Below are 71,678 nucleotides of genomic sequence, written 5' to 3'. Positions count from 1 at the left end.
CTTTGTTCAGATCTGATAGCATAATCTATGCTCAACTGCATTATTTGATGCAGTGTGGTGATAATAAGCAATAATTCACTTATTGTCACATATTCATTTGTCTATAAAACATCAAACAAATATGATGTCAAAATATAATACATACTTTTTATTGAAGATGTGTGATTTTAATTAACACCAAAATAAATGCAATAATATGTTTAAAATTCACAACCAAAGCTTTCCTTTTCTTATTTGATGACAAGAGAGAGTTGGTTGGATAATTTCAATCCTGAGTACAAAATAATTTTCTTGATAGTATCAGTTTTATTGCGTAAGAAACTCAAGACTTGACCATGTATTGTGAGGTATTCATGAAAATCTCCCTAGTACATCGGCTGACCACGGGTTTTTAATGTGGTGTGTTTTAACGTGTAAAAAAAGGACTAGGATGATCTTCTGCATATAAATTCTGTATATATAACGTGTACACAAACAGGATATAATCATCTCAATAAACATGGTACTTAAATGGATAATGGAACTCGGATAATGGAGTGTGTGAATGTTCTATAACGATTTGCTTTCAGGTGTCAAATTCCAAAAATGTTTTCTTACAAGATTTTGAAACATTAATTAAATCACTAACGATTACTTACATAATTTCACAGTGACTTGATTGTGTGGAGAGTGATTATTATGGGACCGTGGATTTAGCAACAATTCACGTGCTATTTACTGAAGCCTGACAATCTAGCGAATGATAAAGCGAGTTGTACGGCCAACGCTGTCCAGTCTTAATGTCCACCATTACATATAATCGGGGCCATCAGTCCAGCTCAACTGGCTGTGGCTCTTTAATTATTAGTACACATTTATACTTGCATCTGGGTAGCACCGATGGTTCAGAGTTTCCCAGATTTAATCCTGATTGTAGCTATTTTATTTCTGTAGGTTTCTGTAGATTTTTTTATTTCTCTAGAGAAATTTAGTTGAGAAAATAGAACCCTAGTTGGTGAAAAATCCTAGAATACATTATGATTATACTAAATATACACAATGCACGGCTTTAATGACTAAATCTGTTATGGATTGTTGGGTAAAATATTTGGATTTCAAAAATGATTACCTTTATGCAATATTAATAAAATGCTTATGTAAATTAAAATCTGACTAAACCTGAATGTACATTTCAAAATAAGTACAGTTTTAGCATTAAAAACTTCATATAAACATACGGTTTTTATTATTACTTAGTTAAAATACCACTAGTAAATTAATATCAAGTATTAATTCGTCACTTTGACCATTTAAATGTTGTTTTATTTCTATGCCTTACTCATATAACTATACAGCCTTTAAATTCTTAATCCATTTAAAAAATAAAAATATATTTTCCTGTCGTATTAAAATTCGTTACAGTAGAACATTGTGTGAAATTTTGATTGAATCTGACATGAGCAAATTAAATCATAAGTCATTTAGAGAACAATTCTAAGAGAATGAATAATAATAAATCATAGATTTTATATAATCCTTGTCTGAACATATATATTTATATCCCATTGTGTTTTTATTTAACGCTTATGGACATAAAAAATAAAAAATTCTTAGATACACATTATTTTACCATGGCGTTTAAAAAAAAGCAAATTAATTTAATTCACTTTCAATTGTTTGAGTAAATATATTTTTACACTACCAATAACCAATTTAAGTTTGTAAACTCGGGTAGTTTAATAAACACCAATATAAATTTAAAATACATAAAAATATTAAATTAAAATGAGATTTATATTACTTCATGGTTTGAAACAAAGAAATGAAAACATTTCTTTAAACTGTATTACCAACGTACTGTCAGTGAGAAATATTTATTTAAATTATTGCATCACTTAGCTGTACCTACATCTGAGTTTCTACATACTACTGTTTACACAATTCCATGCCAAAATATTTCACATAATTATAAAAATCACTGTTTAGGATTATTTTATTCAGTACTTTGAAAAACACAAATATGTTATTGATTAACTATATTCAATCTGACAACTTTCATAATAATTTAGATATATTTAAATTAAATGTTTATTATAATTCAACTTTATATATTTCAAATAAAATTTACAAACGTATCATGCAGTAGGACAAGTTATTACTTAACCCCAGGGGGATAACCAATGAGGTGCAGTTAAATGCGCTAGAACATCTCTTGGTCGTAAAGTCTCTTACATGAAAATGCTTATATCAATAATGTTTATATCAATATTACCAGCTTTCAGTAAACTGTTTGAGAAGTTAATTATAATTAAAATCACGAACATTTTGGAAAAGCACAAATTACTATCAATGAACCAATTTGGCTTTCGATGTGGTAAGTTGAAAGTAGACGTAGTCGTGTTCCTGGTCGAAATGATATTAGAAGTTATTGAAAGTCGTGAAACTACGCCAAATGTATTCCTCGATTTATCAAAGGGTTTTGACTGTGTTAAAAAGCTTAAAATTACGGGATACGGTGATTACTACTCGAGTGGATTTAATCGAATCTTAGTAATAGAACACAATTTGTAGAGATTTCATACATTCGCTCGGATAGACAGGGGCTGAGTTACGGTGTCCCACAGGGCTCTATACTTAGCCCTTTGCTCTTCCTGATTTACTTTAATGACGTTTATTCATCAGTACAAAACGGACAACTCGTCCAGTACGCAGATGACACGACTCTCTGTTTCAAAGCAAAGTTAAACCAAGAACTAGAACAGATTACGTTAATCGAGCTCACCAATGCACCAATGCAATTCAAAATTTCAACGAGCTCAACCTCAAAACTAATCCAACCAAATCTTCATTAAATTTAGATTGCAACAGGCAACCTCAGATAGTAATTTAACTATAATGGTGGACGATACTGAGATTGAAGAAGTTTACTCGACAAAATTCTGTGGAATACACCTGGATCGAGGGTTGACTTGGGATTGTCATATAGACAGTGTACGCGCAAAGTTAGCCTCAGGCATTTATGTTTTGAGGAAACTTTCAAAATACCGCCCAATTCAGGTACTGATGTCGGCATATTTCGGAATAATTTACCTACACTTATCTTACGGATTGCTTTGTGGGGAGGATGATCAAAAGCATATACTTATCAAGTTTTTATTCTCCAAAAAAAGCAGTAAGAAGAATTGCAACACTGCAAAGAAGAGAGTCTTGCAGGCCAACAATTCAAAATTTAAAATTGTTGACACTACCTTGCCTTTATATTTCAGAAACGTATATGTTTTACAATAAAAATGCGATGCCATAAGAGGGAGTGACATTCACTCTTACGAATCTAGAGGCAGGGAGGACTACCGAACTTTGTGTCACAGGACCATAGCTCATGAGTGTCTGCCTTCACAGGCAGATCGCACAAATTCAGCTACAATTACTCTAACGCTGAAGGTTTTTAAAACTCGCCTGAAGAAGTTTTGATCGCAGAAAAATTCTATAGTCTAGAAGAGTTTATAGCACACGACTGGTAGAATGATTTTAAAGTCAACTGAGAATGCATTACATACCGACTGACAGTGAGGCTTAAGTTGAATTTATTCGAGTGTATGAGAAATGATTGAATGGATAAATTGTTAGTGTGAAGGGGACTTCGACGTCAGAATGAATGAAACATTTTACAATAAATATGATTATTGCCATAACATATCAACGTGTTTTTTTTTTTCAATAAATAATTTATTATTATTTTTAATTGCACTAGAAATTAAAGAAATTTTCATCGTAGATCTATGGCTAACCATAACTCCAATGTACCATTACGAACGTTTACAAGAAAAATCTGAATTTTATTATGGTGAGGAAACATATTGATGAAATCCTGGATGTTACTAAGAAGGATCGACAAGAAGTTGAACATTTTTATGATGAATTACTGTAAAAATGACACGATACGGCGTTGAGCGAACAGTTTAACGAATTGTTCAAAAACAAATACACTCAGAAGTAATTCGATATCTAAGACTATGATTGAATACTAAGGATGGTCGTTTATCCCTTGTATTTATCATTGAACTTTAGATTATCACATGAAAATACACCTGCTTTTTCCTTATACCATCTTCATCTTTATACACGCTAAAATATTATTTCAATAGATTTGGGGGGGAAATAAATGATACATTTCATAGTTTTATGAGTTTGGTGAGTTTTCTGGAGAGTTAGATTTGTGGTATAGTTTTTGAAAAAGAATGATTTTTCAGCAGCCAAATTAAAGGATATTGGAGTGGCTGCACTTCTGGAAGAGAATAATGTGCCGCCCCCATGCAACAAAGCATGCACTCATTTTAATTGCTTTTCCATCCACTACGAATAATTTTGAATGATATTTCAGTACCCTTCGATGGGTACTTGGATGAGGAGTACAATTGGAGAGGACATATTGACTGCGTTGTGTTTGAAGAGCGCCCATCGGAAATTATTGAAGAAAAATCAGAACTGGGTTGAAACAAGTTTTCTACAAATATATTTAAAAAAATTATGCTAGTGTAGGTCATGTAACTAGGATTAAAATATTTTTCAAGAAAATAATAGTAATAACATAGTTAATAAAGCACTGTTACAATTAAACATAATTTTATAAAAATGTTATTTAATTCCTTGATAAAATGTTACAACCTGAACGTTCATTTCTTGCCCCTTCCCATTAGTTTAGATCCTAATAACGCCCTTAATAATCACTCCTATAACTTATAACTGTACTAAATACACATATAATTTATAAATCTCCGAAACTGAAAGAAACTAGTGACAATTATAAGCCAATAGTACATGACCGCACACAATACAGTTTTTTTATCACATTTTTATGGCCTGTTACTATTTTACACAAAATAAGGTCAAAAGAAGACTTGGATATATAGCTTCATATATCCACTACGACACTAAAACTTCTTCTAAGCGTATTGTCAAATCCCCGGCTAGATCAAGGAACAATAAAGATTAGAGGGAGGTAGATATAAAATTGCAAGGAACAGGATAATCAAAGTAAAAGAAGAAAAATGTTTCTTGTTTAGACAACGGACTTTATTGTGTATGACAGTAACCGAGTCTGAGCAGCAGCTGAAAACTTGCGAGTGCGCTGATCTCAAAGAGAACTACAGGTGGACAGAAGTAAAGAAGAGGAAGCCCAAATACCCGGTACCGGTTCAAAATAAATTTATTTGCCCCCCAACCAAAAATGAAACTCAACAAAAAATTGAATCTTTTTCTAAAATGATAAAAAAGCAAAATTATCCAACTAACTTTCAAAAAACGTCAAAAAAATCATCGCAAGCTCCAAGAACCCCTACACGCAACGTACAGTTCAAGTCCATAACCGTTCGAGGGGATAGCCACGCTCGCCACATCGCTGGACTCGTGAGGAAACAGCTCGGCCCTGCAACCGCGGTGAGCGACGTCTGTGTACCCGGCGGCCGGTTTTCTGGATATTGTGAGACCAGCCCGAACGGCATCTGAGCCCCGGCCCTGCTGCGAGGTGCTGATCGCCGGCACTAACGACCTGGCGGTCGGCGGGCAGCGAAATATTTTACCGCCATCTGGAGGGGTACATCGCTGCTGGAACTTCCAGCACCGAGATCATCCTCACCACACACTGCCGCATCGCCACGATCTGGACCCGACCCACCCTGTCCACTATCAGACCGTGCTCGTGAATGCCTACATTGAGGAACTGGCTGTTAGACACAATATTAGAGTGTTAAACTTCGATGACATCAGCCGTAGGTATTTCACGAGACACGGCCAACATCTCTCCTGGCGGGGCAAGCGGTTACTGGCTGGGATGATCGTGGCGGCGATGAGTCCAGCCACTCAAGAATGAGAAATGAAGGCGCAGCCGCGACTCTGGGGGAATCCTCGCGCAGCGGCAGCTTCCACCTCCAGCATGCCAACGCCCGCTGGCTGCCCGAAGAGAGTCAGCGACCACCCCTCAACGGCCAGCTAGCATACAGGATGTCTCCTACGCGGACGCCGTGAGACGCTCCCAAAGTCCAGACATTCTGCAGATCAAAGGAGGCTCTGCAAACTTAAAAGAAAAATCCAGTTTTTTTAGGGAGCCCACTTTACAGCAAAGGACTAAATTGACAGACCAAAATCGGCAAAATCAGACAAATCAAAAATTACATGTTCAAGGTTCCCTAAGACTACTCTCCACCAAAACGCCCAGTACGCAACCAACAAATTGGATGAAATTCAGCTGATGTGTGAGGAGCTGAAATCAGATATACTCGTTGTAACCGAGAACGGTTTTAACAACGAAAACCTTGAACTATGCAAAATTCCAAATTACAACTTGGCAGAAGCGTACTGTCGCCAGACCTCCAAAGGAGGTGGTGTAGCAATTTTTCTGAGACAAAATTTAGTTTTCACAAAATTTTACAATCAAAGAAACGACCGCGAAAGATTTCGAAGCAGTTGGGATCAAAGTACAAACTAACAGGTCAACATTAATTGTGATAGGGATTTACAGGTCTCCCAGTGGAAATGAAGATCAGTTTTTTTCAAAATTCGAAGTGTTACTCACTGACCTGACTAACCATCAAGACGATTTCGACCTTGATGGGCGATCTCAACGTGGATGCGATGGACAGCAACCATCCATCCACCAAGCGACTAGTCGATCTGCTGAGGTCATTTGGCCTTGAACTGCTGGTCAAAACTCCAACGAGAGTGGACGGCTACAACACAGTCGGCTATTAATAACATCATCACAAACGTTGAAAATGTCACAGTATCGGTGGTCAACACAGCTATCTCAGACCACTATGGCCAAGAGGCTATCATTAGTGGAAAACAAATTCAGAGAGAACCAAGAATTACCAAAAACAATAAGAGACACGAGGGCCAGAAAATATTGCTCTCCTCAACGTTTCCCTTTCAAAAGAAAAGCGGAATTTTCTAAATTCTTCACACCTAGTAGAGCAGCAGTTTCAAATGTTTCAATGAATGTTTTGAATTTCCATCTCAACACCCCGCTGCCCTACAAAAACGATCAAACCTCGTCCAAAGAAGGTAAATAATACTTGGGTCACTAAAGGCATTCTGGTGTCGAGAGAAAAACTCAAGTTTTTCTCCGAAATAAAAACAAAAATACAGCCAATGAACAGTTCAAAATCTTTTTTTCGAAATTATAAAAAAATTTACAGGAAGGTGATCCAAGCTGCAAAAGCGTATGATGTCTCAAAATCAATTACTTCTTCAAAAAACGTTTCTAAAACTGTATGGGGCATCATTAACAATAAACATCAAGAATCCAAGCAAATCACAGTCAAAATTGGGGGACACCCTTGTGAGTGATGCCTCTAAGGTTGCCGACGAGTTTAACGGATTTTTTTGCGTCTGTTGCTTGTGGACGGGGCCCTCGTCCATCGCTGCCACAGGGGAATCCCACGCGTAGACAGAGTCCCAAACAGCCTCAATGGCTCTGACTCCTGTAGTTGAGGAAGAGCTCGATAAAATCATTCAACAATTCCCAGCTAAAAAATCAAATGATCTAGAATCGAGATCCATGTGGTTAATAAAACAATGCTCTAAGCATATCGTGAAACCACTGACTCAATTGGTCAATCTGTCTTTTAACTCAGGAGTTTTTCCCTCTCTCCTAAAAATTGCAAAAGTGAATCCAATTTTCAAGAAAGAAACCCCCTGTTCAATAAATAACTATCGGCCCGTCTCAATTTTGCCTGTATTGAGCAAAATATTTGAAAAACTTTTTCTAACGAGAAATGCTTTATTTCTTAAATAAAAATAACCAGCTTTCTGAACACCAATTTGGATTCAGGAAAAATAAATCGACGATAGACGCAGTGGTGAGTCTGGTTGATATGGTTGTAGAGGGTCTAGAACGTCCAGGATCACACATTAAGGTGTGTTCCTCGACCTTTCTAAAGCATTCGACTGCGTTGACCATGAAATACTGCTTGACACATTACATTCTCATGGCATCCGAGGTGTGCCGCTCTTATGGATTAAATCATTTTTAAGTCAGAGAAACTCAAGTGGTTCAGATCTCAAACCAATTTTCTAAACCAATTCAACTGAGTTATGGAGTCCCTCAGGCGCTCTATACTCAGCCCAATCCTTTTCCTGTTATATGTCAACGACGTACATTCATCGCTGCTGCATGGTAAAATTGTGCAGTATGCTGATGACACGACTCTCTGTTTCAGAGATAACACACAAGAAGGTTTGGAGCTACAATCCTTTGTCGATATCAACAATTTTTGTGCAATATTTCAATAGCCTCAACCTTCAAAACGAATTCTTCGAAATCCAACGTGTTGAATTTCACACTGCGTCCAACGGACTCCCAATGTGGGTCAGCCGTCATGTTAGCAGATTCCATATTGGAAGAAGTCTACTCCTCAAAATTCCTTGGAATACTCCTTGACCGAGGGTTGACATGGAATAATCACATTGACCATGTGTGCGCCAAACTGTCCTCAGGAATATATGTTTTGAGGTCCTTGGCCCGGTACTGCCCCAGTCAGGTATTGATTGTGGCATATTATGGGCTAATTCACTCTCACCTTTCCTATGGAGTGGTGTTGTGGGGGGCCTGTACAGGCAATAATTTCCTGAAGGGTGTTCAAATTGCAAAAAAAAAAGCTATTCGTATCATCGCAAAGTTGAATTTCAGAGAGTCGTGCAGGACGGCATTCAACACTTTGCAACTGTTGACTTTACCCAGTCTCTACATTTTAGAAACATCTTGGTTCTGTTGTCTAAATGTGCCCTAAACCAGGGACGTGACATACACGGGTATGAGACTAGAGGCAGAGATAACTACCGTACTGGAAGACACAGAACGGTGGTTTATGAGCACTTGCCTTCGCAGGCAGGTGTTCATTTCATCAACAGTTTTGCCAAATTTTAATTGTTATTTTTTATAATTAATTAAATTATAAAATTAATTTCTGACGTTTGCCATACAATGTGTAATTGTGACGAGCAATTAAAGATTTGATTTGATTTGAACCGGTTATATTAAATACAGCAAATAATTAAAGCGAACTACCGCCTGTCATACCCATTACCAAAAAAGAAACCTACTTTATCATTAATTACATTACAATTTTAATGTCGTACAATCCTATAATAATAATATAATAAATGTGTGTGTGTGTGTGTGTGTGTGTGTGTGTGTGTGTGTGTGTGTGTGTGTGTGTGTGTGTGCGCGCGCGCGCGCGCGCGTGCGTGCGTGTGAATACATTGGGGTTTATTAGTTATTGAAACATTTGGAAATTGCAGTAAGAAGTTTTTTAAAAGTTGCTCTAAATAATTCAAACTCAAGTAAGTAGAATAGAGGCTCTCGATTTTACGGAACCAATCTTAAAGTAAAACTTCAGTTTCCAAAGTTTTCACCCGAACTACGATGATAAGCCTCTTACAAGTTTTCACCTTTGTATCTGAGAAAATGACAAGCTTCATCAGTCCCTGAGTGTTTCAAGATTATATTACCTATCCTACAGTCAAATATAACAATATGGTGTGATTAACGTATGAACTCTAAAATAAACTATTTTACATAGAAAGTAATAGGATAATATTGAATATACATTGTAAAACCGAGCAAACGCTTCATACATATATTTGCTGTCAAAACTTTTATGGTTGCCTATAGTGAGTGGTTTGAACGGTTATGCCCTGATACCGATATAATCTGTATTTGTGTTGTGAACTAATTTGTATGGATTCTGAATCCCTAAAAGAGGACATTTCTTATAACATTTAGTTCAAAGGAAATCACCGTTTGTGTCTCCGAGGCAACTATATAATTAATTCACCAGGTAAAAGAAGAGTTATCACAACGATTATATCTGATCAAACGACCGTCATAGTGTGTTAAGTGCCAGGACTAGGTGTGATCAAACCACCTTAGTGTGCAGAGGCTGAATCTGCGTTATGAATCCAGAAAACTTAAAGTTTACAACTTCAAGTATTTTCATTATGAGTAAATTTCACGCAGTATATCCTGTTGTAAAACTGTTTTAAATTATTATTTTTACTGTTTTAATTTTACTGTTTAAATTATTTGGATCTAGGTATCCTGTTTTCTTTTTAATTTTGATTATCCTGTTTTGCATATACCAATAATATATTTTTGAATTGCTTGTCCAACATTTGGTAAACTAACTGTATGGGGCAGGAGTTTATATACTGAAGGTTTCTGTCAATGGTGCAGTGAAATATAATCAAATGTTACCGTTGCGCTGTATATTTTCCATTGATCTTATCAGTGGTGATGGAAATTTAATGTTAAGCAACAAAAATATGGCACAAACTTTCTTTTTAACGACGTTATTTCCCCTGTTTTTGTTCCAATCTGACTCCACACCAATGCCGTAGTAATTTATGGGATTTTAACAAGCTTTTTTGGCTCACCCACTACAAGATTAAAATAAAGTTCAGTTGTAATTTTATTACACCTGGTATTAGCATAATACCGCATTATCAAATATTAGCATTGAGCAACTTGGTTGAAAGCCTCTACAATATACTACCCCTGAAATTTCACAGTCTCTAGCAACTCACTTTCTCAGAAAGTTTCTGGCCACTGAGGGTTTCTGGCAACTGGTATTTTCATTAATCCCTTAACTTGTAAAATAACTTCTTCTAAATTATCCTTTAATTACCAATACAAGATGCTAAGTGAGCTCTAAGATAGCTTTAAAATCCATCAAGGTGATTTGTAATAATTGTGTGTACTATACGGTTTTGGCCCATGACTTCCAGTACCTTTTGGCTCAAATATCAAACTTGCCGTTCGATTGTAAAAAAACGATACAAATTTTAGTTAGGATAATTAGACAATTAGGACTTTCTAGACAGGTGTTTTTTTGGCACCTTGACTTCAAAATTACAATCTTAAGTGCCGTGTCTTTTAGCACTGACACTGTCCTCAACAACAGTAAGCTTTAGTGAACATCTCAAAGTGTTGTTTGTTTTTGTTTATAGTAGATCAGAAAAGATCTTAAAGTTCTATAATCCTTTTCATTAGCATCCATAAATATTAAAAGGTCACCTAAATAGATTTTTATTGAGTAATAAACTATATATAATACGTTTTTAATGAAGGGCAAGACCTGTACATATTCTTCTCCTGTAATTTGTATAGAGCACTTATCTAATCTAGGTAATAATATTTACTAACGGACTCAAATAAAAGGTAATTCACTCTACACAGTAATAATTAAAAATAAACGGCTCATGTAATCACTAAGTATGAGTGTACGTAAAGTGTAACAATTGAATCACTAATTGAACGACCGAATACAATGAGTAATTAAATTGCTTCATTTACTTCGTTGCAATTGTTTCACAGGCCTTCAGTAAAATACAATGACGGAATTGTAATGCCATTTTACGTCCCTCTGGGCCATAATTTTCTTTACCAAATAAATTTGTAAGAGTCCTTACAAAATAAAATGTATAATTGTCCGCTAATACAGAAATAATTACAACTATACAATAAAACGTGTACATTTTAATGGATGTAAAAGGGCTAGTGGTATTACTTGACCTAATTGTACCACTATATAACTTACAGCAAAGTTTAACAATGTTGTAAGAGATAGAGGTTTTAACAATGCTCAACACCTTTTACTACATAAACCCTCGGTTTGGATAACATGATGCCAATACTAATTGGTGTCAAAGAATAATATACAATATGTAATTATAGAATTATGAGCATTATAACGAACCTAAAAGTATTATAAACAATACAAATCTTAATTGTTAAAAATAAGTTTAAATTGTGACTACAAACCCTGCAATTAATAAAATAACGTCTGCGTTGTGCGTAGAGATAGATACCAGCGTTCCATCTACTTAGTATCGGACAACACCCAGGTGAATCGACCTTCTGGTTGGAAACAACAATAGTGTGAGTGATGAATCGTGTACCTTCAGTAAAGACTGTGCCTTGATACCTAATTGAAAAAATATTCAACTGAAATGTAAGAGAAATATGTTCTGTTGATTATAGAAAACTTAAATATCGTTGAAGAAGTATTTTTTGTTACATATGGTCCGTTATAACTAGTCATACTTGACAATTTTTAAAGTTCTGAATTTAACTAAAGTAACGTGGACTTACACACACCCTTCTAGTTATATTCGAATAGATACAACTTCCGTATCGGCGTGCTGGGGCGTTCTGACGTTGGAGTGAGAGGGAGAACTGCCTGGTTGGCTACCTGACCAATAGGAGCGAGGAGCGTCTGACGCGGTTGCCATAGCAACAGGCACTGTTGCCACATCGGCAAAGGCATATTGGCAAAGGTGGTAGGCTGATTTTACTGCACGCTGGTACATCTGGAGGGTTTGTTCCTAATTGTTGCTTGTTATTTGCTTCAAAGCAAACCACAGACTACCATGAAGAAATGAACCATGACAATTTTTCAAAATGGTTCAGAGAATCACTTCTACCTAACCTTTCTGCTCCATCGGTTATTGTTATGGACAACGCCCCATACCACTCCAAGATTTTAGATAAGGCCCCAACGCAAGGTAACAAAAAAGCACGGAGCTGGGGGGCGGTGTTTGAAGTATTTTGACAGCCCCCGCAATAAATATATTCGTGCTGTGAATTTAATACTAGGTTTTCAGAGTACCCAAATTATTTGTCCTTCACGATATCCGAATTATTTAGTAGTTGTAGATTATTATATAGTATAATGGTAACATGTTAATATCGCACATATTTGCGTTAAATTAGAGAAATTTCGTTTCTAATTACTAGTGTAAACAATCAAAAGACAACACACACTGACGCGTTGTTTGTTGGTAAGTACGCTGGCGCGCACCGTCTGATGTTCTCTTCTCAGTATTCGGTGAGAACGTGACCGCTCACGGCAGTGCCCGCACCAACGCGGCAACACCGCGGCATCAGTCTCCCCACTACTCGCTGCCCCTCCACACACTTCCAATACGGAATTTATATCTATTCGACTATATGTATATTCATGCGAATCCCTATTTAAACATATTCAATCGGTACAAATGTTAACTTTCCAGGCATAGACGAAAGTGGCCGCAACAGTTCATCCTCCTTAGGGAAATTCTCTGAGAGAAATAACTGGAGTTCTAAAAGAACAGGTAGGTCATTCAAGTTGTTTATACCTTTTATTGCTGAGAGGTTGAAGTTGTTTGTAAAATGAAAAACGTAAGGAAACTTTAATTTCCATTAACAGAGAAGAGTTAGCAGATCTCCTAACTTTTTCCCCTTTATTTTAACGCCAATATGAGTACTTTTCGTTCTGACAGGGGCATTAGTTTACTGGATCCAATAATTATAATCATCCAAGAATTATCAAAATATTTCAAATTTTACTTGAAAAAAGAGGTAGCATTTCAATTTGAGTTTAACTTTGTATATTTATATAAGAGAAACATTTTCCAAAATTGTAGCTTTCATATTTCCAAAGTGCTTGATAAGTAACGATACTGTGTGCGGCTGTATGGTAGACAAAGTGTCATTTAAACTAAAAAGGGTTAATCCTTAAGTAATATATAATTTCTTACGCACGTGTTCTACTTTACACACTCGACTATCACACATTTCTGTGTTTTCTATTTAATGTTAAAGAACACCATTGTTTTGCACAATTTTAAATAACAGATGTAAATATATTAAAATGTAGTTATTTAAGTTATACTTTGATGCATTGGTACATAAGTTGCGTTGATATAAATATCACGTGTGTTTTTAAAACAACACACAATGTGAAAGGATTGTAACAATACATGTTAGCTGAAAAGCCAGAGGCTTGTCGGTAATGAAGGCATGTCCGACAGCTGTGAAAAGCTTTGATCATCCTTCATCTAGCGTTCTGGTTGATAAACTACGATTCTGTAGGGAAATAATTCAAATACTTATACGTAATAATTTGATGATAGAAGCTTCGGAGTTTGTATAAATATTTATAATAAGAATAGTATCAGCAATTATAATTTTAAAATATTTGTAACATAAGCAATTATGCATGTGAAATTTCTAAAAACCAAATGTTTTAACAGTTTTAATACCTTAATATTAAGTGTATTTAGTATAAATACCGTAACTAACTGTGCCCATAACGGCATACATTATCTTTCGTCACATTTGATAGTAGACATGGCCTATTTCTACTCGTATACATAATCAAAGAGTGTGTATAGTGTTTTGGCTAAGACATAGTTAATAATGTCTTATTTTCAGTTATAATGTTAAATGCATTATAAAATATCAGATACAATTTAAAAGAGTAAGCTCTGAGTAAAACAATTTATTACAGTAACCTTTTTAAGTAGTTGCTGTTTTTCTTATGTAACCATTAAATGTTTTGTAAAATAAAAAAATATAATCAAAACCTATAAAATATAAACCAGTACCTACGCGTTTGTATATTATACACGTACAAAAAAAATAATTTATTTAAAATCAAAATGTATTTTAAAATCAGTTTTATGAAATCTTTTAAGATGTTTAATTAAAAACGTTAAGGGACCTCTGGAGTAGTTAAAAAATTAACATTTTAGATGTAATGGTGTTATTTATAACATTTCTACTGGACTTAATATAAAAATAAAACTTTAATATAAAAATAGGAATCTAATTTTCAACAAAATTTTCTCGAGCATTTATTCAATTGGCTTAAACAGTAGGAAAATTAATGTAATAAAGTGTATGACAGATTTCCTTATACGTACATTGCATATTTCTATAAACATATTCTTTATGCTAATCTCTTTTTGATTAACACAAAGTTTTTGATTAAATAAAGTACGAGTAAAGGTGAAAATCACCAAATTTGGTTTAATTTTACTAAATTTGTCAACATGTCACTGCTACATTTTATTTGTATTTGTTCAGTTAGACATCAAACATACAGTATCTGTCATCTCGGTAAAACAGAACAACGCCAAGGTAAACATTAATCTATAGTAAAATATATAACAGGTGCAGGTTGTAAAATATTTATAAAGGAGGTTCAGTACGAAAAAATGAAACCTGGTATAGAGGATTTCTGTAAACATGTAAACGCATAGTCTTTGGAGAGGGTTATGAGAGATTTCATTGTTCCATAAGATGTAAAACTCGACTTATAAAGATGTTTATAGTACAAATATGAGACATAGAAGCGAAAATAATATCTGTTATCAAAGATTTCTAGTGATTGAAGGTAGTGTTATAAACGTTAAAGTGCATTTTATTATGTTTAAAGATAGCATCTTTCAAAATTTTTGAGGCAAACATTTAAAAATCTATGCATGTTGGGAAATGAAAAAGTACATTGAAAGCTATCAGGGGAATGCGAATCATAACGATACCCTAGTTTTATACACACAACAAACAAATCACATAACAAACAAGGGAAACTATTTTAACTTGCAGCCAATTTGAGTTCCATTGTTAGTTAAGACGCAAAATCTACATTCAATTTGTGTAAATAAATCATATTTCAATTTGTTCACACTGCCAGAAGACGATGGGAAGGATTATTTCAAACAACAAGTAGTTAAGAAATACCCAAGCTTACCGAACCGTAAAATGAATCTTGTATTATTGTTCAGTTTTCAAAGCGTGATTCTGAACTTGGAAGATAACCCGCTTAAAACTTTTCATCCTTGTATCAACTCGCTGATGACTCTCTATTTTGTTTGTAGATTAACATATGGTTACTTTACCACAAACATAAGGTTGTTTTTATGTACAATACGATATATAGATACATACAAATATAATTTGTATATAGATACATACAAATTATAAATAAATTGTGTGTTTGTGTGTGCTCGTGCGCGCACACCAAAGAATTGTGTTTGGAATTCAAAACAAATTAAATCAATTATTTACCACAACTGTTTATGATTGATGATACAGTAAAACCAGGTACGAGAAAAATGAAATTTCTGCTCCAAAAGGGAACAAATACATTTATTTATAATTTATATTCATTATAATTGAACAGCCTAATATACTTTATGTAAATGTGTATTTTCAATAGGTTTGCAAACTGTCAAACTTTCAGCCCTTTTAAATAACTTCAAACTCAGATCGTCAATGCGTTACACCGTTAACAGAGAATTCATTGTTAAGGATAATTCTAGCACAAGCATTGTAGATGTAAACATTTGTTTACTCTCTGGAAAGACAAATTAATTATAACAAGGATCTTATCTTATATTATATCTTTAAATCTATTGTTGAAAAATGTTCGGTAATGGAATTCCGATTTCAATACAATGGTAGTCGTTTGATGGCAAAATACCTGTCAATACGTTAGACAAGTCCAGGCTTTAAACTAGGCTAACGTCAATGTTAGCGTATTTATTGTCTTAGTTGCCGACGACATCGTCGCTATCTACGATTATGTTTTAAATAAAATTTGCTGTTTTATTTAAGGAGCATTACATAACATAATCTAAACCTCCAGTTCCCCCATCGGATCATTTAATTTAGAACCATGCTTATTGCCTGGACGTTATCAAAGTCTATAAACAATAATTCTATATCGGTAATATCGAATATCATCGAGATGACGTTTGTCCATACTCAGATTAGGTGTTAGTGAACACTTAACGTGATGTGGCATACTCTTGGATTTTGTTACGATGGGAAGGCTTATATCAGTTCGCAGAACACTTTAATTTGTAGAGAATATATTTTATGGTATCCTATATTGTAAGGGTGTTCTCGTCAATGTTTAAATACCAGTCAGATATTGCGAACAAGTAATTCAAATTTTTTAAACTTTAATAAGCTTTTTGTTGATATTTATTACAACAGGTTTAATACATACTTTATTATTATGTTTTTACTTACTTTATTTACTGAGTATAAACAATTTAGAACCATAGCTGGTCAAAACCACGTTTAAAAAAAAATATTTTATAATAAAACCGACAAACCTAATTCAATCGTAAGCAGTCCACCGGTATGAATCATTATCATAAGATCCATTTGCAGTCCACCGGTATGAATCATTATCATGAGATCCATTTGATACTATCATTGGTAAATATTGTAAATAATGAAAAATTACCGTTTAACTTATGAACATTTAAGTACCGTTCATGTCACTTTATGAAAACCGATGGATTAATGAAGTTAAATTTAAAGCTATTCAAAATCCACGAGGTTTCTTATATATATATATAACAATATATATATATATATTTGGTTTGTATATATATATATGTGTGTGTGTGTGTGTGTGTGTGTGTGTGTGTGTGTGTGTGTGTGTGTGTGTGTGTGTGTGTGTGTGTGTGTGTGTGTGTGTGTGTGTGTGTGTGTGTGTGTGTGTGTGTGTGTGTGTGTGTGTAAAATAATTTTGCCTTAAAACAATACACTTTTCTATTCCGTATCTATTTTATTTCAAACTCTTATTTATTACACTGTGTTAATCCACTGTGTAGGCTATACAATAAATTCTCCCACATTAACTTTCAGAATATACAATCGACTTTGAAATGTTGCAGTAATGCAGCAAGTAACATTTTACACCAGATCCTATTCCATTACATTAAAACAAACTCAATTTTAGAACAGTTTTTAAGTTTTAACTAAGCTACTTTCATAAACAATAATAGTCCGTAACATATTTTAGCGTCATTCTGAACTGTTTACTGTTGAGTTACAACAACTATCCGTCAGTTGTTTTCAGAAAAACATTCTGGATGTCAACCAAGACGTGTGAATATAATGGAAAGACTCTTTTAAAAACTCTCTTAAAGAAACAAAAATAAAACATTTTTTACTAAGTCTTTAACAAAGACAAAAGTAAAAAAGTTATAAAAATACTCAAACAGCATCTACTATAAAAGCCATTTTCCCGTTTTAACAAGCAAAAGTATGGGTAGATAAGACCCTCCCTTTCCCGGCCTTCCATCAAGTAAAATGTTGCCTTTCTCCCTTTAGTTGGCTGTTATAGAGAACTATAATTACATGTCTTTGTAACGCTGTATTGTGCAGGTAATGGAGATAATTCATGTTTGTTTGCATACGTAGAACCAATTTATACTACTGATTATTGTTTGTTGAACACAAAAAAATATGTTTGAGTTTGAGGAAGCACAAAAATAAAGTCCAGCTTAAATTTTAATAATGTTACGTTCTCTCTATATGAAAGTTACAGGTTAAAGTTTACATTATTGTACTTTATTTTAAAAACCAGCTATTTCTTAGACACAACTATTTTCATCTAAATTGTATCCTTATTTTAATTGATGCTACATAGGTTGCATCATAAACTAATTAATACTATTATATAAATTCAAGCGCTAAACCCTAAAATCCTAATTATACATAATAAAACAAATTTTTTACTATTTTAAACTACATAAGTCAAATTATTTATCAATAACTATATTAATATTTTTGTATGTTTCAAAATTTAAGTAATGGTATTTTATATATTGCATTTATAGACAATACTAATAAGAAAAGAATTATTAATTAGCCACTAATTTATAAAAAAGGAAATTTTAAACAGACTTTTTACTTTTTTTTAACATCAAATGTTTTAGTCACCTTATACAAATTTTGGATTGTCATAATCTTTTCCAAGTTACAAAAAATGAAAAAATATTTTAAAGAGAATGTGTACCGATTGTATTAAATTGTAATTCTGGGGTAACTGGATTACCGGTGGAAGGAGTAGGCCCAGAAGAATGATAAGGACTGGATAGTACAAAAGAGGCTACTATCAGCGAGGCGCGCATCGCAGATGAGAGTGTTTGATAACGAAATTGAGAGGTGGGGTGAGGTAGACTCCCATCCTCCCGTACCTCCCGTCTCAGTTGATCGGAAGTAGTAGTAACGAGTAGTCTTTGAAAGTGCTTAGAGTTATTCTTGCTAATCGTCATAGAACCTGCGGGTAAGTGAACTTTAAACTGGAGTCCAGTCAATATTCATTCTTAATTATTTTGAATAATGTTGGGGAAAGAAATATTGTAAAAATTAAATTTAATGGAAATTTAGGAACTTGTCCTTTTGATCTGTGCAATATAAAACTTGTTGGTGCAGTGAGCACATGTATATAAAGTTTTATGTAAAAATACTAAAAGAGTTTTTTGGTTGTTACAGATGCTTTCAGCAATATACAAAAATTCTAACACTGAAAAGAAGTAATAATTAAAGTAAAGTAAAGAAAATTAGTAACAAAATAAAATTGAATTTTGAAGATAAATTAAAGTGAAGAATTGCCAGATCAGATTAGAGTGTGAAAGTTTTGAATTTTGAAAATTGAATAAAAGACAAGCTGTAAGACTTTGTACATTTTTTGAGTGACGAATATATTACAAGTTTGAACTTAAAAGTCATCAAGAAGTTTTTATTTTAATTTTAAATCCAGTAATTATTTTCAAGAAGAAGTTTTATTTTAGTTTGAACTTTATTTATTTCAGAAGATTTTCTTTTCCTTTTTGAACCTTCACAAAAATTTAAATTTCAAAGCTAACCCCTCATGTGCCCGTAAAACGGTACAAATGAACACCACAAGTAGTACATAAAGTAAAGAGTTAACACTCTATAAAGCTTTTAAGTTCAATTTATTATTACAATTATTTTATTTTAAACCGAATTATTCATTTATGTTCTTTATTCTATGTGTGTACTACATATACGTATATGTGTGTGTGTATATATATATATATATATATATATATATATATATATATACATACATACATACATATAATATATCTGTGTATATATATATATATATACATATATATGTATATGTGTGTATATATATATATAAATACATATATATTTATATGTGTATATATATATATACATATATATATGTATATATATATACACACAGATATATTATACTCACAATTGCGATAGTTTTACCTTCGTTTTAGTACTATACATGAAAATAATTATGTTTTACTAACCTTTAGTATTTTAATTATTTATAAATTGTATCTGTTATAAAGCTGAGGGTATTTTTTATAGTTAAAGATTAGCACGAATTTTTGTTATCTTTATTATTAGCTTATGACAGTCTCGTGATAATCATCAAACCTCGTTAAAAAATTGCAACTTCAGTTTAAATCTTAAAATATTTCAACCTTGCTGTCGACATCCATTTTAAGGTAACAAATATTAAACGAAAATTGAGAACTGTGTCTACACTGCCAGGATTGGTGATCAATATCATCGTTTGAACCATAAGTGGAAATATTCCGATAAAACTATTTTAGTTGCCCTGTTTTAAAACATTTATACTTCAAAGATGCGGCTAAGAAAAAAAAGAAATTGTGCTGGAAAATTCAGTCTAAAACTTTCTATTTTCCTCTAGAGTTACATTATTACTAAACCTACTATGAAATATTAATGCTAAGTATACATATATACTAAATCTACTACGCACTTATATTGAATCACTTAGTTCTCTCGTTCTACTCGTTCTACGATTATTCGGTTATTTTAATGATTATTCAGATTATTCTACGGTCATCACAAAACAAAACAATAGTAGTGGAGGACAGTGAAGAGTAAGCATAACTATAAACGTAGTTAAGTTTCAAAGTTGTGACTAAACAAAGTAAATGTTATGAATAGCTAGAGTTGCTCATCTACTTCTCACAAAGTATGTTAGACAGTCTATATTGGCAGATTTCCCCGCGGGGCTGTCTAGAGACGGAACGGGCACTGTGGGGAGTATATTAGAGCCATTATCGTTTCTGCAGGATTGAATGTTCGCGTTACATTTTCTCCTGGTCCTATTTACAGTTGTACTGAAGATTTGATGTTGTGACACTGATTTAACAGGAAAACTTAAAATAGAATTATTTTGCTTCACGTGACCGCTTGTCGACACAAAACTTAGCTAAGGTACTAGCTAGGCACTAGCTAAGACATAGCTAATAAAACACATTTAATTAATAGAAATAATGTAATGCAATACAAATATACAACTTACCATTAGTGTATCGTTATATTTGTATATTATTAGGCAATTATTAAGATAATAACACGTCATTATATATTCTATAAAATTTACAAAAATATGGGACACACTATTCTTTACAGATTATTAGATCATATTTCATGAAATGTTAATCATAATCATTAAAGCAACTGTGGATCATACGAAAATAGTACTACAAATCTCATGTTCTCCATAAAGTGACTCCAACACGAGCTTCATGTCCAGATTAATGGCTTGTTTGCCCTCAACACATGTTTGGCTGGTGTGTTTTATCCATTTCAGGGGATAAAAACACTTGCTTACATATTTATTTCATCCTTTTTTTCAATACTGTAAATTTTATTGAAAATATAAAACTATATTAAAACTAGGCTCTATGATTTTGAATAACTATTTCCCAAATAATATATTTTACCTACGATCCATTGTAAAACGTGTATTTCCAGTATCATAAATAACATTACAAATATTCTCTGTTTAAAGTCGTTTTTAAAGATGAATAGGATTGTGAAGGGTTTTCGGACATTTATCATCGTTCAGTGTGTACCGTTATTTAGTTGTACTTCATATGGCATATGGTACATATTTTCGCAACCCAGTTACTTGTTACTGGTTAGTATAAGTTTCATCCGATGCTCTTGGAACTAAATTTTTGGCGGATTGATAACCTAATTGGCATGAGTATTAATTTTTTCTCTCGGGAACTTTGTAGCTGCCGAACCTTGTCACCGAAGCTACATCTCGCGCGCCTTGTCCGTGAGTAAAAATTTATATTTTCGTATTATAAGTTAGCCCTTTCATGCGAGACATCTAAATTTGAATGTAATGCAAAGTAAAATTATAAATTGTAAAGTAACTTACCTTCAATGTGTTTTATTTGCCAGATCAATTTGGATAATATTTGTGGCGATGTCCTTCTAACGAGACCACGTTGTCGTGATTATAAGTTGTCTCGATAAATGGCTAATACCGTCGCAATTTTGTTTTAGGCGAGTTGCAGTTCGCTCTGTAAGCTCACTTCTTGAGTTCAAGCCCAATTACTTCATGTTTTAGACTTCCAGTCTACTAATCTTCCCCTTTTCCGACTACAGCTGCATTGTCGAGCCAAGAATGCTGACGCCCGCGTTTGTAAGTCGAGTTCATCGTAAAGGGAAGTTATTTTTAACATTTTAATAATTATTAATTTCGAAGGTACAATCCATAGAACATTGGAATATTTAAGCCCACCCCATGGTATCATATTTTAGTTCATTCATACTCTATTTGCCAGCAACGTGGCAATAATTTATTTTTTTACCAACTAGAAGGGGTGCTTTTATGTTTATTTGCCATATTAAACATACGCAAACTTCGAATTTAGAATATTCATTACTGCGACCTCAGCAGTATCTAACCCCATGTGTATTGTCCATTCGGTACAAGTGTTACAACTATTGTTTCTAGATCTGCAATCTGATATTTTCTTCGTATATAACTAACCTATCACGTAACAGCAAGCTAAGTTAAATCAAACCACAGAGTTCTGAGACACAAAAGTAAAGAATAGCAAGAAACGTGTTTTTCACCACAATACACACTACCTAATAACATGCACTTATTGAAACAAACTCAAGTTATTAAAAACTGAACTAAAATATTAATGCTTTAACCAAACACTGGTTGAAAGTGTCATAAAAATATTTTACACTTTAGGGCAGAGATCAATCAATCAAATCGATTTTAAACTACAGAAACTGATTGGCATGCCAGTTTTCAGTTGGGCATTAAAGGTTTATTTTGCAGACAGGATTTAATGAACGATAACCGTCACGTCAATATACGGTGTGATATGTTTCCGCTGACCGAAGACCAGACAGTGAGAAAGCGAATAATTTACTGTTTCGCAACAACTCGGCTATCAAACTCTCCTCTTTTTATCTACAGCACTGTTCTCCCATAATATTGAGGATTATTAAGTATGAAAAAAGTTAAATTACGTTTTGATTCCCTTGCAATTACTTATAACTAAGTAACTTAAGTATAAATTATAATTATTTACTTTAACAAATAAGTCTGCTATAGTTGTCCATTATTTAATTTCATGAAAACGCCTGTTAATGGAGGAAGATAAGGTGACACTAGCGTATTTACTAGTGAATTCATATAAAACAATAACCATTTCAGTTGTTCGCTGTACGCCACAAAACGTGTCGCGTTAATGGAGGAAGATAAGGTGACACTAGCGTATTTCCTAGTGAATTCATATAAAACAATAACCATTTCAGTTGTTCGCTGTACGCCACAACACGTGTCGCGTTAATGGAGGAAGATAAGGTGACACTAGCGTATTTACTAGTGAATTCATATAAAACAATAACCATTTCAGTTGTTCGCTGTACGCCACACCACGTGTCGCGTTAATGGATTCGCTGAGGTTGCTTGCAGTACTTCTAATCCATAGCTCATTTCACTCTCGAGATAAACAAATAGACAACTATACAGAAAAGAAATTGTTTACGACGAAAGAGAAATTGCGCCAGCTACTGACGCTCAGTCAAATTCCTTAGTTGAACATGCATCATCTCATAACCATCAGTAAATAGAATTATTTGTTGAGTAATTAAAAATGAAGTTTGATGCAAACTTTACAGTCATGTGTAAATGAATCTTGCTCGATTGGTTTCATAGCTGCCTGAAGATATTAAAAGCTCCGTTATGCGTGGAAGGCTACTGCAACGCAAAATTTCGTTACATACTTCTGTTCAAGCTATTTCTTTGTTCTAATTTATGAAGAAAAATGTCAAATTTTAAAATCTTATATGATTTTACTCATTTTGTAGACATTTATAATAATACTAATTTCTCGTTGACATTATGGTTGCACATAAGACCAAAGTAAAAGTATTGGCTAATTGTTAGACAAATCCTCTGGAGTGAGATACGTTACCATAAAAATCAGTTTTTTCCCATATAGAAATGAAGCTTCGTGCCAAATTTCAAGTCTATAGATCAGTTTGTTTTCGAGATATCGCGTGGTCAGACAGACAGATAGACAGAGACAGACAGGCAGAGATTAAATTTCTCAGCCCCACGAGCGATACGTTACGCTAAAAGCTCACCGAATAATAAAATTAATTTTATACAGAAACATATTAAATAAGTCTACAATTCTATAAACATATGATAAATGTTAGTAAATAAGTAATCAATAAAAATTTTAAAAAAACATGAACTCTGTCTGTCTCAAGTCGGTACATGTCACGTGTCCCAGTGATAGTGTTAAAGGTACTGCTATACTGTGAATCCAATAAAAGTAATATGTAATAATTTATGCTTTACATCCAGTTTTAAATTAAATGACTTAACGAATGTGTTGAAACATACTTTAATGTGGTGGTGTTGTTGTGATGTATCACGAACAAAGACAATATGTGTGAGTGATGCAGCGGAATGGATATGGACAAAGGTTGGCACACCTGTCTAAGTGACAAGGCGATCAGCCAGTGATGACAAACTGATGTCTACCAATGGCCAATATCCCTATCGTTACCCAAACTGCGGAACAATGTATTGTTATATATTAAACTAGAACTTGTTATCGCATAAAGAGTTCAATAAAATAATAGGAAACGAATATATGATTATGGAACTTCCGTAATGATAGATGGGCAATTCTCTATAAACATTCATAATTTATACATATATTTTGTGTAATCCGTGTTTTAAATTTCATAGTTTAGAAATAATGAAAATATTTATGAAATGCTGTCTTATAATGCACTTTGGCTTTACTCGTGTTTAAATTTTACTGAATAATACAAATTTTACTTAGATTTTACAAATAAATTAGTTTTTAATTTTTGGCAGTTTTCATGCTATTGCATGATTCATTAGTTATATCTAATATTTTCAGGACAGTATAATATACTTCAAAATAATATAGGATATTTAGAGTGCCTTGTTGGAAATATTAAACAACTTAGATTAAAACAAAAAAATTATGAAAACTTAATTAGCTGAGCGAAGTCGAGAGGCAATACAAATTTCATTTCTACATGTCTCTCTGCCTGGCCGAAAGGTCTCTCAGAACGAACTGACCAATATACTTGTCATAGAGCTTCATTTCTTTATATAGGCATCACTGAGTTCGATGACAGTGCATATAACTGGATGATGTTTAGCTGAGCGTAAATAAAACAGAATATATAAGTTTGTATCAATCAGAGTACCAACATATGATATTATAACATTTTACATATTATTAACACCGTGTACCCTAACTACCTAGAAATACATTATCATCTTTTAGTGCTTTAAAATTTGTATGAAACTTCATTTCTACATACACAAGAATGAGTTCTATGATAGACATTTACAACCATGAAATTTTACTGATCGTCATTGAAGAACCACTCAGTAGACCGATAAAGTTTTATCTGCCGGTGGATGTAAAAGTTTATTTTCGATATGATTGTATACCTGCCAATCAGTCTGCAGGAAATCTTGAGAATGAAATTACTTGTATAGTCAACATTTTGCATGCAATGTCAGCGAAGTCTACCATACTCCTACTTTGTATTTAGTAGGGCAGTATTCCGTTTGACTGGTCATACAGTATGTTTTTTCAACAAATCTGCAGCTTGTACGTGAATTTCAACATTTCTATTGTTAGGCCATTTCTATTGATCTGTTTTGTCTTACTCTTCCCATTCCTGAAAGTTAATGGAAGATATTTACGAGGAATCTGATGAGTTTGAGTTAGTAATGTACGAGGTGGACAGTTATGTTAAAAGATTTTAGAGGCTCTCCAGAATTTGCATCCAGGTTATCTCTAACTTAGACTAAAATGTCTAAACGTTTTTAGACCGTGTTGGCAACTGTTTGAGAAATGAATTTAATAATATAATTAAAAATGGTTACTACGTCTGTCACAATAATATTCAGTTAATACTGATGTGAAAAGAAAATATTTATAAATTGAATTTGAAAATCTAATTTAAATTGTATTATAATCATATACACTTGAGGTTAGAAGTTCATAAGTATACGATTTAAAAGGCGAATTTGATAACAGAAAAGTACTACTTCACCATTTAAATTTAGATTTGTAATACGGTTTATTTAAATTTAAAACAAAAGAATACCAGGATAAGTACTTTGTCAAACTATACACGTGATTTGTTTTACAATTGTTGGATTACATAATATATTATTAAGATAACTTTTGAATAAGTTTAAAATGTGGCCTCTATTTCCTAATTTGTATATTTTGTAAAATAATATTTAAAAATCTAGTATATCAAAGGCTTTGTTTAGATCTAGAACTGAATTTACCGCATTTTTATCAATGCTACTTACGACTAACTTTATTTCCTCCTAAGTATTTTTATCAATTCTAAAACCAAATTGCTTTCTTAGTAACAGACTAATTTTACAGAAAAACTATATAATCTCTCACATATCTCAAAGATCTTGCAATGTATTGCTAAAAGACTAATTGGACAAACATTAGATGGAGCTCATAAACTTTTATTTGCAGTGTAGTTGAAGTTAGAATGTAGGCTAGAGGTTCTTGTAGTTGCGAAGATATATGCAAGAAAGTTAAACTATTAAGAGTTTGTGTAAAGTGATGAAGTCTTTTTTAGAAAGAAAGTTTAAAGTTCGTTGTAAAGTTCTGTAGAGTAATGAAGGATGAAAAGTTTCTTTTAGTACACTGCAACTTTAGAGAAGGCGTCGATCATTTAAATAACTTTAAGAGTCCACTCCCTGTACAACGAAGTAAAACACTGTTCTATATCCTTTAAAAATCTAATTTTTAATTACATTAATTTTTGAATAAAAATAAACAAAATTTAACTGTTAACAAACTTAGATTTTTAATAATTGGGTTTCATTTGGCCTGACTGGTGCATTTTTATGAGAGTCATACTTTGTTACATCAAACGTAATGTTGTTGCAGCATTTAGAGTTTCATTCTGACACACTTTACTTCTGAAAATATTTAAAACTCGGCGACTAAGTAGCTCAAAAAGTGAATTCTTTACATCGTTGCGACATCAGACACACCTAGACTACAAAATACTCTGTAGTCTAGGTGATGTATTCTCATTATAAATGAGAGTCATCAGATGTACACTACGATGCCATTACAGATAACTCAATATTCACTTAATCAATACTTCCCACCATAGCTACGTTATGTATACTTCACTAACTAGGAAGGATGCTGTAATTTATCAATTTCTGATCTCATGGAATGTTCCATAGTTCTCTTGCTTTAAACTTAAAATAATCCCCATATTATATACTGGTATATATCAAACATAATCCAAACCAAGATATGTTCATTCAAAGGTTTCTGTTTAGCTTTTTGGATCCGTTTATGCTTCATTTTGACAGTAATTTAGTAAGTAATTTGATTGTCCCCAAAACAAGTTTAGGATCCCATTTTAATATCTAATTATAACTTCAAATATCACTTACAACTATTGTATTATAATGATAAAACGGATAACTGATGCATTCAACAGAACGTATTGAAAGATGAAACGTACACAGAGTCGGACTGTCCTTTTACTTTTTGATCCTAAAATAATTTCAATTCTTCTTTGGAGCAACAGCACATTATGTACGTAGGTTAAAATCTCCATTATCTTTATGTTAAGAGTCATCACACAAATATTCCTATAACCTATACCTAAAGATCAGAAGGTGTCTTCCTTAGAACAGGAGGAACATATACACCAAGTCCCTAGACATTTATATCAAGATTTATCTCACAGGAGGCAGACAAGTAGACATACAGACACTTAGAAAGATGAAAACATCAATACACTTCTTTTTTCGATCTAGAGAATCGTATTAATCAAGGTTAAAGCATCTAGGATCTTATTTTCAATAGCACAGACAGACTGGTACTGTCAGTTGCCGTTTTTGCCCCTAACTCAATAGGCTATTAAGGAACCTACATACCAAATTTCAAGTTTCTAAGACTTTCTTTATATTAGGAGTTACCGTACCGACGGACGGACAGCTCGATTTCAGGTAGTCTTATACAGATTTTAGTTTAAAGCTAATTTAGTAGTTTTAAATTAATAAAAATATGCATATTTATACTTAGTTTATCTTTGAAAATCTTAATTTTTCTCATATTATTAAATAAATAATATCATCTAATGATTAAAAAATAAACTTTTAAACTTTGTTTATCTGAATTTATGTACTATATTGTTTATATTATATTGTAGCCACTTCCAACACATTAGATTAGTCAATACTTGTATCTATTAACTCTTGAATTAGCCATGATAATTCAAACGTTGTGTGCTCGTCTATTGTGTACAATACTACATATAGCTGGACTGATAATATACGTACGTGGTAATTAATTTATATTTATAAATTTTAAAAGTAGGCCGATCCAGTGTTTTTTTATGAATTTATATAGTTTTATAAAAATAACTATATAAAAAAAATTGATAAAGGACGTTTTAGATCATAAATTTACTTACTTAGTTTATGTATCTTATTAACTATAGTTGGTAAAAATCACAAAAACCGTTTCATATAATATTTACATATATGAGTTTTGTAACAAAAACTTTATTTTCTTATTATACTCGTAGTATTCAGATCATTCACGAGTTTACTTGCATCATTAACGTCTGGGTATAATTAAAAAAACTATGTTTAATAATCTTTCCTCGCTGCTTCTAAGTTACTTCTTCATAGTTGAAATCACTGTTTGAAAACAACGGAACACAAACAAACAATGAGAAGTTCTGTTCTTGGATGTGCTCTTCTCTTTGCCATCCCCCCTTACGTCCTATCTGATATACCCTTTCCACCCCCACCCCCCACCATTCACTCCTCCCAACACCCAACAACCATTTATCAGGGGCAGAGACAAGATTTCTCTTCCACCACGAGGATTTCGATTACAAGCCTGCCGATCTTTGTTAACCTTTGAGTAATAAATGATCGCAATCAATTACCTCTTTGAACTGAGGTTTACCAGTAATAATAGTCCAGGAACATTACTAATTAACGTCTATTATTGAATAGCGCTTATAAGAATTTGTAGATTTCAATATATTAAATAAATTCAAAGGCTTGAAGACATTATGTAGACATAGTGATTCTTTTAACCATTAGTACATACAAAACTCCTCTAACCGTAACAAATTTATCTTTGAATACAATGAAAGATCAGTTCATTTTCTTCATTAAGTCACCCATATCTTCATATCTGTACTCCTAATAAACTTTTAAAACTAGTTAAAGAATAAACAATTAAATACAGTATCTCTACGTGAAACAAAACATTGTTAGAAGTCAAACCAAATCTTGATAGGTAATTCCTTGTTACCAATTGTATACATTTAAATTATAAAACTAAATACAGTGACATTTTATGAAGTAAATAATATTTCTATTAACTTAAATTATGATTTTCATTGTAAAGTTGGAGTTATAAATATACCAGAATAAAACTGGCATATCAATTAGATTATTTATATTTATATATAAAAGTCGAAGCCCTCATTCACTAGATCAACCACTCATCACTAATTCTCTAACTTCTCAATATTCCTGAAAGTTGCATTTTGGTACGTGTTTGCTTTTATGACAAATATAAAAACTAAGGCATTCTGATAAAGATCAAACATCCATGTTGAAATTGGATTGCAACCCCCAACTAAACTTTGTTTTTTAACTTTACGATTTCCTACACACATTTAAATCACCTAAATTCAAAAACAAAACAAAACATGTACATGAAGATCAACCACCCGCAGGGGTAATAATGGTAATAACTATATTTTTGGTTTTCAAGATGTAGCTGTCCAATAAAAGGGAAATTTGACACACGTTTATTATGCCCTCAACAGGCTACCGGTACTCGAAATACAATATGAGTAGATCACAATGACTGGAAATGGAAACTTTTTAACAGACTAGACTTTTCAGACAAACGAGTTATGTATTTTATTTATCGGAGCAACAGTACAAACGCCACTACGGTATCGAAAGTATATTTCAATGAACGAAAGTAGTAATTTTGTAAACAAAGTAGACTTTTCAGACCAAATCCTTCCTTGACTGACAAAAGTTATTGTAGCGCCTGAAATGTCTTAGAAAGGAATACGATTAGTTTAATTGTAAATATACGCATTTTAACCTAAGAAAACTTCTTATACCTATGCATGTATATATTTCCTTGACCGGGACCACAATGCAAACACTACTACGCAATAAAATCACCTTAGAACGGAAACAAATTGAATGACTAGAAGTAGTCGCTTTTTTACTAGAGTAGACTTTTCATCGACACACATTGTATATTTTGTTGATCGCAGCAACAATCAAACGCTACTAAGGCACCGGATGTAGATTACAATGATTAGAAGTAGGTGCTTTTTTTATCGAAGAAGATCTTTTAGGCCTGTTTGTATACGTTTTCTTGGTGGGACAACAATGTAAGCTCTATTATTGAATCAAAAATATAATTGATTTACAGTAGTTTAGAATGGACGAAAGTAGACGCTGTTTTACAGAAGTAGGATTTTCAGTCCGAGTATGTATATAAACAACGCAAACTACTACTATGCCGTCTGTGTAATATAATCTATTCTGTCTACAAATGGTTTTTCACAGGCTAAACCTGAAATAAGATCCAGTGGAAATGTGTTTAGCTTTTGAGCCTTTTAGCAATGAACACCTAAAATAATATTTACCGTAAACATGACTACTTCCGATTTCAAATTATTATAAGACTCCATCCTATTAAAACACAAGTGATTTTACTAAGATTCTTGTGGGGGACTAAGTATTCGTCCACTCTGGCCTTAAACAGTTCAATGTTATTCAACTTATTGGAGCTATCCATTCAAATAATATGGAATGTTGTTGAGAAGTTTGTGTGTCATTGGTAGTCATCAAAAATGTTTCATTCTCCACCTACATAGCCAAAAAAATGATTCATTAGACTTAAATTTTAATTATTCTGTAATTGAACATTTAATTTGAATGTCCAATGGTAGTCAATCATTTTCATGAGTTTTTATTAAGCCATTGTGAAGGATGAACCTATGACCAAGCTGTTATTCAATTAGAAATCGCGTGAAAACCCGCGAGTAACTGCTACTTTTGCAATAAAACCGGTGTTTTGGTCATAACTAAAGTATTTTAGTGCTACTCAATTTTTATTATTTACCTGTAGTTTAATTTACCAAGAATACTCTGTATCAAACTGTTTGTGCTCTAGTTTCATAGCTACAAGCACACGAGGATACGAAGAATATAATTTGATAATGTATCAGTTTCTGTACCTATTAACAAACCGTATCCAAGGAATTGAATTCGAATCTACCATTTTTTATTACTGTCCCAAACCCAACAAAAAATAGCCGTCCACAGTAGAATCGGTCTGAGAAATCGATCTTGGATAATGAAGTTCATGTGTGGCTAGTCAGTCTACTGTAATGAAGTAATTTTGCTTTTAGTTTTTTTTTTTTTTTTAAAAAGACTCGTATTAAATATTATATCAAATACATTTTACTATTTCATCTCGTACTACAAAACATTACAGTCATTTTGATAGAAATTATTTTCAATTTCTAATGTGTTTAAAACTATTCGTTTTAACTTTTTTGAACTTTTTTTAATGTTGATAAATGTAACGAATCAGACGTTATTCATGAAGATACAAGTGTATTCAGATTAAAAGGCTGACAAGCGACAAAATAAGAAAAGTGGAATAGAACAGTGCATGAGTGTAGACAATTTACAGTGAAAGACGAGAATACAATGGTGTAAAAGTAGACAAGTGAGAATATTTAAACGCGAGAATATAACGATATAATAAACAAGTAAGAATGTAACAAATAGAGTGTATTTACTTTGCAAAGGTACACAAGTGAGAAATTAAAAGACTCAAAAAGAATTGCCTGTGCAATTTTGTAGCTAACAAGCAGTTAATTTAATAAAGAAGGTGAAAAAATGGAACCTTACACGAGTAGCGGAGGAGATTAGGAGCATAACACTGAAGGGCGAGAATACGTACATGGTGTGGGGGGTAAGAGAGAGAGAGAGAGAGAGAGAGAGAGAGCGAGAGAGAGAGAGAGAGAGAGAGAGAGAGAGAGAGAGAGAGAGAGAGAGAGAGAGAGAGAGAGAGAGAGAGAGAGAGAGAGAGAGAGATTGGATAGGAAGCCATTCACAATCGACGCAGATCATTCGGGAGCTCCAAAAACTGAGACACAAATTAAATATGTATCAGTGTTATTTGCTAAATCAAAGTGTGTTTGGTTTTTTATGATGCTATGTCAAAGAAACCTGTTATGTAAGATAAGTACATAGTACAATGTACTGTAACAAATGTCATTCAATGCCAGATGCTGAACATGAACTCCTTATGTGCGTAATTGATGCTTTGCTGATTCAGCGAAAGCAGTGCCAAGTTTATAAGAAATAAAATCATAACTCGCACCTTGACCACCATAAATCTATTGCGTACGTTCTTTTCACTTTATCTGCTGGGGGTAAACCTGATAAGGGTCGTCGTCAGTCACTTATGACCCTTACAACCACAGACGTTAATTTCTCACCCTTCAAATTATATGCAATCAAAATTATTTATAACTACTCTGCAGTACAGTAACACTTGTATAGTCAATGATAGCAGTTAGTTTAATATTAAATAATAGAAAAACATAAGGATTTTGTATTTCTTCACAACGTAAAATCTAATTAATAACTCAAACGTGTGCAATATCCGTTTAAATTATATACGTTTAAAATATTTTATGTAGTACAAACACATTTAAATTATTTTTAATTTAAAATCAGCAGTTCTAGCACGTACAATTACTATTTTATTTTAATCTTTAACTTTGGTTTGGAAACATTACGGTCACTTAATTATTGATATGATTTAACATTCCACTTTGACCTTAAATTGTACGCTGCCAGACAAAGTACATCAGAGCAAAACAAAGTTACACCAGGTTTAGCAGCTTGTAGTAGACTACCGTGTTTAGATATCAAAGCTGAAACATTTCATAACAAATTATCAAATTTCGCGTTTCAAACGAAACTTTTAATCCTCTAGACGTTTCAAGCAGCACTTACTTAACTCGTGTATTTAAGAAAATTCCTACTCATATACTTTATTTTATAACGAGCAGTATATATATATATTATATATATATATATATATATATTATAATATATCGAAACAAATATATGTTTTTCATAATTACTACAGTAGGTCTTTTTGCATATAAACCATTGTTTTTAGTTGCCTTGTTCTATTCTAAGATTTTGTTCGGTCCCAGGGTTTGGAGGTGGTGGGTGGTATAAACCTGCACTGCTATTTCCAAATCAAAGTGCATTATGATTTTTTACAATTCTGAGGAGTCATTGTCTGTTAGAAGTCTGTTGCAAGGGAACATTCTTCGTAATTCCTCTTTAGGATTAAAGGTCCTCCTCTGTTTCATATTTCACGACACATTACCAGAAAATTTATAAATAGTATTATTTTGAAATCTGTTACTTGATAGGTTATACAATTACTCCATCTCTGCTGCATATCGTGAATATCTGCTCCAAGAAAGGATTCCCACATTTTCAGACACAGAGTTCTGAAATAAACAAATAAAGTTCTAAAATTAATTATTTACATTGGTAGAAATCTCCTTCGATGCATTCTATAATATTATAAAATAAACGAACGAAACACATCAGAAGGAATTGTTGTTATCTCAAAACTTTCATTAATACAATAGATTTAAGTGATAAAATGCGAAAAGTAAACACACAGACCAATTTATTTGTAAGAGTTGAATCAGCATTAGTCAAAACCTTAAAGTCGTTTGCGTTGAAAAATAGTGACAGTGAGAGTAAAAATATTCTAAAACGAATGCTAAAGGGAATTTGTATTCAAATATTTCTCAATCACACGGTCATTTTGTGTATGTGTGTGTGTGTGTGTGTGTGTGTGTGTGTGTGTGTGTGTGTGTGTGTGTGTGTGTGTGTGTGTGTGTGTGTGTGTGTGTGTGTTATATGTATGTATATATATATGTACATACATATAACAGAAAGCTAGTAAAACATAAACTTTTCTACTCTATTAGAGACAAGAAACCAGAAACATGCGTTAAACTCGGAAGTTAACCGTTTCTCGCCCATTTCTCCCTTTATCTCGCCAGCACAGCTTTACTTTGCATATAAAGGACACCATAAACCCCCTTTCTCGTCACAGTTCTACGTATCGACTTCGACCAGGATTTTATTTAATTCTAAGGAAATCCATTGTGATTCTGTCTCTGTAAAAATATTCAAATTAAAGAGCTCTGTGTGCTTTTGTCACTGTCGTATAATCAGTCTTACAGTTTAAGAATTACAGCATGTTTGAACTTGGGTATAAAGTCGGTTCCAAGCTCTAATTAATTTGCTGACTAAAACAATACAAAGTTATATTTAAAAACACATAGCCTAGCTCTCTGATTAAAAGGAATCATAAATAGAGCAATCTTTTATATATGCCCAAAAACTTTGGAATTTGTGTGAATAATGTTTTAAGTTAAATGTTTAAGCCTTAACAAAATTAACTCAGTTCGCTTCGCATAGTTTGCTTAGATTTGCGAAGAACAGATGAAATAGAGAGAGATACAGGACAGAAAATGATATGAAAAAAAATATTTATATAGTAAGATCGACAGTACCTAAAACATCTGCTACGTTGAAGAGACTAGATTTGAACTTGTATATCACGATCTAAATCGTAAACTTATACAATCGACATAGCCTATAAAGCAGATCAACTATGCGTGAGCGTGAAGACCAGTCCTGTAAGAGACTTGGATATTTCTGAATCTAGTCAGGCTTGAAGGCTTTAGTAAAATTAATGATTTATTCATAAACGGATCTTGAACCACAATATACCCATTTAAAGTTTTTGGATTCTGAATTAACGTCTCTGACGATTGGAAATATAATTATTTCGTTCATTAAAATTTCAAAAATAATATATTGAGGAGGATTTATAGTGCAAAATGTCCGGAAATGGGTTAAATATCAAATGTTTTAGAAATAAATTTAGATTTAGGTATTTGTAGTCTTATGTGGCTGGTGTTGTCAGTTCCGGTTCAAAACATTCGTAGCACAGGTGGTCTTGAGATTGTTTTGTCTCTCTATGGAGGAAATACACAATTTAAACTGGAAGAGCTTAAACAAGCTTGTAATTATTCAACAAATCTAGAAAATTGCAGAAATATGCTTATCGGCATGAAAAATTACTATCAGCTTACTCCTAAAAAGCAGCCAGATCACAACATTGTGTCCAGTTAAATCTCCAGAGTCCTTAATTATTTTATCATCGAAACAACCAGTAACGTCTGAGTTTTACGTACAGTGGTCCAACCAGTTTAATTAATAAAACCATCACAACTGTCTACATTTTCTTACTCAATTTGTTAAATGTAACCAGAAACTTTTAAACACTATTATGGAGCCAAATTAACATTCAGCGTCATTGACAGAACGTTCTGTCACGTTGTTTATACATGTATTCGTGTTGCTCGTGACAATGAGCTTTGGTTTCTAATGTACTATATGAACTAAAACCTATCCAAATACTAACTAACGCCGATATCAATTTGAATAATATTCAAAATCAAAATTGCATTTTTATTTGAAGTAGTGATACTACAGTAATTCCGATTATAGGGAGTGTGTCCAAATCCTGTACGCTAAACTAACAAAGCGATGTTTACGTACAGTAAAAAGTAAGAAACATGAAAAAATCATTTGTTATAAACTGATTTATAAGCCGACTATAAGTCGGCCTTACAATAAAAGAAGGAAGAAGACAGATTAGAAGATGAAAGCATTGTAAATTAAAGCTTCATTGTCTTGATACGAGTTTTGTTTTCTCAGTATATACCCAACTTCGTTCTTTATTAATTAGAATAAATATAGTTCATTTCAAATCCGAGCCCAGATTTTATTAAAAATACACGACTGAATTACTATCACCAATGTTTATGTTTTAGTACAATTATCATCTATTAATCACTGAAAATTACAATTGTAGTGTCGCCATTACGTTCTGTAGTGGCATAGTACTACATGAAAACATTGAGACGATCGTACGCACAGGAGTATTACAAGCTGAAGTAAAGGGCTACGTACATTACATGTTCATGTTAGGCTTCTATAGCACACACGCACCAATGCCTATCTACTGACCATTCTTAATCTTAACATGATTTAGTTCAGAAGTTCGAGTTATTGATTATATCAGTTAATCGTACTATATCCATAACAGATAAATACCACTGTAACTGAGAGAAGATTCCTTTTAGTAGAATAGGTACACTAACAGTCTTAACTGAGCTGACAATCAATCAGTTGGACATAATATTAATAAACCAGCTAGTCCAATTAAGTAACTTCGTCGTATGTGTTGGTATCATCATTGTCAAGTTAATGCCATATGATCAACGTTCACTGTAATAAATTCAGTTTCTTTACTGTTTATTCCGATATTTTATCTTTGCTAACATATTTTATGCATAAATAATAACAAAAGTTAGAAATTTATTTTCTTTTAATTTTGTTTTGATCTTTTTACACAAAGAAGTACGGTTCTATCTTCAACCAAGAGTTTCAAATTTCTAGAACTTTTCTATCAAGAGTCCTAGCACGGACAGACAGAAGCAACATTTGAGACCATAACCTGTGGAGCTATTACGGAATCATTTTTAAATTTCATAACACTTATAAGTTTTAAGTTTATCAACAATATTTATCATAAGAGGAAACATACCGTTGCTAATTATTTATGTACCCGTCTTTGGGGAAGTATTCAATGGTTTCAACAGAAAAGATAGCACTAAATTATTAAAGTTTGTAATAAAGTGTAACAAAATGACAATTTGGTTGTTATGCAGATAAAATATTGACGACTATATTTAGTTAACGAATATAGTTCCGTTCCTTCAATTCACCTGTATGAGCAGTTATTTAATTACCATTTTTGTTTCCATATCTATTTACTGAACATAGTTTGCCAAAACGAAACTATAATATTTCAAGAATATCATTGTAATAACAATGTTTATCACGCTCACACAGCGTATAACCAAGATGATGGTCAAGTTGTTAGTTTCGACACAGCCTGTAAGATTTCTACTATTGCCATCATCCACTAAGTAATACCTGTTGTATGTGGTGACTACTGAAGTTCGTTAAGTAAAGCAAAGAGTGATCATAAAAAGATATGACAGATTGAATCTACAAGATGACACCCAACGATATTAGAACTTTTACTTTATTCCACGCCCTCTACGTTTTATCTACTCTTTCCCCCTGGATACAAGTGCCCTTAAACATACTTGAGCACTTTGCAATTAAATGACATATTTTAGAATGCTATTTACATTTTTAAACTTTATTAACGACAACACTACTCCACCCTACTTTATGTTGTAATAAGACAAACTTCTGTTAGATTTTTAAGGATTTTCTCAAGATAATGTTAAATAGTGTTTTTTTTTAATTATCCACAGATTATTAAGGTTAAGTGGAAGAGAATACTTGAGGTTAAGTAAAATAGAAGAATTTATAGTTCCAATTTATTTAATTTCATAAAAAATAGGTGTATATTGGATTGCAAATTAGAATAAAATATTAATTAATTAGTGAAATAATGTTGCATTATGTAAATGTCTATAGTTGTTCGGGTTTTAAAAATAACATTTGCCCTTCTTTAGTAACGTTCATCTTAGTTTTGTGTATTTTTCAAATATTTTATTATATATTAGAAATTATGATTCGGGTAAAAAGTTAGCTTATTTAGTAAGAACGCTATTAGGTGGGCCAGTCTCATGTATTGAGGGTCTAGAGGTTTACTTTATACAATCTGTCAACTCAACACACAAGTCAATATGTGTAGAAAAACAATTTACTGCAGCAAATTAATAATAATATTTTTGTGAAAACTATATAGATTAAATTACCTGTGGCTACCCGGACGTCAAATATATTTATAAATATTAAAACATTGTGTTACTTTAATCAAATGTTTACACTTTGAGTTTCAATTTCAGAAAATCACAATTCTATTTAATTTTATGAATGTAACAGTTAACTATTTCAATATCACCACAACTATCCGGCCTGATGTGAGGGACTGCAGGGTGGGTGATAAAAAGCTTGGATAATCTGAACGAAAGTCTGTTTATACAAGTCAATGTAGGAAAAACGTTGCCCTCCCGCCTACAAAGAGCAAGGCAGCACCGACAAACGGAACTATTTAGCGGGTTGCCATCCTAATATTTGCAGGCGCTACATTGAGAGGGCGTAAATTATATATGTTGTACTGAACTCTTGTGCTGCAATTAATTACCTTCCATAAATTAAACAACTCTCAGGTGTTTATGTTCAGCGAAACACACACAGTTTAGTTTTGTTTTAATGCTTACTTGCCATATTTAATACATCGTAATACGTCTCATCAATAACTTCGTTTAGCACTTCTTGTTCCCTCATAATTGTTTATCGTTACAACCGTACCGGGACCAAGCCGGATCAAAGTCCGGAAAAAAAACGGGAGCCAAGACTTTACTGTTTTATTAAATACTTTTCAAGGGACATTTTAATGCATTCTACTCAAAACACATGCATGTTGTTGTATTGTACAATCATCATAATTTGAAACTGGATTGCAAATTTAAAAAATAATTATAAACGTTACCTCCTGAACTTATGAAAAACTTCTTACAAATCAAAACGATACAACCCGAATTAAAGAATCAAGTGATAATATCTATATAACTATAATACTCTTGACTAGAAGTAGTGTGCAGAAGTTCCATTTCTGAACTATTCTGTCCATGTCGAATATTCCAACTTCAGCTTGGCCAAACAAGGCTGCATAATCTGACTACCAAGAACAAACAATGAAAACATGAATATTTGATTACGTTTCAGGAACCCTTAACCGTCACTTTGCCCCCGGCCACCCCTCCTCACAACTATTCAGCTCCACCCCAACCACGGTTGTCTTCCAATATCACATTTTTATTGCTCTTTCGAAATTTTTCAACATTTAAGATTCTACAGCAATTAAGTAATCTTAAATGGGTAAATAATTTATTTTAGTTAGTAGAGGTGCACTTTCACGCACTTCATCAAGATTTTTAAAAGCCTAAGCAAACTTAAAATATTTTTAAATAGTGTAAAACTAGTGAAATTTCTGAGATTATATTATTACGTCATAAGTATTCCAAGAAAATGTCTTATTATGACAATCTTGTAGTGTATCACAGTAACCATTCTGTACTAATCAATATTAATTTCAAACATTTATATATCTATATATTTATTTGGTATATTTCAATCGAGATACCTTTAAATTAATTGAAGTTTAAGATTTGTTAAACAGCTTTTATCACTAACATTCAAAGAAAATTTTCTTATTTTAACTTTAGGAATAAAACTCTTAAGTGCATTTCCTTTTTCGGGTGGTGCAATCGGGTTTCTGATTGAAAAACTAATTAACTATTTGCCACAGCTATTTAAGACACCCATTCTTAAAAAAGTGAAAAATTCAAATATTCTGAGCATTCCATAAAGAGTTACTTTATTAATGTAAATCATGTATAATGTACATACATTTTAAAATCCAAGTTTTTATCTTCAGTCCATTTTAAATGGATCTGTTTATAAAAGTACCTAAATTTCTTACTTTGAATGAATTCGTCGTGGAGTAATCAAACATTATTTACAGTTCTTTCTACCTTTAGGTAAGTTATAAATTGCAATGATGTTAAATATTTTAAACATTATTCAAAGCAAACATTGATTGTAACATCGTAAACTATACTGCAACCCATATAGACGCAAGTATCCTGTACAGTTAATTAACTTTAATTGTCTATAACAGAAAGTCATCATCATACTGGCAGCAAAAACAACAGCAAATTTTTTTATCCAAGAAGAAGTGACAAATTTTCGGCGGCCTCGGAAGAATATTAATATCTGTTTCTACGAAGACCTGTTTCTAATTTTTATTGCACTATATATGACGTTGAAGTTAGTTCCTGAGTACTAACTTGATGAGTTTCTTTTCCTTCAAATGGAGTACACAAACGAAATCGCATATTGATTGTTTAACTATTAACATAAATATAGATTAATTAATAAATAAATTTAATAGTGATTTAGTATTGTGGTATCTTTTGAAAATTTGAACTGCCTTGGTTAAAAGTAATTTCAATAATTTGTATTTTTCTTCCGCTTGGAAATTGACAGGGGAAAGCAGTAAGGAACAGTTTGACACCTGATTCCAAATAAATTGTAAAAGTTATGGGAGTTCATCACTTTTTATCTACTCCCTGTAGTCATTAGTTGTCTTTTGTATAGAAGCTGAAAATAAAATATGACTTATGGACTCAAAATTATTTACTATTTAAATCCAACAGCTGATACTGTGCTCAATTTTTAGGCTTTGCAGCTGGATGCAGGATTGAGAGAGGTAGAGCACACAGTGAGTTCATCAATGGACAGAAATATTTTGTTGTATCTAGAATCCTTGGCACTACAAAACTTTGACAAGGTAATCCGTTTTTTTTTCTTAATACAAGGCATTCGGAAACGAAAAAAACGTTTCGCTCCAAGCCGCAGATTTACACATCCGCCTCCGTAGATCAGTCAATCGTGACGGTCACCAAGGCCTTCAACAGACTTTTAAATTGTCCTTGTCTAATCCTCTTAGAGCGTTTACAGGGATTGATTATATCGCAAGACGTAGCTAAATATGACGATAGAAACGAATGACTAAAGAAGATAAAAATGTGGCAACAAAGCCATTGGACTACAGGAGAAGAGTACAAATCAAATATATTTGGCACACTCTAAATTTATTAAACAGGAAAATCAGGGAGTTATACATAGACATCCGGAGTAGACATTTAAATATTTCGCTATAGATACCACAGGAGTTATCATAGATATTGTACCAAGTTACGGTTATCGCACGGTCGTTTTATTGTCCTCATTTCATAGTAATCACCTGTTACCTCTATTTTTTAAGACCATTACGATCAAAGTGGCACAGTTCAAATGGCAAATGATTTTAAGATACTGCACTAATATAATAAATATACTAATACTAATATAATCAAAATGCTGTAGGAGACACAATCCAAGAGCTTAGATAGATTGTAAAAATTACCTTCCGCTTCCCTAGGCCATTCATAAAATGGAAAATAAATTAATTACAGATATTAATCATAGATTTTGTCTTCCAAAATCTAAATTAAGTATTTGACGGAATATTGTTTTTCTTTTAGAGAATTCGACCAATTCAACTAAGTATATAGTTCGAAATTTGTGTCTGATAACCAATAGGATTGCCAGTTTCAGATTATTGCTTTGTAAGATAAAATTACCTCTCTTAAAACCAGAGATTACCTCTCCGCCTTCAGGGTGGAAATTAATTAACACCTCAAATGAATTAAAGACTATAGCTGTGGTAGGCCATACCAAGCAGCCATCGACATCAACGGATCTTTCAGGTTTAAACCCACGTAAACCGAGACCATTTCTCGACTGTAACTGTTGACAGCTACATACCAGATCATATTGACCCGCTGCCTAGGTAGTAACCACAGCCCTGTTTCTTTGTGTTTTGAGACGTTTGTAACACAATAACTCAAAGCATCAGCTACAATGGCCTGCTTAGTACCATGGTTGCTACTCGTTTTCATTTGGATATAGTATGTTCATTTAGAAGTACTTTGAAGATTTTTTATTTCCCATGCAATCAGTCTCTGCAACAGGTATTTTGCTAACCCATACAAAACAAATTCTTAACTCCTCCCCCTCCCAAATATTTGTTAGATGATAGAGAGAGAGGGGGGGGACAGACAGACAGACAGAGAGAGACTTAACAAATAGAAAAGGTTTTGAATTTTAATTTGACTCTGATGATTTCCAATAGTGCGATAACCGATAATTGTTTTATTTTACATTTCATGGAGTTTGTTACCAGAGAAGTTTTACCTTTCCACATATACATGATGTGGGTATGGCTCTTACATGAATACATGATAACCATACCCTAGTAACTATGTGTTCAGTATGCGTTTTCTAATATATCTCAATAATGTAATAATATTATATACAGGGTGTCAATTAAGTCTGGAACCTCTTTTTTAATTTTTGAACCACAATAGAAAGAAACCAAAGTTCACATGTGCTTACTGGTGATAGTAACGCACACATCTGCCCAATTACCGACCGGATAATCCCTTTGGGGGACGGTCCACAAGGAGTCAGACAAAATTCTTAAATAGCAGCATAGGTCAAGTTTGGTATAAAATTAAAGGTCTTACTTAGCAGAGTACAATGCCGCAAACCGGACTTCAAAAGGTGGATTCATTCAGTAGTTATAGCTATTTGAATTATAAAACAATTGAACATTGTAAATTATTAAGTATTACAAGTAAACACCAATTTTTAAGTACCTGTGATCAAAGTAAGTGTAAGGAATCGAAGCCAGGAATCAATAATTATTACCAATAACACAACTACTGTTAGAATGTGAAAGTGGCAGATAGAGTCATACACAGCATCCACAGAAACTTAACGTTTGGGCAGGTATTACAGGAAATCAAATTATGGGCCCATTATTTATCAATGGTAATTTAAATGATGACTCGTATCTAGCAATGCTCCAAAATGAGATAATTCCTGCACTACAAGCTGCTCTTGGTCGACAATTTCAAATAATTTATTTCCAACAAGATGGCGCGCCACCACACTTTGCTCTCCTTGTTAGAGAATACTTGGATACAATATTCCTTCGCAGATGGATTGGAAGACATGGTGCAGTAGAGTGGCCTGCTCGTTCCCCTGATTTATCTCCGCTGGATTTTTTTCTTTGGGGATACCTCAAAGATAAAGTTTATCGTACTAAGCCTCGAGATTTGGCGCACCTAAGAAATCTCATAGTCCAAGAAGCTCAAGATATTCCTCGTGACTACCTTCAAAATGCAGTGGATGGCTTTTACAACCGCCTAGGACATTGCCAGACGATGGGAGGGGAACATTTTGAACACTTACTTTGATCACAGGTACTTAAAAATTGGTGTTTACTTGTAAAACTTAATAATTTACATTGTTCAATTGTTTTAAAATTCAAATAGCTATAACTACTGAATGAATCCACCTTTTGAAGTCCGGTTGTGACATTGTACTCTGCTTAGTAAGACCTTTAATTTTATACCAAACTTGACCTATGCTGCTATTTAAGAATTTTGTCTGACTCCTTGTGGACCGTCCCCCAAAGAGATTATCCGGTCGGTAATTGGGCAGATGTATGCGTTACTATCACCAGTAAGCGCGTGTGAACTTTGGTATTTTTTTTATATTGTGGTTTAAAAATTAAAAAAGAGGTTCCAGACTTAATTGACACCCTGTATATCTCCACGCGGTTTACAAAGGAAAACATTATGACATTGGCCGCTCCAGACTAAGAACAAAAGCAACTAATTACTCTCCAAAATTTGTAATAAAACTACCTATTATTAATTGATTTACCCTATATTTCTTATGAAACAATTATGCTTCTTTCTTTTCCTTCTTTTTATATATGAAAAAATTGTGTTTAAGTATGTACATTGTATGTACATTCCCCTTATAGAAAATCAGCTACAAGACTTCATCAAGAAACTTTGTAATAACCAAAATATTCCGAGATTGTTCGATACTGGCTTTAAGTTAACGAACGCCTATAATTCTAGTCTTGAATGGGAATTATGTACTACAATTTTGCACCTACACTAAAACAACTTAAATCTCTATATTTATTTGTTGGGAATTAATCTTGTTAGCCGAGTTTTCTGGATATCCTTAATTTTGTACTAACCCAAAAGGTACATAGCCATGTAGGTTGTTTTGGTGTAATATATTTTTTGTATATGTTTGAACTTGGATACTAATTTAAATTGTATGATCAATGCAAATAAACACTGATAATGATTAATAATGCATGGCACAATTGTTTAGTTGTAATCGGCGGCTTTACAAACATTAACACTTGTCTGAACGACGTCTGCTGCATATTCAAGTCTGATGGAGCAGTTTGTCAAGAGTATAGGAGGCATTACCAACCTAATGCTGGGGCACTGATGAATAGCTCTTGTAATGTGTTTAGTCACTGATGTATTCCTGATACACGAAGTTTGTAGGCTATGTTGGCAGCCTTGGGTCGTTATGTTGGCAACACTGTCATGATACCAGCTGATGGAAGTCTTACAGCTGCAAGTTATTATTGTAATATAACACATCATGCGGATAGATTTACAGCGATACTAAGGTGTTTTAAATGTAAAATCCATTCATTGCAGTCAAATATAATTTAATAATGAAATGTTTGTTATTTTGGAGAAATAGCAAAGCCTGTCACTCGAGGCGCTTGAAAAATTAATTTCTGTCTCTCTGTGTGACTGTTTTATCTGTTTGTCTGCCCTCACAATATCGCGAAAACAAACTAACATCTAGTCTTAAATACTTGTATAAAGCTCCATTTCTGTATAGGCAACACAACACTGAGTTCTCTGATAGTGCATATATCACGTCATGGGACTTGACAGACTGTCAGCGAATATTTGTAAATTGGTGTTGGGGTAAACATTATTTCAAAGATATAAAATAGCAAAATTAATTAATTTATAAAAAAAAATTATTACAATCATATGACATTTTAACAAATGACATTTTGATTCATAGAGTAAAAAGAAAAATAATAAATAATAAAGACAATATTGATCAGTGCACTCTTGCGTTGAAATACCTAGGTCATAGGAGCTTTTATTATTTCAACAGTGCTACGAAACCTAACTGAACAAATTGATAAAATGAATGCATAGTGAGGCAAGATATTTCGAAACAAATTTCATCTTTACACCTAAACATTTTATAAGGAACTTCATTTCTACATAGACAAGAATAATTTTTGTGGTGATGCTTGTCCAAACATGGTATTTTACTTGAAGTAGAATTTACTTTTCTGTATGATTGTTATCTTTCTATTTTCCGCAGGACATCTCGAGATTAAAATGAGCTATAGATTTGAAACTATGAAACGATGTAAGAAATTTCAGGAAAGCTTATTTAGTGACGCATGCTATGATGTACAGTATAATACAGTATTTTCAAAATCTCAAAATAATAATTAATAACGGAGTTCATAAGGAGTTGCAAAAAAAATTAAGATACCTTTGATTTAGAACTAACTTAGAACTCACTTTTAAAATAGTTAAAGAAGAGAAAGCTTAAATTTTAAACAGAAAACCGTATTTGTTCAATATTTTTAGTTACCATAATTTATAATATCACTCAAAATATTTTTGCTTTGCTCGAATACATGGGATAATACTATCAAATGAGTAAAAGAATTATTTTCGAGGTAATATACGATATTTGAAGTGAAATGTGTAGCGTGTGACAGAGGCCGCCGGGACCTGGCTCCGTCAGGGATCTTCTTTAGAAAAATAAACTATAACTTACATGTCGATGTTCTGCTGTTAACCAAACACAACAAATATATCCCAGAAATTATGTACACTCTGTACCATGATACAGCATCACTATATAATTTTCCAACTAAAGTGCATCCATCCTTAAGTAATTAGTTAATTTTAATTTTCCTAGATATCAACAAAGCTAATGGTCTATTATTAATTTTTAATATTAATAATACAAGTACACCTCTATTGTCTACTCTGGTATTGAAATATTTTGAAGCAGGGCAATTTAACAATATAATCGTCACTAAAGAAATCGAGTCTACTACCACAGTTAATAAAACAGTTCTGGTGGGCAGTAGTCAGAAAATAATACTCTATTACAGAAAGAAGAAAAGCGTATTGTGAGGACTGTGTTATGACTGTAATTATTACAATTCCTTCTTTTAAGGGAATCTTTTTTTGAAGTTGTGCTTCTTTAAACGATCTGAGTCACCGTTTCATAGTATATAATTAGACTCGGAAGAAGAAGGGCTTGAGTTTCTTAGCATCCCTTTTTTCTGTTCAGTTTCGACTGGTGTCAGAGCTATATACTTATTTAGTTTTTACGTGTAGCTGTTCAAATTTTCTAAACCATTGATTTTTTTTGTTGGTACTTGTTTGTAAATGGATTGCTTAAAAACTAAGATGGACATTTATCTACTATGGTACACTTATTAAACTAGTGTTATTATAAAATCTAAGTAAGTGGTTTTTGAACGATTTTGAATTTAACTCTAATGCTAATAATCACGCTTTAGTGTCATTTTGAAATTTGAAATGAGTAGAGTTGATAATTTCCAAACCAGCAACTCAAGGATAGCATTAGTTGTATTCTAAATGGAAATGAGGTCCCAGTTACGGATTCTAGAGTTTTTTTGTAGTTTCATTGGTTTGATCTCAGATGGAATTGTCAGATTTGTTACGTTAGCTACATATTGCAAGATTGCATTGCTTGAGATTCATGTCTGCTTACCTGCGTAAACAAAGAGTCATTGTATTCTAGTATATCCATTATCCATTGTATTCAAGATCCCACCTAATTTCATAACTTTTTCTATGAATTTTATTGATAGCAAATTATTATACAAACACAGTAATAAATATCGAATTTCATTAAAGAACTGATTTATGTATCATTGGATCACTACCATAATTAGAGGCTGAAAATTCCCCTCATAAATATCAATTGGTAATGAGTGCATATAAAGCACTTATTTACGATAATAGCAAGGAAAATTAGTGGAGATAAAGCATTAATTCAGCAAACTCGAGCAAACTTCACTAATTAACTACTTAGCGTTGTCAATAATAAAATATGCGAACACATTGTTTTCATTTATGTAGACATTTATAAACATTACGTTATTTATAATTTGCATTATTGTGTGACGTTAAAGACGTTCATAAGAATGAAATATAAACATCAATAACTAAAAAAGTAGAAATACCTTCGCCACGCCAAGCGTCGCCTTCGAGTTTTCTCTTAAACTACAAATACATTGTAACACAACTTCATTAATGAAGTTTGATATTAAAATTACAGTTTCTTTACAAATTTATTTAGACTGCGATTTCTCGTTTCAGTCATGGTTACCCATAAGACCACTGTAATGTTCACTTATGAACTGGGGTTTTCATCTATGTTTTTATATATAAATGATCATTATCTATCTAACAGATGGACAGTCAAGATAGAAATACACTTGTTCCTATCTCTCTAGTGATTTTAATTAGTTATGCTTCACTAACGCTCAATCAATATAAGGACTATAATAAATATTAAACATTTCAGGGAAATTATGCAATCATGGGCTATAAAATTATCCCTGGCTCGCAAGAAATCGGTGATCTACTTCCTGATACTTGTCAAATTCAGCTTCGATACGAAATTCCAAACTGATGAACTAATATGTTATATTAGATCTATATTGATTGTTATCTGTACAAGAAATTGGTGATCTACTTCCTGATACTTGTCAAATTCAGCTTCGATACGAAATTCCAAACTGATGAACTAATATGTTATATTAGATCTATATTGATTGTTATCTGTACAAGAAATCGGTGATCTACTTCCTGATACTTGTCAAATTCAGCTTCGATACGAAATTCCAAACTGATGAACTAATATGTTAAATTAAATCTATATTGATTGTACAGATAACTAATTACCCTGCTGGGTTTGAATTACACACTTTCCAATCGAAAAATGTAATAATTCAAAATATCTATAACGTCTCAGCTCATAAAAGATTTAAAAAGAACCATGCATAGTTCCTGACAAATATTTTAGCCTGAAATAACTGTTACATAGCCTTTGCCAACCATACGAAATACAGCTAACGTCACGTGGTTGTAAAAAAAACCCACTATCATACTTCGATTCGATATGCGGGGAAACCAAACAATGACTTGCTTACCTTTATGAAAATATATTTCTCAGAACTAATATAAACTTGCAAATGGAGTTCGAAATATATCAACTATTCAAACTGCCACGGCAAGGTAGGTTTCAGTTCCTGGAAAGCATAAGAAGCCGTGAAGTGGCACGTCCTTGAGCTTCTCTGTGACGGGGCACATTAACGATATTTATAAGGAGCAGCTCTTCAGTCCGATCACCAGACACCACCATGAGATCCTTTTTAGTCCTTGCTCTGCTGATAGTCGCCGCGGCAGTGGTTCAGGTCAGTGTTACTTGCACCTTTTTGATGAATTAAATCAATATCTCAATGTCTCACCTTATTAATTTCTTTTCAAATTTTTCTTTATGGTCACATATGAGTGGTATATATTACCTACGACATTTATCTTGTGTTCTCAAACACAATAGAATTACTCCACATCACACAATTGTATAACATATTGAATTCCACATTTCATCCGATAAAATTTGACTTTGATCGTTATAGTAACCTATTTTCGAAAAAATGGTGTATTTTTACCTTATTCTCTTTTAAACTCCCGAAAATAATTTCGTATTTTTAAAACAAAGCCCTATCTTATGATATCGACAAAATAATTTAGTTTCTTTGTGAAATTAATTTTCAAACTTGGATATTTTATAAATAAATCTGGTAATTTTGAAGTTTAATTCATTTTTGAAGTCTGTAAGCCGAGGCTTCACAGAAGCACGAGTAAAGTAGAAATAAAACACACGCACGCGCACAATAATTTAGAGATTAATGACGGAGTGTATAGCCTATAACACAGTTTATTAAGTAAGCTTATTTTTTAGTAACAAGGATTTATATGAATTTCATAGTATGTAGAAATTGAACTTTCTGTTGCAGTACAGTAAATACATTGCTCGGGTCTGTAAAACGGACACAACAGTTTGTAAACATGGATATAAACTAACCAAAAACATTCTATAATGTTTCTTATGAATAATAAATGAATTTTTATTTATAAAGCAATAAATTCTCAAGTTTGGCTAAATAGTAGAATACATGATGGAAAGACCGGTTCTGCCAATTAATCTAGGTTTGTCTTTAATAGTAATATGATAGTTATATACGGGTATTAAACACGTAGTTACCACATTTAATGTTGATATGGTTATTTTACAACGATTCTATTGATTAACCATTCATCATCTAATGTTAATTGGAAAATTTTAGTTAAAGCTTTGTAACAGTTTTGTTTTGAAAAGTTAATAGTTCATATTATTTTATGTTTGTTTATAAAAGATTAATAAATAACTTAGGAGTTTATACCACTCCTAATACCAATATTGATGAGAAATGTTTTGAACCGTGACATACAGAATGGCATTCGGAGGCGTATGAACAATGAAAAATATAGATCCGGTGGAAACTTGAGTAGATCAGAATATTTTATTGATCGAGTTCTTTTGATGCAGAGTATAACCCCAAAATTAGATGAAGAAGATATTGTCATTATAGTTTGTGAGTACTTTGATAAAAATATTCAAGATGCGAGACGGGTACAAAATGTAGTCACTATCAAAGATTTCGAGAAGCTACTTGATCGTGAAGATATCGATGAGATACAATCAAAATTTAAACTTAATGGTGAATTTGAACACATCAATAGCAATCGCTATAACAAAAGAAATTTTCACATAAATCAAAATTATCGGCCACACAATAACAACCGGTTTGAAAATCACAATAGGATGTCTAATCGATATCCAAACGGTGGTTATCAAAATCAGAAAAACTGGCTTGATAATCATTCGCAAAACAAGAATCCTGGATATTTTAAAAGACCACAAGATAAAGAATATCCTACCAAAGAACAGGAACAACATTGTCGCCTTATCCAATTTAAAGGTGAACATGATAAAGAACGGTGGAGGTCACGTAGTTTAGAAGACAGTAATAGAGTTCGACAAGAGACATCGTCGAACATAGATAAAAATTTTCCAAAAACTAACTCACGTTAATGACTATAACTTAAAAAATTACATCACTTAGAAAATACAAAGAGAGAAGTATTGAAGTTCAACAAAGCATTACTCTTTAAAGAAACATGTTTGGAAGATTTTGTTTATTACCTCAAAGTAATATGATATTTTATTTGAGAAGTATAAAGTTTATGAAATGTTATAATTAGTATAGAAGAATGTATGAATGGAATAAAATAGTTTACGATACATTAAGCTGGCTAATGCTTTTAAATATTAATGAATAATACACAAATAAATATAAATAATAATTGTAATGTTGATAAAAAATTTACATTTTAAGTGCGTTGACTGATGAATTAGATGGCAATTTATACAAACTTTGAAGCGAGATATAATGTATAATGGCAATAATATTTTTAAAGTGAAGTCTGAAATACAATGAGGTAACGAAGAAAATTTATTCATACTTGGATTATATTGTGAACCAAGATAATGAAGAATATTAATGCAAAATGAACACAATAAGTAATTAAATTTGAGTAATTAAATTAAGATGTAACCTAAATAAACTCAAGTTTTTGATGTAATAATGAACAGTGTGCTAATACGACTTAAGAAATAATCTTACTCTAATGGACAATACAGTGATTTTTTTTAATAAACTTTTGAGTGACTTATTTCAATTAAAACTGTAAACTTATTTGAGATAGTCAATAATTTCTCTGATGGACAATAGAGTGATTTTTGTTATATATACACTTTTGATTGTCTTATTTATTATGTTGTAAAAAAAATTATACAAGAACCACTATTAACAATTATTGCATTTTTTTATATGTTGAGGGTTTGTTGACAAGTTAACAGGTTTCATTTATCGTTATGTTTTCTGCAAAAGCAAGTTGTGTTAATTATATTTTATATATAAGATAAATTAAATATAATTAAGGGGCAATTGAAACAGTTTTGTTTTGAAAAGTTAATAGTTCATATTATTTTATGTTTGTTTATAAAAGATTAATAAATAACTTAGGAGTTTATACCACATAAGTACACACACACATAGGAATCCATACAAGAAGAAGAACATACACCCATGCAATTTTTATAACTTACATTAAACATATATACGTAAATCAATAGATTTTAAAATTAAGAAAAACTAGCAACCTATTTTATGAGTTAAAATTAACATAAAGCAAATTATCATACATATAAGATAGAAATACATAAACTATTGTAAAATTGAATCATCAGATAAAAAAAATAATTTCTTTAGACCAAATACCACAGAATACATTAAATCTTAATATCAAGGAGATTGTTATGCAAAGTAAGTTACAAAGTGAATTTAGATTAGCTGGTGACTTTACAATAATGGAATTTTATTCTTTTGAATGATGGCTTAATAGGAGACTGAGAAGAAGCTTTTCTCATCAAAGTTAATGAACATTTGAGTTATTAATTAAATACAGTAATACTTTTATTATTTGTATTAAATTGGTGAATCTCGATTTTTGAATCCAACAACAGAAAAGACATTTACTAGATGATGAACACTTGAATATTGGATGGCAACCAGAACTCTCAGATCTGCAAGGGTAATCCTACACTACCAGTATTAAATCTACACTAAACCGACAAGGATGATTGGAAGATGAATAAGTGTCAATGGAACATATAAAGTAAAACTGGATTTGAACTCAAGTAAGATCTACCCAATTTAAGATTCCAAATCTTTCCAAATTCAGACCTATGTTTGTATAAATTCAAAATTTAACATGTACCACAATTTTATCTATGTTGGATATAATTTTTTTTATGTGCCCATGGCAGTATAATCCACGAAACCCTGTATGTGACAAATAAACTCGATAGCAATTTGTAAATCAAACGTTTATTTATTTATATCAACAGCTAGTTAAGCAAGGGCAAATTACGGGTTAAATAAATAAATAAATCAAAAAAGAAAAATTTCACAGCTTTAATAAAACTTAATTACAAATACGAGTATCTCATAAAAATGAGATACAGTCATTTTGAATTAATTTGATATACAGTATTTGCCAACAAAAATTGTCTACTACTTTTATTAAAACATACACTCCAATTCCGTGGACAGATTGATTCAAGCTTATTCTTTTTACTCGTGGGGCAATAAGAATTATACTGATTAACCACAGCTTAAGTTCACCTTTTGTACTTCATCCCAGTATACCTTTCCACTATGAACATAGACATCTCATTATTTAAAACATATTGATCCTTTCTATGAATTCTCTTCCTTTAATTTTTGTAAGTTTTTTCCTGTTTAACTATTAATCCAGAAACTTCCTAGTATCAAAATGTACTCAATCAAGCTGAACGGTTTTGATGAGGAAACCGAATTTTACAGTAACCCTTTCACGCACTTCACCACATGGGTCCCTTCTGCTGAATAGCTATCGTAATTTTGTAATTGTATTATGTTTTATACTATTTTATTTTATTTTCAGGGTGCAGTCGACATAGAGAAAGCTATCAAATTGCTAAACAAATGCAAAAAGGAAACCGGAGCTACAGAAAGTAAGTTTAGTAAATTTGACAATATTTAGCCTACACTTAATATTAAAAAGTAAATTAAAATTTAGTAAAAAGTTATTCATTTTTAGGTAATATAAATACTCAAATGATCTTAACCTACAAATACAAATATATAAAATGCAATAAATACCCAAACAAACTTTAATCACGAAAAAGCGTAAAACCAGATTTTTTCGCATACTGCATATTCTTAAAAATTTATAAATAATGAGTTGCAAAAAGCTAAACGAGCTGGAATTTTTAAATAAAATCAGTGTCCATAATTAATAATAATAAACACATCTATAGTGGCTAAATATAATGAAACATTACTCTAAAATCATAAAATGTATTAACATTCAAATTTTAATAATCAAACATTGCGAAATTCACTTGCCGAGTTTTGTTTCTTAGGAGATCAGATCCATTTCCTTTACGTATTCTTTTAATTTCATAGATTACGAACATACAAACGAGAACGTCCTGCTTTTTACAATAGGCTAAATATTTTTCATTCCTCAGTTTAAAATTGCGTATTGTATTGTAAATTAGTATTATAGCAAATACTAATTTACATGCTACAACTTCGTAAGGGATTATAACAATAATTACTGTATAGTAAAAAGATCAAATTTAGATAATGCATTGGCAAAATTTAAAAATTTTATCAAAAATGTAACAATATATTAAAGAAACTTTTGATGGTAAAACATAAATTAAATATTTTAAAATATAACTTAATAAATATAAAAACATTGTAAAAGATGCAGATTGTAATCACAAATTATTACTGTAGTGTAGCATCAAGTCGATCAATAACACTATTCACTAATTCCCTTTAATTATTTTATACCACTTAACATATGTAATTTTATTAAGTAAACAAGATATTACTAATATACAATCAAAGTAATTTTAATGACAAAAATGAAACTTTACTCTTTACTACACCCCACAGGAGGAGTTAGTCTACTTATTGACTGATAAACATTCCACAAGAAGAGAGTTAGTTTAAAACCAGTATTTTACTCAATAAATATTGGAGTCCTCGCCATCCGAATAAAATTAAGCGTTACTTCAAAGAATATTATTTGGGCTTTAATTATGTTATGGAAAGTCCGCTAAAGAATATTATTACGATTCAAAGTGTTTTCTTGTTTCTTTAGCGAAACGATGTTAGGGAAGCAAATTTTTAGACAAAAATTTGGTACAAATAAAACATTCATTTTCAGTGTGTTAATGCGTCTTATACTTTACAGATGTTGAAGAGATGATTAAAACCAAAACCATTCCTACCACTCCTGAAGGAAAAGTAAGTTAATATATTCTAAATATTCCATTACTAATTGATCGTACAATACACTGCTAGACTATCTAGCGTGATCCTTTGTGAACTATAACAGTTAATGTACAACAATTTCCATCGCGTAACATATTCTACTTCTCTACGCAAAATGCTTAAAAATAATGAAGATTTATTTAGGGATAAGGAAGGTATATTTTGCATTACTTATGGTACAATTGTAAATTAATCAATACGAAAGAAAGAGCTTAAATAAAATTAAATATTCTCTGACATATTTTTACTAATTTGATTAAATATTTTTGAGTCATTTTAATTGACGTTAATTATATTGGTTTGGGCTTAAATCATGTCATCTTCCCACCGAACTTTGTTCACGAAAAGCTGGATGCACATGGGGTATAAGCAACATATTATATTTCCTCACTGTTTTAACCAATAGATCTGAGTTCAAAAACTTTTGTCACAAGACCAATAACACAGTTCATATGTGTAACAATATTTTGATATGTACGACAAATGCATTATTGTAGCAAGATTATACCGAAAGTGTATGTAAGGTTTCACAAAATATCTAAAATTTGTTATTTGTTATTTTTTTTAATAAATTAATTTATTTTTCTATATTTAAAATTTTCCCTCTGCCAGTACACTCCCCATACACTAAATTATGAGAAATACCAAAATGAAATTACCCCCCCCCCTGATTTATCTTAATTTTTTTGCACTAATATTACTTTATGTTATCATTTAAAGCTATATTTTGATTCTACTGCCTAATAGATTAGATTATTTAGTAGGATACATTTGGATTTGTCAAAAGTAGTTTCTTAGACTGTTAAATATAGCCTAAGTAGGATTATTATTAGTGTAATATTATGAGGTTTTAATGTAAGGAAATAACTCAATTCGATGTTTAAAATTTGTATACACTAATAATATCGTTAAAATAATATCATCTCACATTGCTGTTATCACTCAATCAGAAGAGTGGTATTATTTGGAAAAATAATTTTATTCCTATTCTAATGCACGTATTAGTTGTTTTATTTTACAATTACTACGAATTACTTTGTTACAGTGTATGATCCTGTGTGCTGCTCGAGAAAAAGGTTTTGTGAGTATAATTTTAGTAATTTTTGGTCGGTTAGATGTACCTCAAGTAAATATTAAAACAAAAATTATAGTCTCGATTATTATAATCGATGAATTTACTTTAGTATACCAAAGTAAGAGTATTTGAAAATTCTGTTATCTATATGATGTCCTTACTTGCCAATGGCACTGTGTATTGGGTACGGAGGTTATCAAAATACATCAAAATCCAGCAACGTCGAGCGTGGGCTGCTGCTTGGATGGGAGACCGCTGGGCGATCTTGTCCTTACAATCAGCTCGCCTGCCCGACCATTGGCGGTGGTTCGGAAGTAACTGTTAAGCCGTTGGTCCCCAGGTTGCTTCTTAGCCCTAACTTCACCTGATAAAAATCAGACATTACTTTAATTTACTTTACGTACTTGGATATAAGTAAAAATTAGTCTTTAAACATACATCGATTATAGTTTTGCTTGTTGTTAGATAAACAAAAAAATGTTTATTTACATAATGAGAGTTTATTATGTGTTTAGTTAAAAAACAATAAGAGATGTATTATGAGTTATCCGTAATCTAGATGTATTATTGACAGTACAAACTGTTCTAGCCAATTTTCTCTAGAAATTTAGAAAAGGCCCACTACAAAACGCCGCCAATGTAAATTGATTCCAACAGTGATTTATTACTATTGAACTTACTCGCGCGTGAATGATAAAGCGTAGAACCCGTGGAACCGACAGATCACAGGTGGCAAGCCAACCGCAAGTATTACAAACAAAATATGGATTCTGAAATAAACCTAAATACACGCAGGCTAAATGTAAACCATTCATTACGTATGACCTATTCAATTCAACTCAATGAAAATAATGAATTAATAATTTATTTATGGTAATCTACAAGCAGCTTACTAGAAAAAAAGATTGTTATTTGAGATAGCATATTTAATGTAAAAGTTTAAGTTGGTGAGTTTGGTACTGCAAGCCTTTAAACTAATCAATATATTAAAACTATGGTCTACCTGGACTGGGATTGGATTATGTAAGGGTGTGTTGTAAGTTATTTTAAGTAAATAATCTTACTTAGAATTTTTTGCTCGAAATTTTATAAATAAATAAATATATATATATATATATATATATATATATATATATATATATATATATATATATATAATATATATATACAGGGTGTCCCATGAAGAAACGGAGAAACTGTCAGGACTTGTTCTTACCGTGAAAATAACGAAAAAAGTTTATATACACATAGGTCCAGAAACGCTTAGTTAGCGACCTATACAGGGTGAAAGATTTCGCCCAGATTTCAGTGCCACCGTGAAAAGGGAGCCCTATTAAATTATTTTGGGCGTTACCCAGGACGTAAAATTTAATGTATATTATGCAAATTGAACTGAAAATTGAATAAAATTGGTACCAGACCTCTAGCTGCAGTAATTTTTAAGATATCTGAAGAAATACGCAAAATTCGGTGTCCAAAAACAAGTTTCATTTAGGTTTCAAGTAGATTAACTTTGTTAAATGTGTAACAAACACGTAAAATTCTTTAACAAGACTTGTAAAGAATTAATTTCTTAAGATAATGATGTAAAATAAGAAAATACAAATTATACGTAAACTTTAAGAAAATCAATTTTTAATTAAATAAATAACGTACGAAGAATAGACAAAATCGGTTACACTTTTTTTCTTACTGAATGTACATCCTAATATTTGGAGAAAACATGGTAATTATTGAAAAATATGATGAAAATAATTATGTATAGATGTATATATAATATACATATATATACAGGGTGTATATTATGTCTGGAAACACCCAAATATATCCTTTAATAATTTAAATATAAATTTGAAACCTCTTACAATCGTGATAGAGATTGGGCATCTACTTTTTGGAACAATGTTTTGTTATGTCACACCAACACGTCCTGCATATCGTGAATATTCTTATGGAAGCCTATACCTTGTGATACATATTTTAAAGGTAATAGCTTACTGAATTAAATGCCACAAACCGCATCTCAAAGGAATTATTCTATCAGAAAATAGAGCATTTTTAGTATTGAAAATTTACTGATGTAACAATGTAATTTTAACATGGTTCTTGCAACAAAATGTGTTACACTAATTTTTTAGCATTTTTTAAATGTTGTTTTAAATGTTTAAATGTAAAAGTAAGAGGTTTCACGATTGTAAGAGGTCAAATTTATATTTAAATTATTAAAGGATATAATTTGGGTGTTTCCAGACATAATATACACCCTGTATATATATACATATGCGCCACTATTCTGTACATTATGATTAGTGACAGGTAGCAAGCTGCCATCTGAATGCCTTTCATATTAATTGAGGAGTCGAAAATTTTAAATGTCCGTTATATAAGTAATGTTATAGAAATTACGTATTTTTCGAAAGAAAAACTAAATCATCATAATGAACGGAAACTGAAATTAATATATAGGAATATACAATAATATATAATATATAATAACAGGATAATAATGAAAATATATATTCCATTGCAACAGGTTAAAGATGAGAGGATAAATACGAAAGCTATATCCGACTTCATGGAGGTCGAGTACGCTAACGAACCTGAGAAACTGGAAAAGGCCGCTGAGACCTTGCAAAATGTAGTACCATTGGTAAGTGTGATTTTTACACACCTTAAGCTTCACTAACTAATTATAATTCAATTTAAACATACATTATTTACTATTATTGTTTTGAATAGGTTAACTTATTTTACAAAACATCTTAAGAATAAAAATTAATTTTAATATGTGTATTCAATTATTTTACTTAATTGCTCATGTTAAATCCTATCCTTTATTGAACATAATTGAAATACAAGTGCTTTACTATGAACATGTTATTAATAAGAGGCTATTGGAACCTGCTCCATAATCAAACTTTTAGTTAGGTAGATCTGAGGTAGCAAACTGAACTACGTATTTATCAACATAAAATGTATGTACGTACCTGTCAACGTAACATGAGCGACTACTCAGTATGCTCCTAATCCATTAGGTAATTTACATTTTGTCAGCTGACAACCAAGATTTTCGTAAATCAATAAATGAAATTTCCCATAACAAATATAAAGATCATCAGACGCGCTGATTTTGATGGGAATCGAAATAGATAACTCTCAGAATTGTTAAAAATGTCAAAGCTCAATTTTTCTATTTTTTATTTGGGTGCTCTAAAAGAAATTAAAATCATTATGAGGCACACGAACATTGAAATTAAATTGATGTGTACCAACCATAAGAATACCAATTGTGTCACTGAGAATGGTCGTTCTCAGTCTCTTTATCTCATTTTGTTGAGATTACATAACATTATTTACGTTTATAATGGTTCAGTATCTCAAACCAAAAAAATTGGATTTGAGTAAAAAGGTTTGTTTTATAAACTTAACCTGTTCAATGTCCTCAACAAAAATATGCCTACCTGATTATTAATTTTTCATAAACATTTCACCACAAACAAAGTTGTGACCTTAAGAAATGCGGACTGTCTCTCGGTTCCTATTATATATTATGTAATAAAGAAAACAGATAGCTTTGCTTTGTGAATTTAAAACTTATTAAATCTGAAAATTAACCAACGCAACTTTTTTTGCTTCCATTAATAAGTGATTAATTAGGGGATTATTACATAAAAAATTTGTATTGGGTAATATTCATTACAAAATCAAGGATCCTTTAAAATTCTCATTTATATCTTCAAACCTCTTTAGCTAGTACAGTTGTTTCGATGTACCAACATCCAGATATCAATCTAACAAGACAAATTTGGACGAAAATGGATCTAAGCCTAATTTTAATATACTTTCATCAATATAATGATGACATTCAGAACCATCTTTAACAGTTTGGCATCTTTAAGGTGAAACCTTAAAGTATGAAATCATTAATACAGTTGTAACATAGGGAATGTAATAATTGTACTGCAGTAGTTATACAATCTTAATACAATCACAAATATGACGTATTATTTATGTTTTTGTGTTATATATTGTGTATAGTACTAGTAAATATGATTTCCTTCACATTGATTTTGACGTTTATTGGATACATTCAGAACAACTTAATTTAAAAAAATATAAATATCTGAAATATATAAAATATCCACCAAGATCTGATTTGGCTATTATTTTAGTCATAAATTTTCAAAATTCCAATTTCCATTTCAAAATTTTATTTCAAAATTCCACTTACGAAAGGTACCTTTTCTCTGTTCAATGTTAGCAAAATATTTTTATAACCAACGTTCCAACGTTAATATTTAATAATAACTATTCTTTCTTACTCAAATTTTCCTAAATGGCTAAAAATTTGGTCATTACGGTTTGTTCGAATAATCGTTTTTTCAACTGCATTTTATTAATAAAACTATTCGTACGAAAATTATTGTTATCAACAAATTAAATGGGGGTCAGATTGTAATCGACTTCACTGAGTATACATAAAAATGCAAAAAAAGAACAAACAAAACGCAAAAAAAACATTGTATTAACACAATGACAGGAACCGTGTTTTCTACTTTAATTTCGTATTATTAGAGTTATTTTAACCGGGTTTGTGCTATATACTTAAAAACATAAATAAGCCTTTATTATCAAATTTAGAATCCAAAAGGAAATGAGAGAGAGAGGATAGGCAAACATTATGTAATATAAAAGCAGTAATTTTATATCCTACATATTTTTTATTACACCTCTTAGAAATTTTAATACAGGTATATAAATTTGTATCAGCTTTTACCGCTTCACTCTCCAATCTTCAGGAAACGGGACTGATGTTTAACAAAGTTTAATACATATTTACTATTCAATTTATTGACTTAAGTTAAACAACTGGATTTTTATAACGGTTTTTCATGGTTTTCTCAGTTTTCAAGGCTTTTAAAATTAAGTGCCATATGAATGTCAGTTTCATTTTACATTTTTTATTTACAATAACTCTCTTTCTCATTTTCTTTAAAACTTCATGAGTTTCAAATATCCACTCATTCTCAGAAATTATAAATAGTTAAAATCTTAATTCTTATTTCTTGGTTTCGTACAGTAAACTAATAAGTAAAATCTGGTTCAAGGCATTAGAGCTACTAATTACTTTCTAAACAACTACTTACACGTAATCTCAGCCGAATATTTTATATTAAGGGTCTTGATTGGCAACTTAATGTTTTATTTATTTTTAATTGACATAGTTGTATAATTAGTTTTAATTGTAAGTGACTCACTATCTCTAATTAAAATAACTATTCTATAAAGAAAATTGCTTTGTTTACTTCAAGTTATACAAAGCAGTTAATTGGTCTTGGCATACTTTAAGAACTGAAGCAACCGGTTTCTTGTTACTACAGCGTTCGTTCTAGGTCAACTTCAACTTCCTTGAAGTGTTTATTCCTTCACAAATAATTTTATTAGGTCGATTATAATTCCTACTTCATCTTTGAGCAAGCAAGTTAAGTCTACCCTTAACGATTATTTGCTAATTATGTGAATGAAGTTTTAAAATAGTTCACAACGAAAGTTTGTTTGTCAAATCAAAATTATCACTGTTTATGTACTTCATCACTGTAAAAAAAATATCATCAAAAACTTTAATTTATTTTTATGTATTACTTTTACAGATTTTATCTTTAATTTTTACTAAATAACCATTTAAATAGCGATATAGGTCAAGAAAACTATTATTGAAATGAATCTACGAATGAGATGTGCAATTAACATGTAGTTTGATCATAGATTAAACCAATTGTGACTAGAATAATACCAAAAAAAGAGTAATAACACCTTTTAAAGTGTAATACCAAAAAAATGGTAACATTTGCCGTAAAAAACACACAATAAATAGCCCCAAGAAATGTATAGCTATTGAGTAATCTATAAAATCGACAATAACAGAAATACGTGACTTGTAAGTAATATTAAAGAGCGCTTTAAATTTTTAAACGCGTGTTTTCATTTAGAATAGCTTAAGTAATTCTGTGTAATGCTCCACTCAAAGCCTGTGAGGGAAATCATTCGTAAGCCTGCAATCTATTCTGCATTAATCTACATACACAACACGTGATATGGTGACGTATGTACCTCTAAACTGCATCTATTTCATATTAGAGATGTACCCTCGAAAAGGGTTTGTTATATAATATACGATAATACACATTTTAACAATGTTTATACAGTACAAAAATAAAATCTATCAAAAGTGTTAAAATGTGTATTGTTGTATATTATGCATCTATTTCCTTCATGAAAGAACTTTTTAGTTTTAAAATAAACCCAGTTGCGTTCAATATTGAAAACTGTCGAGAATCAATATTTCAAATGTTTTTAATTGAACGTTCTTGAACGCTTAACGCTCATTGGAAAAATTCAAAAATATCTAAAATATTAAATAGAGAAACTTTTTCAAAATTATCAGCAAATGACATTGTAGGTTACGCTAAAAAACATAACATGTGATTAACCTTTAAAATATACTCTATTACTTTAGTAATTTATTCATCCTATAATTTTCGCGTTGCTAAAATGGTTATCTAAGACCAATTTAACCATGATTACTTCTTTAACAGAGAGAAATCTGCAGTCGCAATGGACCGATGTTTAACATTTTCATTATCAATGTAGAGGTGTTACAGGTTGAGTTTCACTCCAAGTTTAAACCCTCTTGATGATTTTGTTCGAGTTATAATTATGCAGATGTAATCAGTTTTCGTCATCAGCAACTGCAAGGAGAGGCTTAACAATAACATACCCACTACAAATTCTGTGTAATCGATTAACTTATGGATTATTTTAATGCATAGTTTATAGTGATTACATAGTGTTTTACGTGTACAAAAGTGGCATTTACCAAACCAAATCTTTTATCTGATTTCAGACACATCTGGTCTTGAAAAATGTGACAAGGCCGTTGCCTATGTGAAGTGTGCTAAGGACGTAAGTATTAGTAAATAATGAGTGTACTTGTCTTGAAATGATCTTTATCCAAGCTGATTTTCCTAGAAGCGGTGACGTTTATAGCAAAACATAAACATTTATCCTGTTATGTGACTGTTTCAATAAAATTATTCTTGTGATACTCTTCGCTTGGTCTAAAGGCACGTTGTTGTTTGAAGTACAGGCTACAATGTTTCGTTAATAGCTACTCACTTTCTGCAACTTGACTTCTTTGCTTTGGAACAGGAACCTACTGTTTATTGCTCTACATAGTTTTTCATGGTCGTGATTTATGAGCAGAAAATATAGGTCCACGACCTTCGAGGTTTAAAATTTTTGTGAGTATAAAAAAGCTTGTTTATTTGTAAAATATATCAATAATATTTAACAAGTTTTTTTCTCGGTAGGTATCAATGGTTTTAAAGAGGTCTGACAGATCTTCGTGGCATCAATAGTCAATTTCTATTTTTACAGACCACTTCACACCTTACCCCAAATAGAGGCACCGATAGAGCCCAGTTCAATTTTCTACTACGAGTACGTAGTATCCCATAGAGTTAAGGACGTAGAGAATAATTTCATTCGTGTGGAGTTTAATAGTTCAGTGTTCCAAAACTTAATAATCAAGGTCTGTAAAAATGTTCTTAATGGCGTAATTACTCCGAAATGATTGTTCATTTAGACTTTTAAACGATCCGACAAAGTATGTCTCATCTATCCGTCTGTGCCGTATCTTTTGGTAGAAACATTCAAGTTACTTCAAACATAGATTCCTCTTAATCTAAAGAAAACGTGTATTACTTCTAGGATCAAAAAGTAAAAGGACAGTCCGACCGTCTGTATTTCCTTCTGTGTGTTACTTCTTACGTTACTTTCTCTCGTTTCTTCGATACCTATTTGCATCGGTTTATTAATTTTTAAATAATTCTCGGCACTCACAATTGTAATTTTTCTATGTTGAAATGGCATTTACTGTGTGTCAATCTTTCGTTATGCTAAACGATTACAGGAGGATTTACTTACTGACAGTTTTCCAGTAGAACCTACACTTCGTACACTATACACCTGTGTGGGTATGCATATACATCAGGGCAATATAATAAATGTGCAGAAGTAGCACATCACTATCCGCAAATGTCGAGATATTGGCATAATAGGGTACTAAAACGGATGATTATTGGAATGGGTAGGACTCCCTTACTCTTATGTGTTTGGTTTCAAGTTTCAAGGCTAAATATGAGGTAGTACATCACCGCCCTTGCTTTGACTGGCAGAGACCGAAACGGTCCTAGTTTTTTTTCCATTTTCAAGTAGAACGACTGAGTCAATAACATTATCCTTCCTCATGATTGTTTTGGTAGGTGTAATATCAGGTCTTATCAGGAAGCAGCCCCTGCCCTAGATAGCAACATATGATAGTTAATTGTTATTAAAAAGTGGAATGAATACTTTTAATTCAGTAGTTGAGTATTTAAAATTAATTAAAATTGCTCATATGGTTTGGGCTCCCTATTAGCCACAAACAAGGATGAGATTCTTGTTCACAATAATATCATTGTATTATAGGTTCTTGATTTTCATTCTGGATTCTATTCTATATTTTAATCTTAACAGAGGGGATACCGTTACTATTATTGAAAGACACCCCGTTTCAATATAAAGTGATTTTTTTTATGTTATAACATCATACGTCATATAATAGCCCCATTTTAATTGTATGTATTACTAAATCATTTCTTGACGTACTAAATGCGTTTTATTTGTTTCAGAGCAACTTCGAGATATGAAAAAAATGAAACCAACATTGTTTGTTATACTTTTTAAATAAATTACTTCTTATTTTCTGAATTCCTATTCATTTAACTACATATTGTGTAAAACTACCATACGGGGTGATAAAGATGGTACAAACACCCGTGTGGTATGTATAGTGATGATACCAAGTAATTTTAACATAATTTTATCTCTATAACAGTATATAGTACTAAGTAATTGTTTCCTAGTTATAACATGCACTTGACAGTCATTGTATTAAGCATCCTGTTTTAATTGGTTTGTAAACTATTATATATAAATCAAATAGGAGGCTCATAGGATTTCAAATTTCAGAAAATTAAGGTCTAAATATACAAGTGATAGACACGAGCTGGATTCTACAAACAATCATTTTTACGTACGTACTGCAATAGTCAAGAGAATAGATTAATGAAAACATCTCATCCACGGTCGGTAACCAATAACACAAGTAATTATATTGCGTCAACAGATCCATAAACACTGACAGTTTAATTAATACTTGGACTATAATTTATATTAAATTAATTATTAATAATGTTGACATTCATAACGCTTCTAAGGCCGGTTGGTTAAATTGAAGTTATGCCTGAACGAACTGGAGTATAGCTCGTTGACGAATTGTAATAACTTTCGTTTCAAACTTAGACATTTTTGGAGCCTCCTGTCATGGTTATCCTTAGTTTCTGTGTTTCACAAACATGGTTTACGTTAGGGACCTTCAATGTCTAAAGGATAAATAAAATTGCGAAATGGACAAACATTTTGAAGGTACTGTTGTCAATATAAAAATATTTTAAATTATCTGCGAGAGGGTTAAGTTTGTTCACTTACCTTAAGGTATCTTAAAGAGCATTAGGTCCGTTTGTCTGTCAGTCTGTGGGATAAATCTTTCGTTAGTTTTTGTCTTATCGTTCGGTACTCCATTGTATCGATTTATCATAACAGCTATTTTCGTATATTTATTTATTTTATATTTAAATCTCACCATTGACTATGGCTAAGTTAAAATAATAACAGTATTTACGCGTAAATAAGAAATGTAGGTATTCATACGTTTTCCATGCAGATGGAAATGTATGTCAGTGGTCGAAACGTAGTGATATACATTTTGGAACATATAACAATGGCAAGTATAATAAGCTCATCAATAACAACTGTAAGTAAAAGATACTGATCATTTTCTACCAATAAAATATCCACCCACCTTAGCACGTATATTATTATTCCTGTCTTTTTTACAATAGTATGAGACACACAATGGCAAGCCTGGCCGTATAGACAGTTACAATATACCACTTCTCAGTATACCACGACTACGTATTCCGGTTGTTTACATCCGTTTAGTACTTCGGCGTTCTATTATTCTGCATGTTTTAATTTTATTATTAATTTTTGCTCACGTTCTGTGTTAGTAATTTAAATCGAGAAGGTAAAGGATTCAGTAAGATAGATGAGAAGTGAAAATGAGCAATGGAGATCGCTCAATTGTTGAATTCAATCGATTATTTCATCACTAGTTATTCTTCCGTTACAGCCGGTAACACCTCGCCACAACCTGGGCTTGTGTTGATATGTCTAGTACTATAGTACCAGGTATACTTAATAATATATATATAGGTTTTTGTTTATCAAACTCCTAAAGAAGATGGCAGATACTAATTATAGAAAGTTACGTCTTCCACAATTTAAAAAAATCAAAAGATTTTTTTGTGAGACGTATTATTTATATGTTATATATATATATATATATATATATATATATAGCAAACCTTTTATTTTGCATTAATTTAAGAAATAATATTCAAATATCACCAAGTAATTGTTATGAATATATTCTTGGTTTAAAATTGACCAAACAATCGAAAAAAACTAATAATTTATTATATTTGAAATAACTGTATTTTAAATATTGTATTTTATACGATAATTATAATAAATGATTTTTTTAAGTTACGCTTTTTTATTAAATTTACTTTTTGTATCTGTTTATCCGACTTATAACGAATACTTATAACAAATACACGATTATTGTGGCATACTCTTAATAATTAAGGGTTTCTAATTATAACTATCACAATCCTACAGTTTATTTACAAAGCCTCTATTTACACCAAGGTCAGGATATATTAATACTTGCACTATAACAGAAACGTTGCAATTTCAATAATTACAATGTTAAGGAGTGGCGTCAGTATGAAACAAGTTAAGAGAGTGAAGAAAACTAATTAGAAAGAAGAGAATGAGGTTCCCCGCAGAACTTAAAGGTTTATTGGCGAAGTTTTCTGAGTCTATGCACCTGTTATTACCCTCTTGAATGTTCTAGGAAGGTGGGAAAGATGTTCTGCAAGCAAGAACTTCTACAGTCTCACTTAAATATTTGTAAATAAAACTTAATTGGAATTCTTAAGAACGACATAATACAACCGAAATATATTTGTAGGTTCTTTAAATATAAATATGCCTACAATACTTATCACCAACTGAAATTCCAAATGAAATTCTGTACATATAAAATAGCAGTTCGAAAATGACTAATTCCTGTATATGCAACATTTTCATTTCTGTTATATAAATCTATATAAAACTAAATCAAACAATACTTAGGCACTTTTAAACAAATGTTATTCCCACGCTCTTTTAAACTGTTAATGTTTCCAATAAGGGGGCACTTTAAAAAATTTAAAAAAGTATACGCTAACTTATTAACTAAAACAATTTAAGATAGTAACTTTCTAATCATATAACCAAAACCAAACCAAGCACGATTATTCTAAATAATCCTTTTACAAATGTGTATAATATATACCAAACTGAAATGGAAATTAACCTATTTTTGTCACGCAAAAAGGGAAGCCAAGTATAATTTTAAAACTGCATTAAAATAAACAGCTGGACTGAAGATTTCTTAGTATCACCACGCCAAATTGAGTCAGCACTCTAGTGCTAAATTCCATACGGAACATGTTTATTTCTAAACATTGTATATATTAAAGCATTATATGGAAGAGGCAATGCAATAACGCAGTACAAACCAGTTTGTTTGTAGCTGTGCTCGTGCAAATTTGAACAGTTCCCGGCTATCACAATGTTTGCTCTGTTGTGCCCGGAGCCGCTCTCCGTCATATCAATTTGGCCTCATTCAACACTACAGTATCCTTCATAAACAAGGACACTATAGCTCGACTTGCAAAATAGAGATCTGTAGAACAAGTAGAAGAAAATATTTCGAGAATATTGTTCCAATAGGGATTGAGCAATTTTTCTGTGAACCATTTCTTGTCTTTATTGTGTTTGTTAGGTGTTATACTTTTTTATAACATATTAGGATGGCAAATGTCTGAAATCCTATTATAGCTTCAAATCATTCAATACTTAAATTCAATGAAATAATCAATAACAAACTTTAAACAAAGAAGGAACTAATATTTTAAACTTAAAACTCAAAATAATCTAATTGCAAAGTATTTTTTTCTTTTGAAATTATCAATCCAAAAACCTGCGTCACAAAAATGTGGATGTAGAATAATTTCCTGATATACTACTCGTATTAATAAATGTCCAATCATTGCAATTAACTAATAAGCTTATGATACGAAATATATCTAAAAACTTACCTGTAAAAATAGAAAGAAGAGCTGCATTCTTATATCATTCCTTGTAGTACTCTTCAAAAGCCAGTTCAAGTTGAAGATGCATTCTCTGTTTGTCTTTTAATATAACTTTTAATATTTTAGTTGTATGTATTCATCGGTTATTACACCACAGAAGTCGGTAAAGTGAGTATGAAATTATTCCACCTTTAGTTTTACAATGGTACAGTCTGCACGATGTTACGGTAAAGGTACAGGGGTTTACTAGCAAACTTATTTCAAATTTAAAAGTTATACCAAATTGTATTCCCAACCAGTTTTCAAAGAGAGCAAGTTTTGTTCTAAAACCTTTTACATGTTGGAACAAATGGCAAACAAACGATTTTTTACTTTAAAATTTACTACTAGAATCAGATGACTGGTAAGATCTACAATTACTGATACCTCAGTAAGTATTCTATTTTTTTTTTTTTTATTCGGTTGATGTTTATAAGTACTTTCATCAACTTCGAAAAGATTTCTGGCCAAGTAAAGTTGCTCTCCATTGAACTAACATCATTCCATTCTTCGACGACTTCTAAATCACTACTTACACCTATCTCAAAAAGAATCATTTGAGCCGAATCGGACACAACCATTGACTCGCCCAATCTAATCCAATACCAATCAGATTTCCTGCAAGCATCTCCAAACTAGTGACTTCTCTCGTATAAAAAAGTATAGACACCTACCCAAGTTTGAAGGTTAACCACAAAATAACTAGTCGAGCTATTTAGCTTGTTTATATCTGCGTTTAGACATGAGAAGCAAATTATTTATATATAATAACTTCCAGTTTTTATGTAAGAATAAAAAATGTACCGTTTTGGCGCTTTTCAAACAAATTGCAACTTTGAAAATTCATAGCTCGGAAACTTGTAGTCCGTGTAAGACTGAGTTTGTATACTAGATAGATTTGAGTGTACTATTTTGAGTATACAATTTTGAAATTTTAGAATTATATAAAAAAAGTATTTTATTATCTTTTATTATTGACCGGGTGGATCGAAAAATTTGGCATTGGTCTAGACAATCTGGCGACTTGCGCGTTCAATCGAGCAGACACCGCTCACAGAAAATTATGATATGTTATATTACTATTTTATCCGAGTGTAATGTCAGTAAGTGACTATATCTTATGTTCGGCGCTCAACTATTTTGGAGAAAAGCGAAATGAAATACATGTGTGATGGTTTAGTATACATAGCATCTCAACGGACAAGTAAGGTGTACACAATTATGTATTACAGGTTTTTACTAACTAGCTCGCAAGTTTTTTTAAAAAGTCTTGCCGGTTAGTTAAAATATGTTTAATATTAATGTTAAAAATATTTTTAAATTTGCTCAAACTACAATCTCGTTTTATTCTTTACTCTTAGTAACAAAGAACTAAAGAATCGATTTGAATAGATTTTTTTGTATAGTGAATTTTAATAATCCTTACAAGTATTATATTATTTAAACACGAATGTTTTTCCTAGCAAGTAAAACGCAAAGCATGTTGTTTTCAACCACAAAAAATTCGACACTCCACTTATCATAAAATACTTACACTAATAATTAAAAACTGGTAATCACAACTGAACTAAGTGTAACAAGCACAAATAGCCAATGAAGTGTTTAGTCATCGTCAGTAACTTAAAATAGAGAAAGTAAAGCTAGAGTAGGCGATAGACTAGCATTTGTTTGGCTCCAATAACTTATTCTTGCTACATACTGAACCACGGCTAGCGCAAGCGCACAAGCCACCTGTTCATGTTCACTGCACATTAGAACCATAGTACAGTCCACTCCTAGCTTGTGTCACTTAGACACAACTTAGGGAACTTAAAAAAACAACTTAGGGGGGAGGGGTTATAGTTGCAGGTTGCTACCATCTCCTTTCCAGACTTTACGCTGTCTGGTTCAGTCTTTACAAGGAACACTGTGTGCGTGCTTCGTGACATTACAGGAATTTGTCGCTTAATCGAGCATCCTGATAAACTTCGGTGTAAAATTTATGCACAACTTTCTTTCCTTTTCAGGGGCTACGAATCCAGTTTCTCACCATTATCACGATTAACTAATTAATTTAACTAACTTGCTTAAAACTGTTAAGAAACTGTATCCCAAGAAGATTCAGTGATGAGTCGGCGCTCAGAGGTAAAGGTCGTGACTGATAAGAGCTCGCTCAGGAGAAAGTTCGCTTTCATGTGTCTATGAGTATTACTAACCTGTGCGTTTATCTGATCATCATATAATCTTAAATTGTGTTTTTTCAAGAAAAAGTTATCTAGAGGTTTATCTGTGTTTATAAAATTATATTATATTATTGTGTATATTTTTGTTTACTGCTTTACAATGTCCAACTGTGGCCAGTGTGTCAGAGCTGTTACTACGAAACAACTGAGGTTAACGTGTAATGACTGTAATAAGGATTTTTCACGCAAGTTTGCCTGAAGATGAGTAAAGCATATGTGGAGTGTGTAACAGCCGACACCCTCGTGTGGCGGTGCCAACCCTGTGGGTCCGAGCGACGCAAGAGCATGAGGTTCGAGTCTCAATCATTGGAGGGGAAACTCACCCCTTGAAGATATCATGAAAAAAATTCTCGAAATGGAACAAGGTCAGAAACATATGGAGTCCAACTTCAATTCGTCCATTGAGACTTTGTACTTAAAAATCGACGATAGCACTGATGCAGTTAAGAAACAAACAGAAGAGCTAGAAAAGTGTCGGAAAAAAATTGAAGAACTTGTACAAGAAAATAATGTTTTGAAGACAAGGGTAGAACTCCTGGAAGTTCGAATAGAAGAACAGGAGCAGTACTCCAGAAGAAATACTGTTGAGATCTATGGCGTCCCGCAGGAGAAGAATGAAGACGTCGTCTCTGTGGTGAAGGAAGTGGGAAAGGCCTTAGATATGGATATAACCAGATCTATGATCGATGCCTGCTGTCACCGTTTGGGAAATAAGTCTGGTCCCAACAACTTGCCACCGGGGGATCATCGTTAAATTCGTCAGCCGACTAGATAAAGAAGAATTCCTGAGGAAACGGAGGGTCAAAAGCAGCTTTTCTACTCGCATATGAACCTGGGGGTAGACCAGCCGGTCTACATCAACGAGTCCCTGACGCTGACGAGGAGGAAGCTTCTGGGCGAGGCGAGAAGGTTGAAGCGGGAGAAGAACTACAAGTTCCTGTGGTCCGCAACGGAAAGATCTTCTTACGGAGGGAGGAATCTGCTCGAGTAGTCCATGTAACTTGCCAGGCTGAACTTAAGCAAGGTATAGGCTAACTTAGTTTTTTGATTTTTATAACTGTTCTGTTTCAATATGTTTTATGTGCGTGTGTATGTAGATGTAATACATTTATATGTATATATGTATGTATAAAATGTAGATTATATCATGTATATTTTTTTTTCCTAGCTTCTATATTTCTTTTCTTCCATTATCATTATTAACTATTTTTTTCTTGTAAATAGTTTATTTTTTCAGCAATAATTAGTAGTTTTTTATTTAAACTAATTCATCAAAACATTAGAAGTATTAGGAAAAATTTTGATCTATTTTTATTAGAAATGTCACAGAAAAAGACTTATCCTGATATAATTATTCTATCAGAAATATGGATTAATAGTAACGAAATAAATCAATATTCCATACCTAACTATGTTTTGTATTCAAATTGTAACGATAGTTATAGATCAGGTGGCATTGCGGTTTTATTTTAAAAAGTTCAATTTCAGTTATACATTCTTCAATAGTTCAAATGCAAACAGCAGCTGATGCCTTAAAAATTATAATTAGTATTCTTGGTTATCAAATTTGTTTATTATCTGTATACAGATTATATTTCCATTCAATAGATTCTTTCATTAATGAGTTCTCAGTAGTTTTAAATAGTTTCAATAAAATATCAATATTTTTTTATTGTTGGTGATTTGAATATAAATATATTAGAAAAACACGCAACTTGTTGATAGCTATCTGAGGTTATTGGCGATGAATGGATTAGAAAGTTTAAATCATGAGCCTACAAGGATTGCGGCAGACTCGGCCACCTGTATTGATCATGTTTTCGCCCGTATTGCGTGCCGATACAGGATGTTAGTGGATGGTCTCAACAATACACGCCGGTATCACTGACCACTCACTGTTGTGTGTGCGCTTATCACTGGCCGGTGGGGATGGGGAGGGGGACGACCCCTTGCCAACCTCTCAGCCGCTCAGGACGCGCGGTCAACTATGATAAGCTGAGACAGCTGTTGCGTGAAGCCGACTGGTCCTGATGTTTTACAACGATCAGGACCCGTCGTCTGCTTGTGGACTCTTTCATTGACTTATTTCAGATATATATAAAACAAAGTGAAGAAATATTAACTTTTAATAAAAAAAATAAAACAAATAAAACCTTGGATAAATGATTTTATTTGTAGAAAAATTAAAAA

General features: G+C 32.0%; 1 protein-coding gene across 1 annotated transcript; it reads left to right on the top strand.

Annotated features, from left to right (window-relative positions):
- The first annotated feature begins 48,079 nt into the window (after positions 1 to 48,079).
- Positions 48,080 to 63,670, top strand: LOC124354329 (general odorant-binding protein 19d-like). The gene is made up of 7 exons (XM_046804695.1): positions 48,080 to 48,198; positions 52,379 to 52,448; positions 53,705 to 53,757; positions 54,830 to 54,865; positions 57,393 to 57,509; positions 61,764 to 61,822; positions 63,592 to 63,670. The coding sequence occupies exons 1-6, from the start codon at positions 48,145 to 48,147 to the stop codon at positions 61,806 to 61,808; spliced, it is 375 nt and encodes a 124-aa protein (XP_046660651.1). The 5' UTR covers positions 48,080 to 48,144; the 3' UTR covers positions 61,809 to 61,822; positions 63,592 to 63,670.
- Positions 63,671 to 71,678: the final 8,008 nt, after the last annotated feature.

Source organism: Homalodisca vitripennis, chromosome 2 (assembly GCF_021130785.1).
Source record: "Homalodisca vitripennis isolate AUS2020 chromosome 2, UT_GWSS_2.1, whole genome shotgun sequence".
NCBI lineage: Eukaryota > Metazoa > Arthropoda > Insecta > Hemiptera > Cicadellidae > Homalodisca > Homalodisca vitripennis.
This window is presented reverse-complemented; position numbering and strand designations above follow the sequence as displayed.

Coding starts and splice junctions, on each gene's coding strand:
- LOC124354329 (XM_046804695.1), top strand. CDS start 48,145: ATGAGATCCTTTTTAGTCCTTGCTCTGCTGATAGTCGCCGCGGCAGTG. Junction 48,199..52,378: donor TCGCCGCGGCAGTGGTTCAG/GTCAGTGTTACT, acceptor TTTTATTTTCAG/GGTGCAGTCGACATAGAGAA. Junction 54,866..57,392: donor CTGCTCGAGAAAAAGGTTTT/GTGAGTATAATT, acceptor CCATTGCAACAG/GTTAAAGATGAGAGGATAAA.